General features: G+C 54.8%; 10 protein-coding genes across 10 annotated transcripts in view; 5 read left to right on the top strand and 5 right to left on the bottom strand.

The window, feature by feature from the left end:
• Positions 1–8717: 8717 nt before the first annotated feature.
• On the top strand, positions 8718–8996 carry VOLCADRAFT_63082 (uncharacterized protein; the record flags this gene model as incomplete). The annotated part of the gene is made up of 1 exon (XM_002952998.1): positions 8718–8996. A coding segment is annotated over one exon (279 nt), but the record flags the coding sequence as incomplete, so codon positions are not given.
• A 4086-nt stretch (positions 8997–13082) lies between these two features.
• VOLCADRAFT_63199 (uncharacterized protein) lies at positions 13083–13678 on the top strand (the record flags this gene model as incomplete). Its single annotated transcript, XM_002952997.1, has 2 exons — positions 13083–13301; positions 13460–13678. 2 exons carry the CDS (start codon positions 13083–13085, stop codon positions 13676–13678), a joined length of 438 nt encoding a protein of 145 aa, XP_002953043.1.
• Positions 13679–14136: 458 nt separating this feature from the next.
• On the bottom strand, positions 14137–16296 carry VOLCADRAFT_105758 (uncharacterized protein; the record flags this gene model as incomplete). The annotated part of the gene is made up of 3 exons (XM_002952908.1): positions 14137–14320; positions 15390–15619; positions 16165–16296. 3 exons carry the CDS (start codon positions 16294–16296, stop codon positions 14137–14139), a joined length of 546 nt encoding a protein of 181 aa, XP_002952954.1.
• A 1240-nt stretch (positions 16297–17536) lies between these two features.
• VOLCADRAFT_105757 (uncharacterized protein) lies at positions 17537–19354 on the top strand (the record flags this gene model as incomplete). The annotated part of the gene is made up of 6 exons (XM_002952996.1): positions 17537–17671; positions 17756–17815; positions 17966–18174; positions 18434–18587; positions 18767–18982; positions 19297–19354. Exons 1-6 carry the CDS (start codon positions 17658–17660, stop codon positions 19352–19354), a joined length of 711 nt encoding a protein of 236 aa, XP_002953042.1. The 5' UTR covers positions 17537–17657.
• A 3657-nt stretch (positions 19355–23011) lies between these two features.
• Positions 23012–29833, bottom strand: VOLCADRAFT_93717 (uncharacterized protein; the record flags this gene model as incomplete). The annotated part of the gene is made up of 11 exons (XM_002952907.1): positions 23012–23158; positions 23706–23789; positions 24240–25373; positions 25843–25976; positions 26330–26432; positions 26780–26955; positions 27445–27514; positions 27956–27970; positions 28344–28511; positions 29308–29478; positions 29828–29833. The coding sequence occupies 11 exons, from the start codon at positions 29831–29833 to the stop codon at positions 23012–23014; spliced, it is 2208 nt and encodes a 735-aa protein (XP_002952953.1).
• A 152-nt stretch (positions 29834–29985) lies between these two features.
• Positions 29986–41238, top strand: VOLCADRAFT_118238 (uncharacterized protein; the record flags this gene model as incomplete). The annotated part of the gene is made up of 14 exons (XM_002952995.1): positions 29986–30076; positions 31872–32191; positions 32649–32730; positions 34325–34455; positions 35162–35254; positions 35373–35450; positions 35805–35862; positions 36424–36494; positions 37259–37399; positions 37686–37903; positions 38298–38511; positions 39137–39552; positions 40070–40228; positions 40839–41238. Coding segments are annotated over 14 exons (2472 nt in total), but the record flags the coding sequence as incomplete, so codon positions are not given.
• A 2588-nt stretch (positions 41239–43826) lies between these two features.
• Positions 43827–44180, bottom strand: mrpS19 (mitochondrial ribosomal protein S19; the record flags this gene model as incomplete). The annotated part of the gene is made up of 1 exon (XM_002952906.1): positions 43827–44180. One exon carries the CDS (start codon positions 44178–44180, stop codon positions 43827–43829), a length of 354 nt encoding a protein of 117 aa, XP_002952952.1.
• Positions 44181–44764: 584 nt separating this feature from the next.
• On the top strand, positions 44765–49314 carry VOLCADRAFT_93714 (uncharacterized protein; the record flags this gene model as incomplete). The annotated part of the gene is made up of 3 exons (XM_002952994.1): positions 44765–45622; positions 46122–46870; positions 49223–49314. Coding segments are annotated over 3 exons (1698 nt in total), but the record flags the coding sequence as incomplete, so codon positions are not given.
• Positions 49315–54771: 5457 nt separating this feature from the next.
• On the bottom strand, positions 54772–55998 carry cyc19 (guanylyl and adenylyl cyclase family member; the record flags this gene model as incomplete). Its single annotated transcript, XM_002952905.1, has 3 exons — positions 54772–54969; positions 55499–55570; positions 55864–55998. Coding segments are annotated over 3 exons (405 nt in total), but the record flags the coding sequence as incomplete, so codon positions are not given.
• Positions 55999–63740: 7742 nt separating this feature from the next.
• Positions 63741–64389, bottom strand: part of VOLCADRAFT_105756 (uncharacterized protein) — a gene marked incomplete at its 3' end in the record, with an annotated part of 11463 nt that continues 10814 nt past the window's right edge. The window contains exon 13 of the mRNA XM_002952904.1: positions 63741–63766. Coding sequence (XP_002952950.1) covers positions 63741–63766 — 26 coding nt within the window. The remainder of the gene's footprint in view (positions 63767–64389) is intronic.

The following is a 64389-nucleotide window of genomic DNA, read 5'->3' as shown; positions in this document are numbered from 1 at the left end:
TGCCGGTTACCGACCGTTTGGGGCCCATTAACCCATCCGACCATTAACCCAACTGATCGTTAACCCAACTGGCCGTTAACCCAACCGACCGTTAACCCAACCGGGCCGTTAACGCCATTCAACCGGCCGGTTGGGTTAATGGGCCCCAAACGGTCGGTAACCGGCATATGCCAGTCCAAACAGTCAGCTGTATGTGCGCAAGTGCTATCCAGACCTTTTCAAAGCCATATATGACGCATGTTGGTGAGCCCATCTCTTTCCCTGCTTTTACCTGCCAGGCTGCCAGTGTGTGCAGCATGGACGCAATGCACATGGTGACCGCAGCATCATGTATGTGCCATTGCATGTTCATGCATGTGGGTTCAGATGTATATGTGCCAGCAGATGGGGGCATCTTTTAAGGGCTGTGGGAATTCGGTGTAATTTGGTGGAGGGAAACAGTATATAAGCATATAAAAGATGCATCTTTTATCGTAATTATGGTATTTTGGGAAATGGAGGCGATTGCAAGTAAATTATGGTTTTGTTGTCTGAGCCATTCTTACCTAAATACCGTACTGCTATTATACATTCCTGATATTACGATTCAGGATGGCCATGAAAATGGGGCTGGAGTTTTTACATGACATTGCCATTTCGGGACAGCCATGAGCAGATTTTGCAGTTGTGTTATCACAATTCGGGATCGAAAGTAGGTAGTCCAAAAATAGACTTGTTCTGCTTGAGCGGCCTAGAAGTAGGGTGTTGTCTTTTCATGGCGACTACCAACAGTGTGTCATCCCTTGCAAGTAATAATAAGTATGAAGCATGAAAATCAACCGTAAAAAGATGGAAAGCACTTTAAGTACTTGGGCGCCATTTGTACATAGTACGACAATTCGGGACAGCCCCTATTTTTAGATAGGGATAGTTTCCACTGACACGCCTTTCATGACATCATCCGAAATGAATATCAGGAATGTACAATAGCAGTACGGTATAATTGGGTATCGAAGTGCATGCATTCTTATATATTTTACACTTTGAGGAGAGCATCTTGTGTGTCCTACCCTATTTCGAAGTCTTTGCATAATAATGGCTGATAATGACAAGCCTGGCACCAAGAAAGACAAAGTTGCCACATATGATGCACTTGCAGAAATGTGTGGTGATGGCTAGTTGCAGATATGGAGTACGCGGTATTTCCTTATGCAGCTCGTTCCTGGTCTTCCATTTCATCCCTGGAAGCCACATACTAGTATCATATGAATTAATCTCAGGTTCGAGTGTACAAATGCTGAAGTCATTGAAGTGATGTTTAGCTGATGCCTCCCTAATTCACACTTCCCATGAGCTGGCACTGCCAGAAAGTCGTCTTCAGGCTAGGATATCATGGTTAGGGATATGGTGGAGGACTCTGGGTGGTGTAGAGGTGCGGATGAATAAGGGATGGACCGCGGAGGGTGGACTTTGAGCGCCCCAAAAACCGTGAGGACTGTAAAATATGGTGCTGAAGCTGCCATAGTTATGTTCACACTTTTAAATTATAGCCACCTTGGCGGCTTGACCATAATAACTACAGCTCGGAACCTGTCATTTTGGCAGGTGGGTCTATTAAAATTAAGACTCAATTAGGACAAGCATTGCAGTGACAGTTTTCATAAGCACCAGAGCCCTTCTACAAAGCTATGCCTGTGTCCTGCTATTGATCATTCACTCCACTCACTTGATGACCAAGGCTGCTCCCTTGTTTTGTTGCAGTTACAGGGACGCCTGGGATTGGGAAGAGCTAATTCTTTTACTATATGCAGATGATGCATAGCCCACCACCACCATCCTTCATCCTTAAGGAGTACTTCGGAAGACCTGGCCGCATGGTGGGTTACACCCTTGAACTGTGCTATATCATGTGCTGTTGTTGATTTTTTTTCTTTTTTCTGCCCCTTCTGGTCATCAGTCATGCTACACACATGAGACAGGCCAGGTGAAGCCTTCAGACGCGAGTTTCACAATTGAGATATCTGGTGGATTCTACCTGCACAGTGCAGCACACTAATGCACACATACATACCCCCCGTCCAGAATGCCCTGGCCATTTCCTTTGCTCTCGCTTTGTTGGGTTAAGGGCTGGGACTTCCTAGAAGCCTTTGCCCTAGCTGGGTTTTGTTCAGTTGGGACTTGAGCTGAAGTGTATTATCACTGGAGCACCTACTCCCAATGGAGGTGCTGCTGAACGGCTCCGTTTTGCATGAGTCGGGGTCGGGAGCTCGTAAAAGACTATAGCTGAGTTGTGCCATCCCGACTTTACATAAGAGTATACGATGTGTTTAAACTTTGGCCCCCAGCTTTCGCTGCGGAAAGGTACCAGTTCCTTAAAGCAGTGAGATAAACTAAGCATGAAAAAAGTATACCTATGCAAGGGTCATCCTTAAATGTATGTTTATTGTTGTAGCTCCTGTTTCGGGTAATTCCCATCAATTTTCACGTTACCCATATTTGACAACCCCTTACCTACCAGAAAACTCCTGAGCTATTTCTTTTTTGGCTTGGATGGTGAAACGATTTTTTTTTCAAAACAAATAAGCTAAAGGCATTAAATTTTAGAGGAAAACCTTCGTAATCAAAATATCAGCGGTAGTAGGATAACATAGTGCCAGTAATAAAGCAAGAATTTTACAGTTAATTGTGCAGTGTATTAATTTGCCGATGTATGAAGTTGTAGATACTCATTGGAGTGAAACTATAGCTAGCAACTTTCACGATATAAACCACAGTGTAATCTAATACATAGATACATGTGCCATGACAGGGGGCTGATGATGTGCTTACAGGCTGTGGTCTGGCCTTTGTCCAGCAGATTCGTTGGGCTCATTATCCTTGACATTTCGTTACCTTTCCTGTCAGGTACTTCGCCAACAGGGTGTCACCAGACGTCACCTCTACAGCGCACCTCAACAGCACTGTGTGACCTCACCCGTGAAAATGACAATTAAGGTAGGCATCTTGTGCCAAGATGGAACTTGGAGGCGTACCATCATATGCTGACCTTGCTTGTGTACCTGGCATGCAGCATGCAGGATTACTCGCCCATTAGTTGCCATCTAAAGATATCTGTCCCAAATGAACTAGGAAGCCCAGAATGAAGGCCAGTCACCCACTCCTGGAACGCCAGGAGTGATATCTTCTTAATATCATCTTAGTGCTACCCACTTCATGTGTCCTTCATAGCTACTTGATAACATTCTTAATAGGCCGCTTAGTAGAGTACTTAGTAGCATGTTACATACTAATGGTACTCGAAGCCTTAGTACCAAATACTAAGTCCTTCAAACAAATATTAAGTGACATTTCTTAAGAACATTTATTAAGAATCAATCATGAAGTAACTTGTAGCAGAGACTTCAAATAAATAAGAAGTAACATTTATTAAGAACTTCAATATTATACCCAGCACTAGGTGCCAAGTATTTACGAAGTACTGTAAATAAGTACACAGTACACATGTAAGAAGTACTTAGGGCAGACTACCAAGTACTTCATAAGTGTCAACACTACACCAGCTGACAAGTATTGATATGATTGCTGTCTATCCTAAAATCCTAAACACACTATCCTAAAAGCACTCGTGTTCACACAGTACATGAGTAGTAGGTATGGTCAGCCTGCACCTAGTGTCATCCTACACCCACATATCTTTTAAGATCTCACCTCCCACCACCCGCCCATAGCCAACACCACTGCCCCCTTCCGCCCTCTGCCCCTTCCGCGCCCACCACCGCTGCCATTGGAGTGTGGGTGTCCACTCCCAGCTGTGTCATCACCCTTTTCCACGCTCTTGTCTGTCCCCAATTGCAGACACCCAGCAAGCAGTGTTTTTTTCATTTTTGCCTATCAATTTTCCAGTCCAAACGGAGGAATAGGTTTTTAGTCGCGGGAATAAAAGTATTCCGAATCTGTAAGTACGCCCCCCCAGACCCCCCCAATGAGGTTTTGTTTAGTCGTACAGACACAGGGTTTGGGGAATATCGCAACACTGGCTCCAGCATTGCGTCCACATTGCCTACGACCTCTAGGCCGTCTTCATTACCATCGCTAATGTCTTGAGTGAAGTTTAATATCTTCTTTCATGGCCTTCCATGTTTTGAGAGCTTCGGGTCCGGATATTTTGCAGTGTTTGGTCCGCTCAGAAACAGTCCGATTCCTCGTTGACTTTCGGGTGTGACCTTCCTAGCAGTATCCATGTCATTAAATTACTATGATATGGTTAACATGTATGTCTCCTGTAAGATTCTAACGGCTTTGGCATAAACCGTCCATTTTTGGCTGGAGGAATGAACTTGTATGGTCGGAAAGTTATTTATTCTTAATTTTCAGGACCGCGAACAATTTTAATTCCGAATGCGGAATACATTCCGCAAAAAAAACGCTGCCAGCAAGGCGTCCTGGTTGCTGTAACGACGAGGCAGGACTCTCCGCCTCTTGGGCGGGTTATTGTCCTCTGCCTCCGCATCCACAGGCCCACAGGCGCATGCTGTTCCTTCAGTCGACTCTCCTCCAGGCTCCCTAACATGGCAAGTCACCACATTTATGGGAGATCAGTGTCATAATTTACACATACAAATTGAATTGCACCAAGCACACTGCCAATGCCAAATGCTTACCGTTGCCCATGGGGTTGATGGTGGAGACCTTGTAAGCAGCCAGGATGTCATTTGATACCTTCACTGCAAGCACCAAGATAACATAGGTAACGCGTGCAGCCCCACTGTCGTGCAGTCTGGTACATACACATTCGCGGACTTACCCCCGAAGGTCTGTAGGGTCATGGTTGTGCCCTCAAAACTCCTTTGTCATTCCCAGCAGGTTGTGCATCCTTCTATGTCGTCGCTTGCTTGACCTCCTTAACTGTGACCGCTACTGTTGAAGGGACCCATGGTGAGGAAATGTGAACATCGAACATGACAATGTTATGTTGTCTGCTAGCGATGGCTTTGGCACTTGTCAAACGGCATGGATCATCCACGCAGGGATCATAGTCGCCATGAAGAATGCCATCCAGGAACGCACACAAGATGGCCAGTCTGAAAGTTGCTGTGGTTATGCATTTGGCAATCGGGAGCAAGGAAGGATCAGACCACCTGATCCAGAATGTCGTCATAGGGTCAAAGCTCTTGCTTTAAGCCATATCATAACAAGACAGCAGAATAGTTGTCAAGGTACTGGAATTCAAAAGACGGCAAAAGTAGAGAAGCACAGGGCAACTCTGCACACTTTGGGCTAGCAATGCTGACAGCCAGCTTACCGCTCATGCCATCGAAGGCCTCGTGCTCAATAGTCACATTGTCAGTCCCCAATGAGCTGCCGGAAAGGCTATCGCGAAAGCTAGCCAAGTCAGTGTACTTTGACCGGAAGAGCTGTATGCGCGCGCGCTTTGGCCTATTCCCTGACGTGCATGCTTCGTTAGCATACACGCCAAAAGAATGACAGTTGTGAAGATCTTCTCAAAAGTGTTCGCAGGAGTGGTGGCACAAGCTCGGCAGTCATTGCCGTTGCCTCCATGGTGTTACGTCAAGAAGTAGCAATCAATTTTATAGGATTTGTAAGGTTCTGTAAGAGTTATTGGGAAAGAAGACAATGGATGCTCAGGGCTCGGGCCGAAACTGTACTGCGTTAGCCGAAATAGTTTCCGTTTTCTGGACCCTTCTGCAAAACCTCGCGAAACTGTCGGAAACTGCCGAAACCCTGAAAATGCTGTATTTAATGACGTTCTTGCTTAATAAACGTTATAAGTGGGCCCTACGTGCCGTCGCGCACCTGGGATGTGCTCAGAGCACTCTTCGGCACCCCTCGTCACTCTATGGTCACCCGCCTGAGGGGAAAGGCTGCTTCATCTGAAACTTCTTTCGTGCCATTGGTATATTATCTTGAGGATACGTAAGAGCAACACGTCCAGAGCTCAAACGGTCAGATGTGATGACGATACAGTGGGGTAAGGGGCCCCAGGGGACGGAAACGGGTAGCCATGACCTATGAGAACTCTTACATGAAGCTCTTTGAATGGAACCCAAGCAGAGGGGTAAGGTCTCTCCTCCATGCTCTTCACAGGCTTACAGCCATCTTTGGTAGCCCCACGCCACGCATAACCCTGCATACTATTCCTCCACGTACTCACTTACTCCCGAGACTGTCCGTACCAGGTCCTAGCCCACGGCAGACCTTACACTAGATCATTGTCATCTTACAGGGCTGATTGCCTAACGCAATCCTGAACCCTACGCGCATCACCGCCGTACGCATTCACGCAGAGGGAGAGCAAAGCGGGGAAACAGCACGGGGAGAGAGGGAGCATCAGTTGGGTGAGAGCTCTCGGGTGGTAAATCTGTAAATACAGAGAGTTCCGGACTGAATACTTAAGTGTCACCGGTTTGAAAAAGCCCTCATGCATTAGAAGGTGGAAAGATGCACGTTACAACGAAAACCTGTTGTACTTGTACTTCAGTAAAAGGCCGTCCCTAAAAGTCCACTAAAATTCATTGAAAGGCCCTGATTTCCATGGACCCCATTCTCCTTTTTGGGGAAGTAGGCACTAAAAGGTGGCACTAAAAGCCAATGGAAACAGGCCCAAAGCCTTTCAGATGTTCACGTGGTACATACTGTCAGATCCTGTTCTCTGAATGATGTCGTTCATAGCTTTCTGATTGAGTCTCCAAGCTAAGTTAGTACTATTGTACGACAACGCAAAAGGTAAGTCTTGAGAATAGCTACATGAATAGATATATGTAACTGCTCTTGCACGTTATATCATTCATCCCCTTAATGGCTGGTTGTCCCGACAGCCAGCCAACCTTGTCTTCACCGCCACACGCAAGGAGAAAGCAGGGATTCCGGAACCAGGTGATGACAGACAAGTGGTTGAGAAAAGCATTGAAGCGCGAAGGCTTCTTGATCACACGGCCGTGACAATTAGTTTAAGGGACTCGTTGCGGCGTCGACTCGAAGGGACTCGAAAGTGTCTACTGACCTTGGGACTTCGAGGTTGAAACTGAGTCAGCAACGGATCAGATAGAAACGCTTTTGTCGACGTCCTTCTTCCATTCAAACTCCCTCAATAACTTGAGGTGGCGGAGTAACTGAACGCAACCACCATCATGACATTGACGAAGGAGTGACACATGAAACACATTATGTATCCGTACTGCAGGAGGAAGATCCAACCGATACACGAACGCGTTGATCTTTTCCTTAACCACAAAGGGCCCGATAAAGCGAGGCAGCAACCTGCACAGCCCCACGATGCTCATATGTTTCGTACTCAAGAGTGCGCGATCACCAACAGACTCCGAGCGACCTTTGTCAGCCCATTTCTTCATCCGATCTCGAGCAGCAGCCAAGCAAGGCTTAGCTCGTTCAAAAGCATTTTGCAAATCCGTACTGAATTTAACAGGCAATGGATTCGGCTGTTGGAAAGTGACCTACACGCATGTACCAGAGAATGGTTCAGCAGTATCGGGAGGAAAGGTCCGGCGCTTTGCTGGTCTTCATCGGCAGGTTGGCCACGCTGCTCATGCGCTTCTTGGCCTTCTCCTCCCCCAATTTTCGAACCAGGTGAAAAGCCGGAGAAGAAATGGTGCAACATATCCTCCAAAATGCGATTTGCACGTTTTGTTTGTCCATCCGTCTGAGGATGATAACCAGACCTGCAACGCAAGTCGATTTGATATCCATCAAAAAGCGACTCGAAAAATGCAGAGGTGAACTTAGAATCCCCGTTGCAGATGACGACAGTCGGAACACCATACGAACACACAACGGTAGTAACGAAAATGTCAGCCGCTTTGACAGAGTCAGCAGAGGATGGACAGATAGACTTCGCCAAAGAAACCTGTTGGCTACGGCTTTACCACACGCCACCCTCGGCCTGCTGAAGGCGCGAGACCCTCCTGACATTGTTTAACGCATGCTCTCGTTCCTACCCAGGCCTAGCGCAAATCCATGTACGTTACCTCAAATTGCGCTGGGCGTGTGAATCGGGTCTTCTTCAGGCCCGCGTCATGCTGTCGTACGGCGTTTGCACAACAGCAAGAAAACGGGCTACTAACATGCTGTTGTTTGCATATGTTCTTAGTGTTGGTTTGCGGTACATCTAAAGACACAATATCATAGGCAGCAGTAAAGTAACTCCTGAGTTGTACCTTTGCCAGTGCGAGAACAAAGCCATGAGCGGGCCACCAGGCTTTCCGTTCCCAGGCTTTCGGCCTGGAATGCCCGGTGGAATGGGCTTTCCTGGTGCGCCGCCTGCTTTTGGCGGTATGCCAGGCGCAATGGGTAGGTCAAACGTTATGCGGCACAGGCTAAAGCTATGGCGTAGTTGCAACCTCTTCTGTGGATATGTAAAGCGTCTTTTGGATCTTCTGCTTTAATATCAGTAGGATTTACATTTTCATCCGAGACAGAAGTTAAAGTCCTGAACTTTGTGTGCTGGCTTGTTGCAGGCATGCGACCTATGATGATGCCACCAGGTCATATGGGAGGGATGGGCATGGGCGGAATGCCTCTTGGCATGGGGATGCCGCAGATGCGCCCACCTGTGCAAGCCACACCACCGATGGCGCCGCGCCCCACGTTGGGGACCAGCACTCTCGCAAAATCAGGTGCGTCATCCTTGAGCATCATAATGTTCCTGCAATTGACTCAAATTGGTATTAATTTGCCTGTTCTGGACTGCAGTCTATGTGCCTCCGTCGATCGCGGAGAAGAGCACGACCGTGTACGTCGGCAAGATAGCCTCGTCTGTGCCTGACTCAGTGGTGCGGACGCTTTTGGACGCGTGTGGGCGTGTGAAGTCGTGGAAACGGCAGATGGACCCCGACACAAAGCAGCCCAAAGGCTTTGGGTTTTGTGAGTTTGAAGACGCGGAGGGAGTGCTGCGGGCCATGCGGCTGCTGAACGGCCTTAAACTTGATGGACAGGAGCTCCTGCTCAAATGCAACGCGGCCACACAGAAATACACGGAGCAGTATGAGCAGCAGAAGACTGCCGAAAAAGCCGAGAAGAAGGCGAAGGCGGCGCAAGCCAAAGCAGCTGCCGAGGGCGCCGCTGTCCCGGAGGGCAGCGAGGGGACGAAGGAAGGCGACAGCGATAAGCCCGCCGCAGAGGGCACAGACGAGGACGAAGATGCAGCGGCGGACAACCGTGTGTTGGAGGTCATCATGTCAGTCGTGTCGGAGCGCGAGGAGTCCCGTGGCCCCTTGCCACCGCCTCCACCAGTACCCATTAGCGGCGTTCCCGGGGCCGCGCAGGCAGCCAGCGATTTCCTCGCGCAGCTAGGATCCGCAGGAGCCAGCGGCAAGCTGTCATCCTCGTTGCAGCAGCAGGACCGGGAAAAGGACGCTAGGGAACGTGAGACGAAGGAGCGAGAGCGGGAAGTAAGTGTGCAAGGGCATCTTCCGCAATTAGAACTGAATGCGAGTAGTGCATACGCAATTCTGCTGACTTGCGAGGTTACTTCGGCTTTTGGTTTTACTTGCGAGGTTACCTCAGCATCGCTGGACATTTGCTCCTTTGGAGACAAATTTTTGCCTCACTCACGAGGGCGGGGCGCGAGGGTTTGTGGAGCGCCCGTGCTGGCCTGTCTTGCGTCCCAAGTGATTAGCGACACTGGCCTTCGCAACGGCACGCATAAAAGAGCCGCCACAAGGATCACCCTAAGTGCCCGGTTCCACACCCGCGTGTTTGAAATGAGTAGGCTGAGACCAGGAGCAGTTTACGAAATTCGCTTTTCCTTCCTAACATTAATGCCTCCCTGCGCAGCTGCGAGAGCGGGAGCGAGAGTGGGCGCGTGAGGCTGATGCAGAGCGGCGTAAGGAGGAGGACAAAAGGCGGGAGCTGGACGCGAAGTACGATGCCAAACTGCGGGAATGGGAGCGATACGAGAGGTACGTCGAGGTGTGGGCAAGGGCCAGTGGGCCAGTTTGGGGGGAAAGTGCAAACCTAATAATAATTGATCCTTGATTGCCCACTTGTATCGCCATCCGCATCCATTTACCAGACGACCTGGGCGAATAATCTCGCGCCTTGTTAAAACACAGAATTGTTGAGGATTTCTTTTGGATAGAGGGCTGATTAACTAGGAACAGACAGCCTTTTCAGCCCGGCGCAGCGTCCCGTGGGTTTCGCTGGGCGTTACTAAGGTCCAAGATGTCTTTGGGGGGCGCGTCCGGAGTCTTTTTGTGGGGCGGTGGGGCTTTAGCAGCGAACCATGGGAGACCGGTCCAGCAGCAATCAAGGCACGCAGCAGCAGAGGCTTCCGTGCAGCCCACATGTGCGACAGCGGCGGCTTGCCTGCAGCCCCAACACACCCGCACACCGCAGGCGTGGCGGCGGTGCTTGTCACGGCGGGGTGCGGGCTCATCCCAAGCAACGCAACCATCAACATAGCACCATCAGCACGTTGCCTCTTCCTCGTATAATCCCTTTTGCGCGCTATGTGAAGGCGTTTGCAGGAGGTAAGGGAGGGTCATAATACGTAGTGTTGCGACCTGGCTGCCTTGCCAGGTCAGCCCCGGCGTTTCCCCTCGTGCGTGGCTTACCCTGCACTTGGCGGTGGCGGCAGACGGAGGGTGTATCGGGTCCGTAGGGAGAGGGATGTGTGCTGGGAGTAGGGTTATTAAAATGGGGCATGAGGGGCTCAATGGGGGAAGTCCGGCGGCAACTGGTGCTCGTGACACCGGTTGCCGCAAAACCCAAGTAGCACGGACGCGAACATGCACTCCTTGTCACCCGCACGTCCACCCACTTTAAACCCCCCCAACTATTGCACTCGCCTAATGCTAATGCTAATAATCTGATGCTGCTTTTCCTTTTGCCGTGCACTTGACTAACTGCGACACGAGCACAGCATGCCTTGAACTTGTCCTATGTTTTCTTCTTCTTCTCATCCGTTTCTTGAGGAACGGGGGCCAGTGCAGCGCATGGGCTCAGCTATGGTTACGGTACGACGCAGGGAGATGCCAAATTCAGCGATATAAGTCTATGCGCTCATAAGGCCTGCCTGCCGTTCTCCAGTGGTGGTACGATTGTCTTTGCAGCATATCTGGTAACCTGGTTTATTGTATTTATCCAGGCTCGTCTTGAGTACCGTGTAAAAACCTTTTATTTGCTATGTTGTCGATTTGTGCAGTCCTGCCTTCGTGCGTGTGTGTGTGTGTTTGTCAGGAGCGTAGCATGGCACGTGCTGTGGTATCTGCGCTGGTATTGCCGCTGTCGCTGTCAGTTCGTTCTAAGGACATCCTTCTAGTCTGTGTGCGTGTGTCTGTGAATCCGTTCTAAGTGCCGATGTCTATGTGTGCGTATCTCTCGAAGGAGGCTACAAGGCTGGACGCTTTGGTTCGGGAGGCTCTGCTCATCATCTTCTCGCGCTTAATCGGTGTTTCTTGCGTGAAGGGGACCCTTTGGCCTCCCTCTTCATCGCTTTTCTGCTTGCGCTATCGCACCGCGTTGACCCATTTGCTCTCCTCCCTGCCCCTCCCGGCGTGTGCGGGTGGATGGGCCCCTGTCGCATGCATGCGGCGCGTGGGTGCGGATTTGCCACCGCCGGGCTCGCAGGGAGCGCGCCATGCTACGGGATCGCGAGCGTGAACGCCGCACACAGGCTGAGGCCGAATGGCGCCGTGCAGTTCGCGAGGATCGGGAGAAGTACGAGAGCGATGATGAACGGGAGATGTGGGAGCGAAGACCTTACTTTGGCACGTGAGTGATCATGTGAAGCCCGGGGAGATGGGTTTGTCGCGGTGGCGGAGGCAGCCGCGCAACGCTTGGGCACTTCCGATTTCGGCAGGTGTCATCGCTGCGCCTCGCGAATGTGTGTCGAGGGTTCAAAGTGCTTTAGGAAATGAAAGGAAGTCTTGGAAGGTTTTCTGTATAATGATGCGTCGATGATATGTGCCGTGAAAAAGAAGATCCTGTGGGACTGCGAAATACAAATTGTGACTGCGGAAGGGTGAGGCGGCCTTGGGCGATGCCTAGCAACGAATAGCGCCACCTAACGGATCAGCCCATCTACTTCTAGCGCGAGCCGTGGACAGCGACTTGTTGCTCAGCCTGTACACCGACCCCCTCACGCGCTTTGCATGTCCCGTATGCCGCCCTACACAGCCGGAAATCCGTGGAGCGCCGGAAGAGGCGGCTGGCCGAGGAGGAGGAGGATGAAATAGACCGCCAGCGTGAGGCGCGCGAGGCGGAGCGCCGCGCCAAGCGGGCGGCCGCTGCGGCCGGTGAGACCAGCGCCCACGAGGGAACACCCGGGCCCGCAGGCAGCGTCGTCTATGACGCACACCCTCCGCCGTCATCACAGCCGGCACCGCAATCAGCTCCACAACACCAGCCGCCGCAGCCCCAGCAGCCGCCTGTGGAGCCCATAGTGGAACCCAAAGTGGAGCCAAAAGCTGAGCCGGAGGTCGACACGAATGACCCCATTTACCAGGCCATGCTGGCAGCGGCGCGCGCGCCGCCACCGGTGGCGCCGCCGGCTCAGCAGGCCCCGGCTGTCAAAGCCGAGGAGGCGCAGCGGCCGCTCGGCCCCCAACAGGAGCATGTGCACGTGGCCGGCCACGAACCGGGGGGAGGCGCCTTCCCAAGGCGCTCGGAGTCGCCACCCCACACGACCGGCAGCATGGGTGGCGCGATTGCAGGGCAGGCTGTGGGGCCAACGGCACCGTCAACGCAAAGTGGCGCGGGCGCCGCGGCGACCAGCGGGAGAGTGATCTTTGGCCCGGGTGGGCGGGCACGAACCAACGCAGCGCTCGCGGCCATGTTTGGAGATGAAGAGGAGACGACACAGAAGCGCCAGTTGGTGAGTCGGGGAACTGGGCCTTACCTGCCTTACCTGAACGGGCTGCATGGGCATGAGATGATCTTCGGACTCAATAGGAGCTATCGGATGGTTTTAAAGGGACTGGAGATTAAGCGATCTCAGGTTGGCAACCTTGTATTGTACGTTCATTTGCGAGCAGGACTTCTGCTGCTTATGCATATTGCCCCATAGACACGTGCGGTTTGCGCCCCACGCCTGTGCACAGAAACCTATTCGTTACAGCGAGGAGGAGATGCTGGCGGTAACGGACTCACAACCGCCGACTGGGCCGGCGCACCCCGCACCTGCAGCGGCTGCGGCACCGTTGGCCCAGGCAGCGCGGCCACCTATTGACTCGAAGGCGGCATTGAAGGCTATGATGGACTCCATTCCCACCAGCAAGGAGGGGGTCTTTTCGTACCCAATCAAGTGGGGGCACTACAACGCTGCCGCCATGGGTGAAAAGTTCAAGGTATGCAAACTGCCTCTTTACTTGCTATGGCGATATGGTGAATGCGATTTTAGGCATAGCCTGAGCAGTGTGTGATTTTGCTGCAAAGCGATCCTTTTTCCTTACCCTGGCCCTCGCTATGGTGTTCTTTGTGGTCGTCTTCACTGGTGGATATGTAGGGCTGGGTGTCATCTAAGGTGGAGCAGCTGCTAGGCGTTCAGGAGCCGACGCTGGTGGACTACGTGGTCAAGCTGCTGGGGCAGCACACAGCGCCGAACATGCTGCATGCGGAGCTGAACCCCGTGCTGGACAATGACACGGAGACGTTTGTCATCAAGCTGTATCGCATGGTCATCTACGAGACGGAGAAAGCGGCGCTAGGGCTGGGGCAGCCGTAGTGATTGTATGCTGGCGGCATGCCTGGGCTCCTGTGGAATTTTGGGGGCTGGGAGGTATAGTAGGACTGGGACAAAACTGGGTCCTTAGGTTTGGGACCGCTTCACAGGCCCGCAGGAATGCGGTTACAGTGAGAGATGCTGGGATATGTGCATTCCGACTGGACATATCCGGCCGTTTACGAGGATGGATGTGTCGTGCAAGGTTTGCTTGTGTGGACTGTTGTACGATGGAAGCACAGTCGGCGTGTGACCTTTGCGTGGCCATGTTGTCTCTTGTTGATCCTTCAGACGGTCGGCTGTGGGTAGTATACGAACTGGAAAAACCAGCGTCTCGTTCCTGTAGTTCATGCAGAACCTCGGAAGAAACATAATAACATACATAGTGAGCAAGCCACTATGTATTCGGTCGTGTGTGCGTGGACGTCCCATGAGCTTCCCCTGCATACGAGCAGGACGAGCTACGGTAGAGCAAGGATAGCGGATGGCAGTCTGTCGTGTTCATTCAGACCATTAAGTGCGACGACGCTGTAATCGCTTGCCGCCGGGTGCTGTAATTGGCTTGCAGGGAGCTTTGCGCTCGTATGACTGGCCAGGAATGTTTGACAGTTAAAGCTGCTGGCAGTTAAATAGTCCAATAGGGTGCTATAGCCATGGATGCATGGCCGTGCCGTCATTAATTGAGCGCAACGCTGTGAATTGCTAGTGACCCAACAAGACAGCGCGGCCCCGACAATGTTGGGCGAGGTTTATACACCGATGATCCTTTGGGATCCGCTGTAACAGCTTACAGGCGCACCGTTTATATGATTGCGCAGCGCTGAACCCGCCACGCCTCCGCTGCCATGCGCCCACTTTTCCTGCTCATATATGCAGAGCTCAGCCCCATTACGACGCGTGGCGAACGGTGGTGAAGCGGTGGCACGTCCCGATGAGGCGCATGCTGCTTTGCGAAGCAGTATAGGCCCCAAAATACAGCGAGCACTTCAATAATGCCAGATGCTGGCAGAAAAGTCATAATCCCGTCCATGCGAGAAGTGCCTCAGGAAAGCCAAACGGTCCGAGAAAGCCACAGCCCTTTATGTGCACAGCCATGACGCGCTTAACTGCTGTGCTCGCGACATGCGTTCGCTGATGCTTACACAACAGCACGTCACACCCCGGCATAGTCCCTGGCTTGGCCACAAATCCCCAGTCACGTGATGCACGGCTCGGAAGCTACTGAGCTCACCATGTGATCACGCTGTGACCACGCTGATTGACCATTGCCGGAAGGTCGCACAGCCTTGTTGCAACCAAAATTCACCTTATTAGTGTTTCTTGAGGGGTGGCCCCCCTTTGAATGCTCCCAGTTCGTTGTATGCAATGCCCACCATGCAACCCGCCAACCGTCCCCCCGCTCCCGCTCCACACCTCTGCTGCCGTGGCGCCAGACGGCCCCCGTCAGATGCAAATGTGCCAAGAGGTAACCCCTCCGCACGAACAATTGTCCTCTCAGCTATCTGATTCCAGACCCTGGCTTTCGCCTGCTTGGAGACCAACAGCCGAATCCCGGGCTAGTCCGGCTAACATAGCTACATTAAAATGCAGCACCCGCGCTCCTCAAAATCGTCATACTCGCTGTCCGCATGCTCGCTGCGTAGGATAAAAAGCTTGCTTCAGGCTCGGCAGTCGAACATGGTCGTCTAGACTTGCTAACCGCATATCTACGCACCTGGGTTCAAACTCCACTACTTGTGTCAGGGATTGGCCATATTGGTCCTGCCACGATATGTTGCGTTTGTAGCCATCGCTGCTCTTTAGCGAGTCAGCGGTCTTTAATATGCTGGACTTCTTTGGTATTGGCACTGCGGTCGGTGTCGGCTCAGGTTGCCCAGCAGTGTCCTGAGTCCCATTGCTACTTGAAGGCTGTGGCACTTGCTCCGCTACCGTGTCACCGGGCGGCTGTGATGCGGCCAAAGCGAGCAGAGCGGAAGGAGGCCGCCCGCTCATGTGCTCGTGCTGCTCTCATGAAGCCAACATCTAAATCGGGTTCAGGGAACGTGGAGCACCTATAGTTTGGGGCGGGAGCAGTATAGATAACCGTTATCTGTCCTCACCGCTGCACTTTCCAGTGCCTGTGTCACTAGACATCCGTCATGATACAGTATAAAATTGATTTACGATTGAGCGATCAATTCACTGTTCATTGCGCTGGCGACAACCAAATGCCCTTGTACGAAACGGGTCTGCTCTCTGTAAGCAGCGAAATGTTCCTGTTTTCCAAGGAACGCATGATACATCACGTATCGATGATGAAGAAACCAGATAAATATGCTGAAGACATCGGTGACCAGTTCTTGCATATCTATGCTTGAACGTTGAAGGCCGTTGGGGCCCCACCTTGGCGCGATTGAAACTGTATTCTTCGATATTCAATTCGTTTCTTACACCCAGCTTGTTCCCAAAATAACTTAGAACTCAGTTTGCCCAGAAGCTGGCCAACTTACATGCAAGTTGGCCAGGCGAAAACGCTGCCGGTACTTGAGTCTCCAAGGAGCCCTGAGAATCATTTGAAGATTGTACATAAGAGGCAACGGCCGCCGGTGCTGATCAGCATGGCTTGGTCCGTGGATGACCATCTTCAACGGGCAAACCGCTGAATCTTTGCAAGTACTCCGATCTAGTCGCAACCCCGACGACACACAGATTACGCAGGATCTGAAAACAAAGCAGCTCTATGTTTTGCGATATTTCCGACCACACTATCCCCTACAATGTCCGCCTCCCGCGAAGCTGTAAGCACCAGACCTTGCGTGAAATAGGGTAAAAATCATGATTACACCCCTCGGGCCCTCGGTTCAGTCGTGCACGTGCAAGGCTGGCTATGCATGGGTGTGTGGCACCGGGCCCAAATCCAGACCGTCACCACACCACCACGGTCGATAGACCCACAAAGGGGGACAGGAACCGGGGTCCCAACGAAAATTTGGACCAAACCGTTCTCTTAGAGGGTCAAACCTGTCCTGAGTGAATGCGTGTGTACCTATATACGTTTCAAGTCTCGTGAGAACAAACAATTATTTTCCCTGCCATGGATTCATAATTTTCATACTCGTTAGCGCGAAATCCGGCTTATTGAGTACCCAATCCCTGTCCTGGACTTTGCCTGAAGCATCCGTATGCGGCACACTCCACCAGTGTTCTGCCCCCGGTTTAATAAGGATTAGCCTGCGCCATGACATCGGTTGGCACCGCATAAGGATTTTAGGTGTGTCAGCCGTGATCATTTTGCAACGTTCTGAATGAAAGGGCGACCTGGCCCTAACAGCGACTCTTGAGGAGGTGCGGGCCCAGGTGGAATGTGCAGCTTGTGTGCCCGGTATCTGCAAACCACCCCTGCTACAGGGCGTTGGATCAACAACGGTTCGTGAGCATGCACGGCCATCCGAGCTGAGGAATTTGGGTGACAGCATTTTGCGGATTCGAGCATGCGCAACCGAGGTAAGGGTACCGTTGTGCAAAGGTGCCGCAGGATACCGAACAAGACCTAGATCGTTATGGACCTAATGATTATGTAAGGACAGCCTTGCGCCTTCAACTTGCTGGAAAGCTTCACCGCATACATACTAATTGCAACTTCGCCGCATACTTGCATATCCGGTTTCCGGTAGACGTGTTCCGTACTGTTGGCCAATTCGCATTCGACGTCGAAAATGGGGGCATTTTGAATGGAGTTGTATTGCTTGGAGTTGCTTCATAAACTCGAAGCCTTAGGATGTTGCTTCCTTTGTCGTACGCCGTACCTTCGATGCTACGTAAGGATGAGCCCTTATACCCCGTCGCTGACACCGCGTTGCAAATATTTGCAAAAGCTGAGCTTCGAACAGGCGCAGTTGTTCAACATACAAAGATCAAGCTCTGCCACATCTGGAGCTTCATCAAGGATTGCCGAAGTTTCTTTTCTCGCACTTCATAAACTTTTAAACTTAGAGCTTAGAGAATGGAGGGTGACCGGTGAGTGTTTGGATCAGGTGGATACGGAGTTTGTTGTAGACATGCGCGGCCGCCTTACTGGGACGCCCTTTCCTGAACGTGCAGCAACGACTTGAGGAATAGCACCCTCACACTGTACTATCAGCAGCGTTCCCAGTCGGCAAGGTGGGCTTGGCTTTGGAATCGTGCTTGCAGCTAGCTATCAACTTCTAGCTCTGAATGAAAGGGCACTTTTTGACAACTTGGCACCTACCAAACTATGCGTCCTTTATTGCATTGGTGCAAAAACTCATTGTATGAGCGCGGCATTTGCAGGCCTATGCCAGCCCGTGTACCTGCTGGACCGGGAGCCCGACTAATTGGCAGCGTGCATACACATGTTTATGATGAACGTCCATCGCTAGCCAAGATTCCTGGTGCTGGTGGCGATGGCCCAAGCACCAGCGGGGCGGCGTCGGCCGGCCTTCGATCCACTGGAGGCAGCTTGTATAGGACCAAGAAAGTCGTTTACTGGACAGGGCGAGGTGAGTTGGACGTTTTGCTTCAAGGTTTGAAAGCTTCACCTGGGCAGTGTAGCTACGCCCCACGAGCATAAACGCCACCAAGATATATTTGTTACATAAAAGCGAAAAATCTCACAAAATGCTGTGCTTAACCTTCTTCTCTATTTTCTGACTGCACAAGGGTCGTATACTGCTTACTGGTTGACCATCTAAGGCCGAGACAGGCCCGGATTATCCAATACGACCATGAAAATGTGCCTTTACTCCCTTCGTGCCGCAGACCACCATATTGTGGATGCCCCGGATGTGCCGGACTCGCAATTTGAATGGCACCCCCCTCACCTCAAGCAAGGGGATGTCGCGCCTGGACCACAACTGGCAGTACGGGAGACGCCGGGAGCCTCCCGCATAAAACTCATCGGGTCTAAGTACAGGTGTGTTGCCGCTGCAAGGCAGGGCCTGCCCCGCCCAACGTTGATACACGACGCGGAGCGACTGCCTGCTGCTCTCTTACTTCCTTTCATCCCTGATTCCCTTTTCCTTTTGGAACGTCAAATCTCCTCTTCAAGCGTCATCTTTTCATGAGATGTTTTGGTGTTTTTGTGGCGTACAGGTATCTGCCCACGATGGAGCCGGGAAGTACCAGTATGTGGGCTGTCAGTCCGGAGGAGGCAAACCTGTACGGCAGTGTCGGCAGCAACACATGGGGGGCAAGCGGCATCGGGGGCCCCCCTACCGGGCCGGAGAAGCCTCGTCCACTGACCGCCGTGGGGCCCTTGGGCGCCCAGCTGGATATCTTCTCCAAGCAGCGAGTCATGGGCTACAAAGAGTGAGTGCGCAGATTAGCGGGGGGGGGAGGAAAGGAACTGAAACCGTGAAGGGGGAAAGGAAGAGCGAGCAAGTCTACAAAACCCAAATGCAATTCAACCTCGAACGCGACTGCTTCCACACGGAGCGGGGACGGGCATTGATTTTGGGGGTCGTGGCAAACTCTGAGGTTCAGGTAATTGTGTATTTGAACCGGCAGGGGCGGTTAGGAGAGCTTAGGGCAGGTACGGAACGCGGCAGGGGAGGAAAAGACCTCGGAAAGGGGGGTTACCGAATGTGCTCTGACGACATATGAACGCACATAACCCTTTGCAGCCATTCTGACATGACAGATGTTTCTTTGCTTCTCCTGCCGCTCTGCACGGTGACATAAGCGTGCGTGTATACGTGTATGTATGTATGTATGTATGTATGTATGTATGTATGTATGTATGTATGTTGTTACAGGGTGGTTAACTTCGCCAGCGGCCCCCTTTCCCGGGGCAGTCCCTGCTCTCCCCTGCTAGAGGGGCACCCTAATCCGTCACCCCATCCGACTTCAGAATGTATTCGTTGGGTTCGGCAACTCACCACCAGCATCCAACCAAATCTAGCGGATCAACGGCGCATCAACTTAGTTCCTGGTCAGCTCGCAAGTTGATATTATCACGTCCTACACCGTCCATATGATGGGGGGCCACCTCCCATTTCATCACTCCTCAAACACCCGAGGAGCCGGCAGGCGGATTTGAATGTATGCATGCATGAATGTATGTATGTATGTATGTATGTATGCATGCATATGTATGAATGTTTTGTATGTATGAATGTATGGGTCGTGCAGGTACGAGGCATCCACCAAGCTCCTTAATGGTGTCGGAAGCTGGGAGAGGACCCAGAGACATCTTACTGCGTCTATGGACGTTGGTCGCCCGTCCCGACTGATGTCCTTTGCGCAGCAGACAGCGTCTTTCCGGGGCCTGAACGTCGCCACATAGAGATTTCCTTGATGCCTCCTCCCTTTCCCAGGGGCGTTTCTTATCCCCCCCCTCACACACCCCTACCTTGGCGCCCCCCGCCGCCTCTCCCCCCAAACGTATGGTGAGTTACCGCAACCACGGTGGCTCGATTGGAACTTTCCACCTCCAGTCGGACAGTGTAAGATTAGGAAATCTTTCGTTGTCGCGACGGTTGCTGACTGTTGAGTATATTAAATTGAATAGGTTGTCTTGTTGACCGTCATGCCACCACGACCTACTGCCCTGGGGAGAGGTGGGGGGGCCCAGGGGGGTGCGTGTTGTTAAATTAAGTGGTAGCCGTGTGTGGCGATGCTGGGGGTCTAACATGGCCTTCTTGAAAGACTAGAAGGAGGGTTGGGGTGAAAAGCTGTGGACGGTTGGAGAGGCGAGTTCGTGCTTCAGGGTTTCTGAACCGGCAGTGGGCCGCGGGGAGAGACGGTCTTTGGGGGGGGGGGAAGCAGGAGCCCGCAGGTTGAGAGACCAAAGGGGAGAACGCACGGTGGCGCTCGGTTATTCGCCCCCCGATACTGCATTACGTGGCTTCAAAAAGAGGAGGGTCAGGAATGAGATGACGAGAGTGGGGAGAGGGTAAAGGGAACTTGTATAGATGTTAGGCATGTTTCCGGGTCATTCGCACTTTTCAGGAAGGAGCGCGAGTTTGTAGCGGGGGGCCCGCTGTTCAGGCATTGAGCTACTAGCTACTCGCGGGGATAGGCAAGGCAAGGCATTTTAGCGATTAGCCACGCAGGCAGTCAAGCACAAAGCAACCGCAGCGGTGCTGGCCCCCAGTCGGGGTTTCTTTTGATAGCGGGGAACGTTCGCTGGTCTTAATATTTTCCTCGTCACGCACGCATGCTGGATGGTGCTGGTTGTCAGCAGGTTGGTTTTATTATGAACCTAACAGGGTTTTTGTTGTTTCGGCGGGACCGAGAGTTGTACCGGCAAGTTTTTGACTTTGACTTGCATATTTATCGGTATCTCGGTATATGGTGTTTTCATGTCTGCACGCGATCATGTTCAGTTACAGACTGGTGAAAGACTGCAATTGCAAATGTAGCCTTCTGTCCCGCCATGTTGATAAGGGTGTGATCTCCCAGAGGCAGACATTCCGCCCCTGGATGTCGGGGATCTGTTGATACGTTGCATCTATAGTAAATCTTATGACCGGGTGGTGCGCGATTTATGAGAGAGAGAGAGGGCGTACGGGGATGCGTGTGTTGGTCATTTCCTTTCCTCTCTGCGCTGCGCTGGCGCTGGCCCAGCTTTGCTGCGGCCGCCAAGGCCCATGCCTCGGTTTTACTGTACGAAGTTTGCTGCTGCTGTAACTTTGTTAACAAGGCTTCGTTCGTGACAGCGCACAGCCAGGATTTGCACCATAGGTATATTCTCCTTTTGCTTGTACTGAAGCTAGACCGACTAGGGTACTGGCACCGAAACCAGCAGTACTCTGCTGTCCAGGGAGAAACCTGTGCGATACTTTCTCACGTGCCTCTGGGTCCATCTGGGCTGTGTGGTACAAAAGCAACAGAGACGCTATTGCCGGAAATGCAACGGTTGCCGGACAGCAGCTCTGTGGTTCTATGAAGCAACAATATCCGTCGTTGCCAAATCGGTAACCCTGTCCGCCAGCTGCCCAGAAGACGTGCCGTTCCCACAACTCCACAACTCTTCAAGCTTTACCTATCACGCCTTCAAAGTCATTTCCACGTGCCGCAGCAACACCGTCAGCCAAAAACAATCTGACGATGCTACCATGAGACGTCTATTTATTGGCCTGCTGCTCTAGGGTCCTATCTTCACCCACCAGGAGCACAGGGCTCCTTGACACCCGGGCTATCGGTGCGAGATGGCCCGGGTGATGTGGGTGATGTGAACACATGATGTGGAACATTGATCACATCCATCATTTGCACCAACAAAGACCGTAGTACCCATAAACATAAACAAACGGACATATCACGAACAAAAGCAATTTTACCTTCACTCCATTATTCATTCCCTGCACCCGCACCTGCCTATACGAACATGCGCATACCATCCACGTGGATGAGAGCTCCGGAACCATTCACGTCCTATCAGGTCCTATCAAGCCTACTCGGCAGCATGTACCCAGCCTGCACGTCCCCCGTCTCACAAGCTCATTATTATTACTATTATGATGGTAAGGATGATGGTGGTGCGAACAGCAACAGCAACTCCTCAACCCTCATAAATATTTTGTCATTATCGCTCTTGGCTCATGTGGTGTCACATTTTTGGGCGGGGCCCCAGCCGTCAGCCGCCTTTCCAATGCTTTGTCAACGTAGCTAATGTGTATTCACTCACGCTCTCAAACGCCGCTGCTGCCACTGCCTTTGTCGCCGTTGTTGCTCCTCTCCATCCGGTTACCCTGACGACCACTTTCGGGATCCGCCGCCGCCGCTGTTGCTGTCGTCGTCGTCGTCGTCGTCGTCGTCGCAGCCGCCGCCGCCGCCGCCGGGCTCCCCCGGGTGCCTTCGCCACCGTGCCGTCTTCGAAAAGTGGTGGGAGGTTGGCGACCGGAAGGTGAACCCTTCTCCGATAGCTCCTCCTGTACGACAGGACCGCAAGCATGCCCCACAAGCCCCATATCGCATTAGGGAGGGAATAAAAACCGGTTTAAGCGGGTTTTTAATACGTGTATGAATTTGTTTCGTGGGGTGCAAACATATTTTTGTAAGGGTGCTTGGATAGATACACCGCTATGTGCCTGGGGGTTTAAGGCTGGTTGCCTGACTAAGCAACGTAATCACCCGGGCAGGACATACACACCCAGGCAGCAGGCTATTAAGATCATTAAAACACACCCATCAACGCACCCATCTAACCACGTCCCGACTCACTCCCATGACGACAACCATACCCCATCCTCAACCGTAAAAAAGCCTCAACTCCCTATTTTTTCCCCCTGTTTTGCCTAGTTTTTCTAGTTCCTATCCCTCTAAACCACCAGCCGCCTCGTGAGGCCGACCCCGACCCCGCTTCCTAAAAACAGCCCTCAGAAAAAGAAACGGCTACCTCACACGAACCTCAACATATCCGGGGGGGAGTCGGAAGAAGTCGTCGGGGGGCGCGGGCTCCCTGCCCGGTCCCTCCCCAATCAACCGAAACTTCTTGAAGCTGAGCAGCATGTAGACCGTCAGGATGAGAGGCACCTGAACCTGCGGGCCCGCCGGGTGGTAGTGGGGGAGGGGGGAGGGCGGGGGGGAGGGAGGGAAGGAGAGTGTGTGTGTGTATGTGTGTTGCACCCCCGCCGGGAGTTGGGGATACACTTGGCAGACGGTGGGGTGGGTGCTGTGCTTGTATGTGTATGGCGCGACGCGTTAACAACCGTTAACTGTCAACAACTGTCAACAGTATGCAGCCCTTAGAAATTTACTGCACGACACCCAGCACACACACTCGCCGCGGACAGCGTCCGCAATAACGGCGAACAACAGCCTGCTCTGGTATATAACCAACCACCCTGATTTCCCTTAGACTGGCAAGAGGTCGCCGTACTCGGGGGAAAAGTGTCTTCCCCGGGCCCCAACACGTGCATGCGCGGTGCACATGCGCGCGCGTGTGTGTGTATGTGTATATATATATATATATATATATATATATGGTGTGTGTGTGTTTTGTTCTCCCCACCCGCCCATTTCCTGTGTATACATATTCCCGCCAACTCCCCCCGCCCCTCCATCCTTTCATTACCCAACGCCGTACCTTGACAGGGAACATATCCAGATCGCCGTACTTTTCCATAAAACGCGCCACTTTGGCAAACGCTTTGTTTGCCGTACCCACGACCTCCAGGAGCGGCAGTAGCTGAAGGTCTCGGAGGAGTTCCGACACGAGTGTACAACACCCGGGTGTGTGGGGGGGAGGGGAGATCGGGATCTCTCAGGACAGCACCACACCGCCCGGAGGGGTCATTGTCCCATCGCCACAATAACGTCGTGTGTAATGCGGTTGCTATGTTAACGCGAAAGTGTAATGTTAACGCAATGGAAGGGCATAAATAGTACGGCATGAGTACGAACAACGGCGATGGTACGTAGGCCTAGAATTGAACATCCCTCCATTCATTCACCCTGCCTGCTCGTACACGTACACATATACACATACACACATACATACATACATACATACATACATACATACATACATACATACATACATACATACATACATACATACATACATACATACATACATACATACATACATACATACATACATACATACATACGCGCACACCTGCTTGAGGCTCAGAGGAAAGGATTCTGCCATCCAGCAACGACCGGTGAACTTCCTTGACTTCTTAGCCGTAGCAGATGCGCGGGTGCTGTTGCCGCCGCCAGCAGTTGCGGCGGCAGGGGCGGCACTCTTCGCACGACCACCGACGGCGGCGGCGGCGGCGGCGGCGGAAGGCCCCGCTGTCTTCCGTTCAAAGATCCAGCTCCGCCACCCTCCTCCCTTCTTCGAGCTGCCCGCCACTGCCGCCGCCGCCGCCGTTGATGAAGGACCTGCCGCCGCCGCCGCCGCATCTGTCCTCGATCCCGCTTCCAACGAAGCATCCCGTTCGCTGACTACCGTACCCGCCGCAAACGACGAGTCCTCGCCATCAGCGGCGGCGGCGGCGGCGGAAACGCCTCCGCCGTCAGCGGCGTCGTCGTCCGCCTCCGAGCCGTCTTTAGACCTCCTGCGTCGCGCGTCTGCCTCCGCCTCCGCCGCCACACGAGCCGCCAAAGCTGTAAGATCTAACTCAGCTAGATCTTGTTCAACACCTCCATCCAACCCCTTGTCCTCCTCATCGTCCCCCCCGCCGTCGGCCTCCTCTTCGTTCTCTCCTTCTGCCGGCGCTTCGCCCTCCAGGGAGAGTGCTCGCGGCGGCGGCGGCGCCGCCGCCTCCGCTTTAGCCACCACCACGTGTTTCTGCAGTACAGCGTCAGCCTCGGCGCGCCGCCCTTGGCCCTTTTCATCATCCGCCGGCACCAGTCCGGCGGAAGGTACTGCGTTCCGTACTTTTGTACGGCCTTTCCCTTGAGCCCCGCCGCTGCCGCTCTCCTTGCCGGAAAAGATGCCGCCGATGACGCCGCCGTCGTCGCCGTCGTCGTCGCCGTCGTCGTCGTGCTCCGCTAACTCGGCGTCGACGTCGACGTCCTCCCCTCCTCCCTCCTCAGCGTCACGTTTTCCTCGAGTGGCGGCGGTTGCCGACGGCGGCGCCGGCGCCAGAGCACGCAGCCCACTCGCCGCCGCGCGCGCCGCCGCGGCTTTCGCGACCCGCGCCGCTTTCTCGTCCTTGGCTGCCGCCGCAGCTGCTGCAATTCGCTGGTGCTTCGCCGCCACCGCCAGCTTGGCGGCCGCCTTAGCCGGGTTGCTGCCTCCCCGCTGCTTGCGTGTGTGTGTGTGTGTGTATGTGTGTGTGTGTGTTAGCGAGCGTGTGTTAGGCGAAAGAGTCATTACGGGGTTTAGGCTTTCGGAAACTAATTAAAATGTCCTCAAGAAATAGCGAACGCAAAGCGGTTTGGCATTTTTTTGTGACGAAAAGGAGAAACATAACGGGGAAGCTGTCGTACGCTCAATCTTATGTGGCAATGTACGGCTTTTGTAAGTGGCTTCTGCTTTGTCGGAAAAGTATTTAGTACTTTTAAAGCACACAGTACAAGAAAACCTGGAACCCCCACACCCCCAAAAATGCCGGGAGCCGGATGAAGCGTGGGCCTTTGATGCAGGCGCGCGGGAGGCGGGAGGCTATAGGAGAGAGCGCACTTTTGAGGTCTGTGTAAAAATTGTACGGCACGTCTAAGCATGCTCAGGAGGGAATATCGATGTACGGAAATCCAGCGGTATGTCGTACCTTGGTACTTAAGGGATTCACCGGGGACTCGACAACGGGGTCAGGCTCAAAAGTAGCTGCCAAATAGTCATCGTACGACATGTCGGGCGTGAGGCCGTACGGCATCTTGTAGTACGACACCGCCACCAAGCGACCTGCGACGCGACGCGATTTCGCGTGTTGTGACCAGTTCACCCTCGACGACAGCGAACTGCTCAGTAAGCCGCCGTTTTCCGTTAGCCGTTAAAAACACACACGCGTAAAACACACTTCCCCGCCCGCCTCCACCGCAAGGGGAACCCTGCCCTGTGACGTCGACCCTGACAACCCTGGCAATAAATTGGTTCATCCCCTTTAGGGGATGATGAACTAAAAACACCATCGCCTTTAGGGGTTGAGGAACTAAAAGCACATGCACGTACATATGCACGTGCACACCCAGGTCCCTAAAAACACAAGAACCCCTCCACGTGCGCCTTTCGCCGTACAAGAAACACACCCCACCTACCCGCCGCCTCGTACAGTCTGCAGTTCCACCCCTCCACCTTCTCCCAGACCTCCTTGGTCAGCCAGCCGGACACGGGCTTGAACCGGAAATCCACGGAACGCAACTGCATGGCAGTTGGAGGTTGGTGGTTGGTTGGCTGGTTGGTTTTACGTGAAGAAAAAAGAGGACCAAGAATGGAAAGGAAAAGGTTTGGGGCTCTGTCGGGCTCGGCCAAAAGGCACAGACACACGCACAAATCGCACAGGTCGGGATTAGGGTACCCGAAAACATACATACATACATACTAACCGACTTGTGCTGTGTGCTCCCGACCCTTGCGCTGTGTTTCGGCTTCGGCCCCCGGCTCTCGCGGCCCACAGTGTAATCTAAGTCATACATACATACATACATACATACATACATACATACATACATACATACATACATACATACATACATACATACCCTCACCTTCTTCCTCTGTAGGACCTCCGAAGACAGCAATACGTCCACTTCCGTCTCCAGCGCGGTCGGGGAGTCCGGGTCCCCATCACCACCACCACCACCTCCTCCACCACCACCACCACTCCAACTTCCCTCGTCATTGCCACTGCCACCACCACCACCACCCATCTGCTTGCGAGCGCCTAGTCGGGGGGACGCGGACGAGTAGGGGGGAACAGGAGGGGGCCCCGGGGCGATTTGGAAGGTGGGGGGGGGAAAGACGAACCACACGCGATTGAAGCTGCTGCCAGGGCAAGATAGTAGCAACCGAAAGAACTGACCGAAAGGCGTCCGTGGCGACTGTGACGACTGTAACCTCGGGATGACGACTGTAACCTCGGGATGAAGAATTGACGTAGAAGTTGGAAGTCCTACCTACCTAAGCCGCCAGAAAAAAAGGCTGAATAGTATAGCCAAACCGTAAACTAGTAGGTGTAGAAAAAGTAGTGAAGGCGGCGAGAAAAAAATGTGCTGACGTAAAAGTGGCGTAAAGTTGCTGGCCAGGAGAGAAAGCTGCATTGCTGATACTGAAAGGCTGCCGGTATGCAAGTGCTCCTCCCAACCCCCCCAAAAACTAGAACGCGCGACTGAGTGGTGGGGGGGGGGCAAGCAAGGGATAAAAAGATACACACGTGTTTCGAATTTGTGTGTGTTCGTGCGCATGTAGCTGCTGCTGGTGGTGGTGATGGTGGGGTAATATTCCTGGGTTGCAAACCCCAGAGCTCCGCGTAGCACAGGTCCGTCCGCTCACAGCAAAACAAGCATATTCCGGCGCCCTCCCCAGCCTAATCCACCCACCCACCACCACCACCACCCCCAACCCACCCGCACTTCCGCCCTCCCCCCCCCAACCCACCACACCGCCACCGCCCGCTCCCCCTTACCCTTCATATCCAGGTACGTTTTCTTGACATGGTTGACTAGCAGCGCCCGGGCCTTATCTCCCGTAGCGTCGTACAGCAGGGAGAAGTGCCCCCGCTTCCAGCTAGGAGCCAGCCCACCGCCGCCGCCGCCGCCGCCGCCGCCGCCACCACCGCTACTACTACGGCTGCTGCCGCCATTACCGCGATTGCGGTTGTCGTCACCGTCGTTGTTATCGCTCATATCACCGGGGTAATCGAGTCCCATTAAGCTGCCATCCACCCGGATAAGGCCCCCCTGGAGGGGGTGAGGGCGGGGGGGGGGTTGCGGGTTATGAGGCAGATAACGGGTGCGAAGGCGGCGACGGAGGCGAGGGAGGTGAGGGGGTTATGTGGTGTGTGGTGTGTGCGGGGGTGGGGGTGGGGAGAGTTAGTGTCATCATGAGATGCAGGAAGGACGAGGAGCCCTGGGGGCCACATGGCGTCTACGATACACACATACACACACATACATACATACATACATACATACATACATACATACATACACACACATATACACACATACACACACATACACACACATACATACATACATACATACATACATATACACATACATACATATATACATACATACATATATACATACATATATACACACAACCCACCTTCTTCCACAGCGTGTAGGTATCACTCGGGGCGTACCTCCGCACCAGCGCCCCCACTCCGGGCATAGAGCTGCCCAGCTCCCATTTCAGCTGGAGGGAGAAGTCGGGCAGCTCGGACCGCAGGAGCGCCAGGACTGCGGCCTTCTTGGACTTGACGCGGGCGCGCATCTGCGAACCAACGGGCGGAAAGAACAGCCGAACGTGAGGAGGAGCGTGAGGGTGGAATGCGGGTGCAGGGAAATCAGGCGAGGCGGAAATCTGCGCGTGTCTGCGGGCGGAAATGCGCGCTGAGGATCTTCATTTTTTTGTGTTTAATAATTATACTTGTGTGGTTTTTTAATGTTACTCGGAGCTGCGATGAAGGAAAATAGCGAACATGAAGAGTTGCACGAATAACTGGTAACCGAAGCGAGGTCCGTAGTACAGCGACAAGTTAGAATTAGCCGGTGAACTATGTTTAAGATGAATATTTCATATAAATATAAAATATAAAATATAAAATAATAAAGTACAATATATCATAATACTTTACATTACATCATATTATATATTCGAACTGAGCCGCGATATGCATACCAAGGCATCTGTTGAGGGAGCGTGCTCACTGCCCTCACTCAAAATGACGTATGGCGATGAAAAGAAGGAAAAGCAAATTCCCAGCGTCCATCGGCATAGCGAAGGGAGAAAAGGTAAGAGGTTCGGTATTTAACAGGACTTGCACCCGTGCTCCCAGCTGTAGCTGTAGCATTTTCTTTTTCGTCATACAAATGGCTACCACCAAAAATCAACAGTGATTAAAAAAACCCGGCATGCATTTACTATTTCATGCTCGCAAAACGAAACATTCAAAAGACATTTTACAGAATTTATAATATTTTTATCTGCGATGCTAACAAATTCCAGCTGAAGGCATAGCCCCCCCCACACAGCCCGGGCCCTTTCCCCCCTCACCCCCCGCCCCCACCTGCTCCACCTCGGCTGTTGCAAGCTGTAACGCCAGCTCCCGGTCACCCAGCTCAATCGCCTCCATCATGGGCACCCAGCCGCGGGCGTTACGAGTCACGGCGGAGCAGCCCGCGGCCAGAAGCTCCGAAACCACACCCGCATGCCGCCGCATCACGGCGACGTGGAGCGCCTGTAACCGAAAGCAACCGCAGGTAACAGAATATAATAAAACCCTTACATTATCGGTTATAGATATATCAGTCAACGGTCGACGGTCCGTGAGTTGTTGGATTTGTTGGTTAGCGGTAGTTAAGATGAATTAGTTGGGTGAGTTAGACATGTTGGCAAATCCTAAGTGATCTTACCCGATATGAGCTGGACCCCATGTCGTACTCCACTAAACCCTCACCCTAGTTCCCCGTTCGCAACTCCCACATCCCGCCAAGCCGCCTCCTGCTTGCCGTACAGCCAGCAGGAATCAGTTCAACCCCCGAAGCATATTACCCACAACTGCTTTTTGAGTCTAAGTGGCCACGAACCTTCATAGAGCCGTCGACATCCAGCTCGCTGCTTGGAGTGCGTAACAGTTTAACCGTTTCCGTTCATGTTTACCCCCCGCCCCCCGAGTTGCCAACCGTCAACTACATGTCCCCGCCCGGTCACCAACCGTGTTGCCCTGGCTGTCGTACGCCTTCAGTTGTTCCTTAGTCATGCCCGCCGCCAACCGCTTTACCAACCCCACTTGTCCGCACCAACCGGCTCTGGTTTGCCCCAGGAAAAGCGGAAAGGTAAGGAATTGAACTGTAAGAACTTGTAAGAAATAAAAAGGAAATAGGGTTGAGAAAGCGATTGTGAAAATGGAAACGAAGGGATTTATGCGAGAGGGATGGAAGGGATGTGATTAGCAAGGAGAGGGGCACCAGGCCTCAGATATGCGGATCGTAATTGGAAGGATTATATTTTTAAAACCTTGATTTTGGAATTTTGGAAAAAAAATTCTGATTCTGATGTGCGAGTGAAATTATGCTGTGACCCAGATGGAATTCGCAGTAGCGAATGGACCCCGTATGGCCCTAAAAAGGTTTTGAATGCTTCGCGTCTTGTTGATGTATTCGAAAAAACGAGGCATGTCGCCATTTAAGCTTCTTAAACACATTGTAATTAATTCAAATCAATTCACAGCTGCACGGCGCAGTCGCACAGTAAGTAACAAGTTTCAGAGGGTAAATTCCCCCAGGTAGTGTCGGAACGGTGTGTTTGGAGTGAAGGGGGAAAACTGTAGGATTGCGTACGGCAGCCGGTACTCCGTCTGTCTATGGCGATCGGTACGACACTGAATCCCATTTGGCAACTTATGGCAGTTGGAAGACGGAAGTTTGCCAGAACACATGGCAGTTGCAGGTTTCGGGCGCCGCCACCGCTACCGCCACAGCCACAGCCAGGTGGCTAGCAATAAGCAAAGTCGCCTGGACCTGTTGCTAAGCCACCTCTTCCCAAGCTCGTGCTCATGTCAGCCATGATTGAAGGAGATGCAAAAATCCAAAGACGGGGGTTAGTCTGGGGTTCGGAACTTTCGCCCCTGGTTGATGAAAAGATGCATACGAACCAGCACCGAGCTCTATGCTGCTTTGCCGGCACCCTAGGCCTTATCCCTAGGCCCTTTCCACCCAATAAAGGGTGAGAACACGTTGTGGCGACAAACGGGACAATCAACACGAATATGTTGACGTCCTCGCACGCGGCCGTTCTTACCTATGCAACGGATAAGGCTGCTTCGGCTCCATATCCAGCCCCAAGCCTGTAGCTGCCGTCGAGGCTCCAGCGCCAGGTAACATTCCTCCGCTATGAGGTATGGAAGGGTCTCCCAACTCTTCGCAACTCGCTTCATCAAAATCATCCTCGGCGTCAAAGAAGTGCTCTTCATCACTGTCCATTTCGGAAACAATGATAACCACGTTACAATATCCGTTAACTGGAGGTAGCTGCGACAACCGTATAGCTGCTAGCGCGCAAGCGCTAGTGGCGCTCGTAAGCAGCGGTGAAGCTGAAGGGCAACAAATAATCGACTTAACTCTATTGTATTTCAGGGGAAAAAAGGGTGCAATGTATACGTGCTGGCAACAGTGAGCTTGACCGTATACTAAAATAGGATGCCAAACGTGTCTCGTCGACTCTATGCGTTCGTGGGGGCGACGCTTTCGGAGATGAGGTTGCCCATCTTGCCGAAGAGAGGACAACCGTGCCGTACGTGTGGTTTAGCATTCACCCCGTAAATTTTGCACATGATGCAAAAGGTAACTTGGGTTCAAGGATATGCAATTGATCAGATTCCCATTTCAAGTTGCTAGCTGTTTGTGTCGGAGAATACCCCTCCCGTCCACCTCTTGTGTCTGGAAAGCTCGTTGCAACCATGTCAATGAGCCCCAAAACAATAAGGATTGCTGTTTTAGGTGATTCAGACACAGGAAAGACCTCGCTAATTAGTACAGGTGGGCGACTCGGGGGAGATTTCCCTCCAGGAAACGTGTCCAAGAGAGCGTACCCAAGCAGCGCTTAATTTCTACGCTTCTCTCCTACCTGCAGCGGCTAATGACACGTTTGACGCACGCCCCGTGCCTACACTTCCGCCCACAAAGCTGCCTTTGGATTTCACACCGGAGCGCATCCCAATCCTTCTGACGGACACGTCCGCAAAGCCAGAGGACACCAGGGCGCTTGAAGCTGTCATTCGAGAGAGCGATGCAGTGGTCGTCTGTTTCGATCCTAGGAAACCAGCTACACTTGAAAGCGTGCGGACCTCCTGGTATCCTCGAGTACAGGCAGTCAATCCCGATATTCCAATAATCCTGGCATGCTGCAAAGCCGATCGGCTATCCGACCGCGACCCGCAGACTGTGCGCGAGGTAGGGTTGCTGGTTCGCGCACGAGCGGGTGTGGGCCTGCGCTTGGGCCCGACCATCTGAAGTCTGGGCTGGGGCGGCGCTATCCCGCGGGCGCTCACATGCCGCGTGGGGGCCTTGGTGGTGGGGACCGTTCTCCCGTGCTGAGCCCACGTTGGCCCCGTTCCCACAGTATCTTTCCATTGCGGAGTGTCCTCCTATCTCTGGTATCAGCATCACTCGTCTGCGGTTCATCTTTCCCCCCTTTCCCGCATACTGCACCCCTTGGCCCTCCCCTCCCTCTCCACGCTTGCCTCGCCTCGCTTTGGATGCCACCTCCATCCCTTTCCCCACGGTCCCCACTGCACGTCCTCACCACCACCCCGTGACCTCGCCTCCATTTCCCGTTCCAGTTGGTGCTTCGGGCGTGTCGGCAGTTGACCCTTTCCTTTTTCTTGCACATGTGATTTCCCCTTTCCAGCGGGTGGAGCGGGTGGCTCGGGACCTGCCCAATGTGGAGTGTTGTCTGAACTGTTCGTCCAAGTACAACAAGATGGTGCATGGTGGGCGGGGCGGGAAAGAGCGTCGGACGGAGAGGGAAACTAGTACTAAAGAGAACGCGATCGGTCCCTGCCTGGGAGACGATCGCATGCGTTAACACGGGCCCTGTCAGGTCACGGGCCTTTCTCTAGCGCTCGTTCAGTCGGTGTCTTGTGGGGTCTTTCGGGCGGGCGGGCGGGGCAGACAACCGTGGGAGCTGTGTTTCCGCAACTCCGCAACTCCGCAACTCCGCAGAGCGATCAGCTGACGAGGAGAGGTAAGGTAAGGTAAGGTAAGGTAAGGGACGGGACGGGAGGCCTGGCGATGTAGTGTGTGCGCGCGGAGAAGCGGTGGGAGGAGCGGAGGCAAACGGGAGCCTGCTTGGGGGAGAGTGTTGTGCTTTGCTGTGTCGGGACTCCTTCACTGGGTCCCCGCCGGCTTAGCCTAATTCCGCGCTCGAGTCGATGGAGTCCATTATGCGGCGGCAGAAGGCATTAGGCGGCAGAAGGCATTAGGCGGCAGAAGGCATTGGGCAATGGAGTTGCCTTGTGCAAGTACATCCTGTCGGGGCAGGACACGGCTAATAGCAGGACAGCGGGACGGTATGGGAGCAGGCAGGCGGGCAGCCAACCCGCTAACCAGGGAAGAAGCCAGTCCCTGCCCTGTCCCTGCCTGTCCCAGCCAGCCATGCACATGTTTTGTCTTCCTATCGCGGGGGTTGGCACACCCGGGGGGTGGCAGCCACCTGCGCAGCCAGCCATGTATCCGACCAGTCCACCAGTCCAGCAGCTAGCCGACTGGCCAGCGCTGACAGGGCAGGGACTGAGCTCCTCACTCATGCATCCAGAAAGGGAAGGCGGGAGCTAGGCAGTCCGGCAGTAGCTTGGAGGCTGCGGACCCCGGCGGTCTGGTGGGGGCCGAGTTAGGCCCGGTCCGGTCCGGCCCGGCCCGGCGGGGGGTGGGAGTGGGAGTGGGAGTGGGACCCGGAAGGGGGCACGTAAGCCGCTGACGTAGCCAAGTAGGGTTGGAGAGGCGGTTGCAGGAGGCCCCCTGCCTGGTTTTTAGTTGGCTGAACGGAGACAGCTGGCAGAAAGGGGGCCTGGCAGGAAGGAAGCCGCAACAGGCTTTAGGCTGCAAGGCTGCAGACAGGCAGGCATGGCTGCTGGCTGACTTGCAAGCCTGGCTAGCTGGCAGGGCTGGACGGCCTGGCGAGCGGACGGGCGGGCTAGCTGGCAGGCAGCCAGGAATGGAAGGCGGGCAGGCAGGCTGGTTGGTTGGAAGGCCAAAGGATACTGGCTGTGCATACAGCTGGTTGGCTGACCCTCTGGCTGACCCTCTGGCTGGCAGGCTGGCTAGCGGTCGGTCGAGTGGTCATGTCGCCCCCTGGACTGGCGTGTCTCCTCCGTCGTCAAATGCCCAACGGATTGCGCTCTCCCCGCCTCCTTTCTCTTCCTCCGCTGTACCACCTGATCTTTGTGACCTCATAAGCCATTTCAAAAGTTTAAATAGCTGCAGCCCAAGGCCACATCTCCACATGCATTCCTAGTGAACCCCGCACCCCTTTTTTCACCTACATCTCCGGCCCCCTGCGACAACACCCCCCCCAACCAACTCCAGACGTGTTTTACCACGCGCTCAAGGCGGTGCTGTATCCGCTACAGCCGCTGTACGACAGGACGGATCGCGTTATACGGCAGGCGGCTATACGAGCGCTTAAGCGCATCTTTATTATATTCGATGCGGACAAGGTGCGAGCTCGGAGGAGGCGAAGGGGGAGGGGGAAGGGGAGGGGAAGGAAGGCCAGGGCAGAAGAGGACAGTGACTGGAGTCGAGTGGGAAATATTTGTATCCTAACCCTAAATATGATGGAGTTCGGAAAGGTCAAGCTGGCAGAGGTCTGAAGCCCCTAACGGCTGAATGTGTCGTCTTCTGCAGTGGTGTGTTTTAATGGACTGATCAAGCTGCAAGGTGGTGTGGGTTGGGCTGGGTTATGAGGGGGATTTGAGCTTTGTACAAGTTACGAAATCAAATATTACCCCGAGACGTGCAATTGGTGATGACCGTGCTGGGAAAGTCCTCGACAAGTACACACCAATGCTACAGCGTGGGTGACGGCACCCTTATTGTGTGACAACAGCATTTTTTTGGTTTCCCTACGATATGTGCGCATGAGTGTCTGGTCCGCATTCGCCGCGGCTCTTTCCTGTGTGCTCACTCACCTACCCACCTACATACCGCCGTTTCTCTGTCTCGTAAATACCTTTACCCACCATATCAGCCCATTCCAGACCACCCCGCCCCTTTTCTCACTCTACCAGACCCAACTCGCCATCTGGCCGCCGGGTCGCCGCACTCCAGGGACGCATGCATCATGAATTTCCCACCTTTTCACCCATCAACGCCACACACACACATACATACACACACGCACTCTCCCTTAACACGCTCTCTCAGGACGGCACTCTGTCCGACGCGGAGGTCAACGCCTTCCAATCCATGTGCTTCGGCATCTCGCTAAGCGCCGAGGAGCTTCGGGGAATAAAGCAGGTAGGGGGTCTCATTGTTGAGCACAGGGAAAAGGACCTCTTGTCTCCCCCCCCTTGCTCATGCTCATATCTTCGCTCTTTGCTCAACTCGTCTCGTTTTTGCATGGGCCACGTGTCAGGTTGTACGGCAGCAAGTACCCAACGGCTACACGGACACGGGCCTTACGCTGGAGGGCTTCCTGTTCCTGCAGGCACGTGTGTGTATGTATATATTTATGTGTATGTATGTATGTATGTATGTATGTATGTATGTATGTATGTATGTATGTGTTATGTTTGTTTGTTTCCCATCTCTGTACGTATGTATGTACGTACACGCGTGTCGGACTTTGGGCTGTTGGAACTTGTCATCGGTTGCGCCATAACGCATGTTAGCGCCCCCAATCAGCCCCCATGGGATTCAGGCGGGTTTGTCGGTTGAAGATTTTTTAATACTTTCTTTTGCATATAATTCCCTCCCTTCATGCCTGGGGCCTGATACCCCATAAAGTGCAATTTCGCCTTTTTCCTTATGTGTTGTGTTTTGCCCTCTTCCGTGTGCGTGCATGCAGGGCCTGTTCATTGAACGCGGCCGATTGGAGACTGTTTGGCAGGTCCTGCGGCGATTCGGTGAGGCTGGCCAGGGGTAGGGCTGGATGGTAAGAGAGGGAGAGGAAAAGGTTACTGTATGTTGTGTATGTTGTATGTGTGTTGTGTATATTGTATGTATGTTTACGTGTGCGTGTAGACCTTTACACGGGCTTTTACGTTTTTGCTTGCTCCCCGGCTTCCACTTCCCACGGTTTGCCTCCCCCGTTCCAACTACCCAGATTACCAACCGCCCAAATTGCATCACTTGTCGCTCTTATTATGTGGTATATGCTTCCCGACATCAATGACGCCCGCCCGCCTGTTTCGTCTTTACGTATTATTCCTCTTTTTCCGCTTCGCCTGCTGCTGCTGCTGCTGCTGTTGCTGCTGTTGCTGCTGCTGCTGCTGCTGCTGCTGTTGCTGCTGTTGCTGCTTATTCTGCTTGCTGCTCCTCCTCCTCTTACGCCCCGAGCTGCTCCTCCTCATACGCCACTCCCTGCCACCACCCGCTGCGGCTACCCTCGTTCGCATCCCCGGTGAACTCGTGAAGGTGAAAAAAGTCCCGTGGGCCCCCCCCCCGCGCTTCCCCCCCTCATCCAGGTTACAACGATCAGCTGCGGTTGAGTGATGAGCTGCTGGACCGGGTCAATGTTCACCTGCCGCCTGACCAGGTGCGCGCAGGGGGGGGGCCCGTATGAATGGGGGTAAATGGTTGGAGGTGGGGGGGGGGAGGCCCAGGGGAGCCGGAAATGCCTCCGAAGAAGGAAAACAACGATGCAGATGACACCCCCTGACATCTGCATCGCTTTTTTCCTCCTGCATTTGAGGTTGGGAGCTTGCAAGGTTTGTTGGTTGTTGATTGTTGGTCGGTTGGTGGTTGGGAAGGAGCGCGCCCTTGTTGTTCCCCCTTATTACTGGGGCGCCGACATCTCGTATCCGATTTGTTTCGCATATACCTTCCCCCGTATTCCTTGCCTCTCGCTCCGAGTTCATGTTCGCCTTTCCTCTGAACATGAGTGTGCTTGCATTTATCGTTCTCTTCTCCTCCCCCCTTCTCCTCCCCCCATCTCCTCCCCCCTTCTCCTCCCCCCTTCTCCTCCCCCCTTCTCCTCCCCCCTTCTCCTCCCCCCATCTCCTCCCGCCATCTCCTCCCCCCTTCTCCTCCCCCCTTCTCCTCCCCCCTTCTCCTCCCCCCTTCTCCTCCCCCCTTCTCCTCCCCCCTTCTCCTCCCCCCTTCTCCTCCCCTCAGTCAGCGGTTGTTTTGCTTTGACTGCGCATGTAAAGATTCGTGTCATATGATTAAAAATAGAAGAAGAAGAAGAAGAAGAAGACATTGTCCCCAAATCCCGAGGGGCAGAATGTGAATGTGAACGTGAGGGGCACTGTCATGTATGTATGTGCCGGATGGCGTCACTGGCACCGTTGGCGGTTTCAGGTCTTGGAGCTGAGCGACATCGCGGTGACGTTCCTGCGGCAGCAGTTCACGTTGTACGACGCACGTGACGAAGGGATGCTGAGCTGGGAGCAGCTACAGGGGCTCTTCAGTACGGCACCGTCGTTACCCACCGAGTGGCAGGTGCGGACGTTTGTTGTTATGCGTATGTCGGTATGTATGTCGACATGTCTGCGTGTGGACTAGGGGCGAATACATGTGTAATGTGTGTTTGTGTGTCCGTGCGTATGTCAGGTGTAGCAGGCAGGCGGGGAGAAGGGGAAAATTCATGGCATGGCGCCGCGCGCATTGCGCTTGACGCCGGTGCTTATACCTGTTTTCGTTTCTAAACCGTGTCGTTTGGGATTTCCTCCCTATCGACCTCGACCACCCTACCCCTCTCACCTCACCTGGGCGTCCTCTCTAACAGAACGAGCGTGTCAACCGGCTCATGGTTTGCGGCACGTACGGCGCCGTACACAACATGGACGCGTTCATCGCGCGTTGGCGCTACTGCGCTCTGACAGACCCACGGGCCACTCTGGCGCATCTGCTGTACCTGGGGTATGAGGGCTCGCCGGGCGATCTGCTTGTACGGCGGCAGCGGAGACGGCCGGACAAACGTCACCGCGAAGAGCTTGTGGAGAGGTACGACAACATGCTCGATGCCAGAGATGCTACCAAGATACTGGGTACTAGGTGTCGAGCGCACGAAAGAAAAATAGGCTAGGAGTCGCACAAAAGGCTTTTTACAATATTACCTATAGCATGTTGTGTAGCTTTATTATTACATAATTGTAAAACTGTATATATATGTATGTATGTATGTATGTATGCGGTGTCTGAAATGACGAAATAATGTTTGGGAAGGCGAGGACAGCAGGAGCCATCGGGGAGCGATTCCGGCCAGCGCCTCGGATTTTGAATCTTCGGCCGCTCCGAAGTCAGCAGGCCTCAAGGCCTGGCGGTGGCCACTGGCGGTAGTCGTGTTCCGTGTCCTTTATCCCACCCCTGTTCCGGTCCCCACCGGTGCTGTTCGCAGAACGACGGCGCTTTGCTACGTGCTCGGTACCGGCGGTTGCGGGAAGTCCACACTGCTGCGAGCACTTGCGGGGCGGAGGGCGGAGGGCGACCAGGCGGGAGGGGGACCAGGCGGCAGCGGCGCCGCGGCGGCGGCTGGCGGGGCACCGTCACTGACGGCGTTGGCGACCGTCACGTGCGACGACGGACGGGACCGCACTCTTGCGTTGGTTGAGGTGGGGAGAGGGAAGGGGAGGAGGGGGGAAGCTCTGCTGGTGTCCCTGTGGTGGGGGTGGTGGAGGGGTGGGGGGGCCGCGGGGGGGAAGAGGAAGGACGAACCACGAACGAGTGAAGCTGCTGCCAAGGAAAGAGTGTGCAAGAAGCAGAACTGACCAGTAGGCGGAATTCGGGTGTGTGTGTGGGTGTTACAGATTCCCCTGTCTGACGTGCCCTCCCACTCTCCGCACTGATCTGCTGCCCGCTCCACTTTCCGAAACCCATCCTCTCAACCCCTCTTTGGTGCTTCCGCTCTTTGGGGCCCTCATCTCATGCTTATGCGCATGCCACATATTGCATTTGGCGTATATGGCTTCCTCCCCACCTCGAATTTCCCTTCCAAGTTTAGCTGTTGCGTCTTTCGCCCCCGTCCCCTTGTTCCTCGCCGACAGGTTATCTTGTTTGCGCTTGACTTGGCCCCCCTCCTTTTCCAGCGGCATCACTCGTTCGTGGTTCGTCTTTCCCCCCCCCTTTTTCCTCTTTTCCCTGGGGACCCCCCAAAATACCCCCCCTAGGTTCCAGAGGACTTGACCAACGAGCTGCTAACCGCCGCCACCCTGTCGGGTCGCCCCACCACACACTCAGGAGCAGCCGCCGCCGCCGCCGCCGCAGCAGCAGCGAGCCTGCTACCGCCCTTCGCTATCTCTTCCCACCCCCCAACCACCTCTACTACCACCACCAGCACCACGAGTACGGCAATTCCCTCGACCCCCACCGCCGCCATCTCTGCTGCAGCAACAGCGGCAGCCGCCGGGGCTGCCGTCGAGTCATCGTCGGCGCCGACGGCCCCCAGTCCTGGTCCCAGCTCAGCGCCGACGCCGACGCCGCCGTCGCCTGCGGCGGGCTTTTTCTCCCAGGCTGCTGCTGGTTCCGGAGCTGTGTATAGCCTGCCGGATTTGGCCCGTTGCGATTGTGCGGTGTTTTTGTTTGACAGCACCAGCGCGGACTCTTGGGCCTGGGCGCACAGGTCCATGCTTACGCTGTGTGGATTACCGGGGTAGGTGAGGGTGGGCTGTGTGTGTGTATGGGAGGCCGGGGGGCCTGCGGGCGGGAGAAGAAGTTGTGCGTGGTTGCAGGGCGAAGGTGACGTGGGAACTTTGGCGACCTGGGTGGCTGGTGCCGGAGTATATAATGCAGAAGGATGGACTAAAAAGACTGCTACCTGTGCATATGCATATATATATTATATAATATCCGTACATCTAACATGGTGTACGAAGCACAGGAATATGAACGCTGTTAGGTCTTGGCGTACTAACATTCATGACCATGTCGACTGGTGCATATCCGTACATATCAGCTGCAATGCCGCCTCTATTGCTGCTGTAGTAGCAGTAGCAGTAGCACTGCCCGGGGTAGCCTCGGGGTGTGTGGGGAAGCTAAAAGCAGGGTTGCACGGTTTCCCTTACCTCGTCCTTGTCGTCGTTGCCATATCTATTCCCTCCTCTGCCACCCTTCGCCCTCACCCGCGCCCCCACCCGCGCCCCCACCCCCACCCCCACCCGCGCCTTTCCCCAGCTGTGAGACCCTGCCGGTGCTGCTGGTGGCCACCAAGGACGATGTGGGCATGAACGGCGAGCTGCGGGAGAGGGTGCTGGCAGCGAGTGGGGAGCTGTCACTGCCGGACCCGCTGCCGGTGGCGGCAGCAGATATGGCCGCCATGGGCGGGGTCTTCAGGTGAGCTTGGACGAGTACTAGTGATAGACGTAGTAGTAGTAGTAGTAGTAGTGGTAGTACTAGCGTTGGTAGTAGTAGTGGTACTAATAGTAGTGGTAATGTGACGCGCTTGCCTATAGTAGGAGACGTCGTGAAGGGGGAGGGGGAGAGAGAGGGAGAGAAGGGGGGGTAGCAAGAGGGCATTTTGAGTTGGGAGGTGCGATTGGGGGTATGGGTGCGACCCTGCCGGGTGCCGCAGTGCGCGCAACGTGCTCGGCCTTTTGTATATCCCTGAACTCCCCTACATGGGTATTCCAATGCGCTCTTCCCTCTTCCATCTTCTTCCTTCAGAACGGTGGTTGGATGTGGTAGAAGTCTCAACGTCCCCTCTCCTCTCATGGCCCCTCCTCGGTGATCCACCTCCACCTCCGCCTCCACCTCCTCCCCTTTCCCCGTCGCCACGCCCTCCTAAGACCTTTTATTGGCATTGACACGTTCCACTCTTCTATAACCACATAACGCACACACACTCGTCTTCCCGTATTGTACACTACTTGCACACGGCGTTTTGTAACAACTTCCGTTGATTGTGCGTTCCCTCCTTTTCGTTTCTTTGCATTTTGTGGCACAGGCAAATCCTGTCCGCCTCGTTCCTGGCCCCCGAGGCGCACATCCCCGATACACCCGTACGTAAAGACCGACGCCGTCTGCAGCGCCGTCTCGTGGTGGGCGGAGTGGCGCTGACTGCCGCAGCCCTGGGCGGTTACTGCCTCTACACCATGTACATGGGCGGAACCGCTTCAGGGACGGAGGCCAGCAGCGGCGGCAAGGCCGGCGCCGGCGGCAGCGGCGGCGGCGGCTCCGCCGCCGCTAGCGGTCCGCCCGTGGTGGTTGGCGCAGGAACCGCCGCGTCATCGGGGACGGCGTCTGTGGTGGCTGCTGAAGGGGCCGCGCTTCCGGAGGGGTCGTCTCTGGCTGAGCGGCTGAGCTCGTTGTTCTCTATGTCCGGGGCTTCGTTCACTGCACGATAAGGGTAACGACGGGGGGGTGGATTATGTGCGAGGAAAACTCCGAAATGAACTGCCGGACTTTCCAAAGTCCGAAACTGCTGGAGTCCTAAGCGATGAGGGGGCAGGGATGTTAGGGGTTGGTGAATGTAAAGGGGAGGTACGTTTAGGGCTGGGCTTTTGGCGCGTGCGGTAACGTGTTGCAGCTGTACAGCGTGGTTAAGGTGGCTGCGGTGAGAAGCTGCAACGGAGCGGGAAGACGATAGGCGGGATATGTGATTGTTTTGGAAGTGAATAGCGTGTGTATGTGTATGTATGTGTGTGTGAGGGAGAGAGAGGGTGTGTGAGGGTGTATGTATGTGTGTGAATAGGATTGTGTGTGGGGCCTCAGGCAGCCGGTTGTGGGAGTAGGGCGGTGGTGGGGGAGAAGGCAGGGGGAAAGGGGAGAGCAAGGGGTAGGGGCAGGCGGGTTGGGGCAGGCGAGGGAGCTGGGACTTTTGCTTTTTGGGACGTGCATTTACATTGTCTGGAGCGGCTTTCGTTGGTTGTGAGCAGTGAGTAAAGAGCGGTACCGAATAGGGCGTGTGTGGACAAAAAGACTTTGGGTGCGGGCCTTTGGCCAATACCTGGGGGGGGGTTCTTCTGCATTTGTGTTGTGTTCCTGTCTGTTCCTGTTTGTCTATGTTCCTCTATCGCTCTGTGGAATGCCCGGCGCCCAGCTTCTCCTTGCAAATTAGGATCCAGCGTTACTTGATATAGGGCCTCTGAAAGCCGGTTATGTGCGAGTTGGCCTCTTGGATTTGGTTGGGTATTTTACTTTCGGGTACTCGCGGGGTTTACGGGTTTGGCAGGATGGCTGTGTTTTTTAGCGCATCATCATTTAGCGACCCCTCTTCTCCCTTTGCCCCCCTTTTTCTCTCGTCACTTTCCCTCTACCACAGTTGCATAGTCTACTAGACTAGAAAACTCTATGTCGAGCTTGTGAGGCTGCGATACAGTAGCATGGAGGGGTTCCGTAACACAGGCGGTAACAATAACCAGATCACGATCCGGAGGTCCTTGTCCTTGGGGTGCCCGTGTGGCTTGTTGGGCTACTACGTGAGCAGCCAATTCCACATCACATGGTGGTTGGGCTGCTCAGCGGGCAGCTTAGCACTGGTGATCTTCTGGATCACCAGTGCTGGATCACCGCTGCTGCAGCATCGCTCATCGCTCGGTGTTTAGGGGAATTAAGAATCACGTGCCGCGCAGTGGATGTCTAGTGTGTCTAGCTCGGAGACAGCCTTCAGTCCCTAAAGCCCTTTTGGGGCCCCCCCTCAGCGCTCCAGGTATGTATGTATGTATGGGACCCCCCCGGGTTATACCCTTGAAAAAGGGCAAGGCAGGAAAGGAGTATATCACGGTGTAACACACATACAGTTGGTTCCATTGCGGAAAAGCAGTGCAAAATTGATCCCCGGCTGTAACCGAATCATATATGGTTTAAAATTAAATTTGCCCAAAAGACAGAACGTGCGGACTGAGCACAGAGGCTGTAACAGTGTGATGGTCGACCGGCAGGGAAAAGGCAATGTGGTGTTACGTAGCTGAAGTTCGGCTAAACTGTCGAAATGCGTTATGGTAGCATTTCTCACCTAGATGATGACTTGTTTGGCGCGCATTTATTGCTTAGAGCATATGTGCGTGGCAGCAACATACTTCCGGGCCACGGCTATACACAATTCGCGCAGCTGCACGATGCCCTGGACACAACCCATTCGAACCCGTCCTGGATCCAGAAGGAAAGATATTTCGTGGAAGCGATGCGCGCTACCAAAAGTGCTTCGCAGTGAGGGGTCCACTGCGACCCATTGGTTACACCGCCAGTCCGTCACGACTCGTAAGCCGTCACTCTATGCGACAAGGGTATAGGGGACACAAGTACTGCAGCAGACCAATCTGTACACGACCTCGTCCAGTCCTATGCGTCATGAACTCATTCCGCCACCGGCCGGAAGTTTCACCATCGTCACGTCACGCGTGTGTGTATGTACGAACTCTCTGGAAGAGAGGGGCCCCTATTGCACATCACCACTACCACCACCACAATCGCTCCCTTCTGTTCCCATGGCCTCATTAAATCCTGCTCTTGTCAGGACATCCTTTTGGAATTACATTACGTGCCGGCGATGGCAGCGTCCATCCGGGGTTGAATAGGGCCTTCAATATGTGCTAGTAACAAGCGCGGGGTAAAACACCTCTACCCACGGTGACATCAGCAAAAAATGCCGCCGTTTCGGTTTACACACGACGCCACGTGGGCAAGGGACCAATTCCACGCGGCATAAGCTGCGTCCCTCGATACTCGTTTAATTGAGCCATGCCAACTCAAAACTTTAGTGCCCAAGGACAACGTCGTAAACCTGCCAGAGGACCTTTAAATGCTCCATTCGAGGGGCGTGCCGCGTCCCTGAGCAGCCGCATGGAGCTGCACTTCCTTCAAGCCTGTGCATGTTGTCTGCTACCTTCGCATCGCAGCACTCCATTCCATTCAAATGTCATGTGCGCCGTGCGGCACCAAAACGTAGTTGCCACAAGTGCAGACCCGCAGGGTCATCTTGCGAGGACCAGGGCTACCCTGCCTTGCCTGTCTTCGGGTTGATTTTCTTCTTCACCACCGAAGTGCTTTCCTTAGCCTTATGCTTCGCTATCACTTTCGTCGGCGAAAATTCACCCAGCCGATGGCCAACCATCGCCTCCTGCACCTCCAAGTTGGTGAAGCTCTTCCCATTATGCACACCGAAGCGGCATGCCAGGAAGTCAGGAAGGATGACTGAAGCTCTGCTGTAGGTGTTGATGACCTCCGGCGCTTTCTGTCCCAAAAAGCGGCCCTTGTTCCACCAATCGGGATGCTTCCGCGCAAGGTTCACGACATCTTGAAGTAGGCTAACGGCCACATAAGGACCCTTCCAGATGCTGCGTGGCATATGCCCGATGAAGCTACCGACTGACCGGGCCACTCAGGGCCTGCCTAGCAACGCGACTCAGTGAAGCTTTTACAAAAGTTATACTGTAAAAGATGATAATTATAGGAAGAGGGAAGTCATTTTAGGGTAGACATTTAGCATGTAGCAACAATGAAAGACGGGTTCAGCCAGTGTTATCCAAGACTGTGACACAGAAATAATATTTACGTGTCATATATGTAACATACAGGAATAATCTTACTCGACCAAATTGAGCTGTCTCGGCAAGATGTCGGTACACCAGTACGGAACCAACGACCAAGGCAAGGTAGAGACCCACCAGGATAAGAATATTTGTTGGGTGATAAGCTGTGTCATTCCTTACCTGAATGTGAGGCTGATTACGTAATCATCACGGGGTACCTGCATTTCATTGCACGCCTTTACAGTAGCATGCAAAGCAGGGCCTCACAAACCATTTTCCCAACGACGCACAACATACGAAGACGCCATGCGAATCCAGCTCCTTCACGACCGCTGAGCGCTTTCCGCAGCGTAGGCTCCTCTTCGCAATCCTTCCGTGTCCATGCTACCTCCCACCGAAGCCGCTACCACCTTTTAAAGCAGAGCATCAAAGGACCCGGGCTCCGAGCTTCCTCCAGCCGGCAGGTCAACGCCGGCCTTACATCTGAACCCAGCACCCCCAATCGGAATCTGTACGGCAGTCGTACAGCGATAGGACAGCATCTTCTCCGCCTGCTCCTTGACGCCCCGGATTTGAACGCTGCCACCTGGGGGTCCCCCACCTCCCCTACTTCTCCTTCTGAACGCAAAAGTAGCCTCGCAACAGCCACCGCCTCCGCTGCCTCCGCCCCAGCAACCGCGGCCGAAAGCACACCCAAACCCACATCGTGTACGGCATTGAATCCTGGCACGCCAGATGCCGACGCAGGGCTTCGAGCAAGTCTTGACAGCGTCGCATCGCTGGTTCAGGAGGTTGCCGCCTTGATGACGTCACACAGGGACAAGGCATTACTGCTGAACGCCATCGATTCATGCCAGGCGCGAGTGAATACGGCACGGGCTGGCGGCAGCGAGAGGAGGACCGGCGGACCGCACAGCGGCGGCGGCGGCGGCGGCACCGCCGCAAGTTCTCCACACCCACCCGCAAAATGGGCTTCTTCTTCCGGATGCAATATCACCCCGGGCGGGCACAGCAGCAACAACAATACAAATAATAACAGTTCCTCCAGCGGTGAGATTAACAGCACTAAGAGCAGTAGAACAGTAATGGGCGATGGCTTGAGTTCCGGTAGCCATGGGTACGGCAGCGCGTACGACTGCTGGGACTGGCGGCGCGTACGACACGTGGTTGTGGTGGGTTTGGGTTCCCTGGGTACCTACCAGGCGGCTTTGCGAAGCGGACAGCAAACGGAACGTGACAGCACCCGGGCCGCTTCCAGGTGCGTGTTGTTGTGGTGGTGTGGTGGTGTGGTGGTGTGGTGGTGTGGTGGTGTTTTACTGCTATTGTGGTGGAGCCTGCTAACGTACAGCACGTCAGTCCGGTCAGGGAGAATCTTCTCCAGATAGCCTGATTAGACGACAGCAGCAACAACAACCCTAACAACAACATGGATAATCAGTAGCTGACAGGTCTCCAAGGCACCCGGGAGATACACCCGGGCACAACATTTATATATGACCGGAGGGAAAAAAGGGACTGTAACATTCGCCCTGTGTGATAATCACGGGGTACACCGGCAGTTCCTTGAGGGTACGGAAAGGATCCCCATGCCCTGCCAGTGCGTGGAAGGGCACTGGGCGACACAGTGGACGACCAGTGGAGAAGAAAGAACGATGACGGCCTTCCCTTGCTCGAGGGCTTCTCGCCAACTTGTTCTGTTGTACATCGTACTCGAATGCACTACAATGCCGTACCATTGTACTGCTGTACGGCTGCAGGTTGTACCAGCTGGCGTTATCTCTGGTCCTTGCATCACCCGCTGTACTACCCGGGCTGGGGGAGCCCTTACAACAGGCTACCAGCGAAATCGCCGTACCGACCGCTCTAAGCAAAATCGAAGCCGACACGGCAGCTACAGCTACAGCTGATGCAGTTGTACAGGAAATAGCAGCTCAGGAAGCGCAGGCGCAGGTGCAATACTTTGACCCCGAATATCTAGAATGGGATGTACGGCTCGTACGGCAGCTCTGGTGGGGCACCCCCCATGATGGTGTCAGCAGGAGACTCCCCCCTGGAGTAGGAGGTGTGGTTGAAGAGCAGGAGGAGGAAGGAAGCACGCCTGAGTGTGCCCAGGATGAGGATGGTCAGAGGCGAGGCCAAAGAGCTGCCATCACCATTGCTGCTGCAGCCGCACCCACGGTTGCCCTCGTCGCACATGAGCCCACACTCTTCTATGCGCCTTGCTGTCCACGAGAGGTGTACGACATGATTGTACGGCACAACTTGGCGGTAGGCACGCTGCGCAACGTAGCCTTGGTGGGCAACAGCCTCAAGGCGCAGGCAGATACGGCAATTCTGATGAGGGCTTTTGGTGGTGGCTTCGGTAGTAGCGGTTGCAAGCCGGGGGCCACTGGTAGCATCGGCGGCGGCATCGGCAACGGATTTTCCGCGGCTGCTGGCGGAAGTGGGATGGGATTAGGGCGGGCAGGCGCGGAGTTTAATGGCGATGGGCAGGTTGAATGTGCGGGTGAGGAAGCGTTTGTAGATCTTGTAGCGCGGGGCCGAGTGGTGGAGGTTCTGCTGCCGGACTTTGCAGCGCATGGGGTTGCAATTGCGATGCATTTGTTTGTTTAGTGACTGACGAGTGACGAGTAATGAGGCGCGCTCAGGTGTACAGTAGTGGGGTGCGGCTGTGGTATAGGGGGGGGGCGAACTCCTTGTGTTTATGCCGCTGACCACGCACGCGGGTGTGAGCGACTTCGACGTCAGCTTCGTCATTGTCGGCGTCTGGAGTGGTATTGGCAGCTGCCCCGTAAGTAGCAGCAGTGGCGGTTAATTTCGGTTTGCAAGGCAGTTCATGCTGGACGAGCTAAACCCAAATAACAGTCCTTACTGATTTGGGCAAACGAAAGGGTTTTGTCATTTGTACGTTTTCTTAAGCTGCCTATACCTTGGCGTGGCTGTGCCACGGTCCACTGTATCTATATCTGTCGTAAACATAATATCGCCATATGATTACAAACAGCGTGAAAGTGCATTGGACTCGGATGTCATCAATGTCGATGCAAACCCCCACAACAACATTTAGAGTCACACACCGCATCATTCCGCATTTTACCCACTTGATTAGGTTGAGGGGGCGAAGTGATGTCAGCAGGAAGGGAATGAGAGTCCATGGTGAGGTGGGGTATGTCTGTATGTATATAAAAAGCCTAGTTTACGCAAATTGAAAAGCCCCACACTCGCCCCCGAGCCCAGAAGAGGCGTTTGTCAGTTTGTTGGTTTGTCAGTTTCTTGTTTCTTCGGAAGATATGCACCTGACCCACATCCCAACCCCCTGCCGTATCACCCCGTATCCTACTACCCCATGCCGTACGACCGCATGCCGTACTTTATAGACCTTGTAGTGGTCCAGCATGTCATCAAAGGTGGCGAAAAGGTTGTGCAAAAAGGACATCACCACACGGGGGGGGAGGGAGCCGCAAAGAGCCGCGTACACACACATACATACATACATACACAGAAGTGCACCTCCTTTCCCGCCTCTTCTCACGCCCCAGGCCAGCCCTGAACGGGAACGGCAGTGGTGGAGGCCGAGCCCGCAAGGTCATCGCCGCCGCCGCTCCTGGCGACGGGGGCGTGGCGGGCGGTGGCGGCAACTAACTGCAGTGCGCGGCAATCTGCGTTATCCGTTTTTGAGTGTGTCAATCTGTATGTCTGTACTGTATGTGAAAATATTTATAGGCGAAGAGAGAGAAGAGGTGTCGCCCAGCGTGTTGCGCATTGTTGGTTGATTCTCTTCTCCGTCGGAAGAACTTTGTGTGTGCAGCAACAGTACCCTTTTGCTTCGGCGGCTCTCATCTTATAGCCCGCGCTACAGCTTGGTTGGGGCGAGGCTTCCAATCTTAGCTTGTTTGCTTGTGTGTGTTTGTGCGCGCGCGTGTGTGTGTGTGTGTGTGTGTATATGTGTATGTGTGTATGTCTCTTCCTGACGTTTCAAGCCTGGACTCACGGACTGGGATTCAGCTTCCAGTGTCCACTCCTTCGCCGAAGTGCATGCGACAACAATCTCAAAACTTTTACTAGAGAGATACTTTAACAACAAGTTGTACAGCAGACTCATTCTCACAGCTGGCTCAGGGTACAGGGGGATCTAACAGCTCTCGGCCGCGCGGCGGCAGGTCCTCCCTCTCCCACCAGGGGCATAGGCACACACGGCAATGCGTATCCGCCGCTGACACAGCTTCTCGAGGAATTTTCTCGCAATCTTCGACTCAGAGTTCGTGCGTGTAACGCTATAACGGCTTGAACGACGTTCCACACGCTACTGCTGCCGTACCGTTACCGTTAATATTAATATTATTGTTGTCATTATCATTATCAAATCATGCTATGTCTGTAGTATGCTGCATCGAAAGAGGAACAGAAGCAGCCACGCAACCGAAGCACACACACACACACACACACACACCCCACGCACGACGTCGCAAATACCAAACCGACAGAGGGACCCGAGCCCCTCGGTGGTGGGTGGGTGTCGAGGATGTGTGTGTGTGTGTGTGTACGGCACTCGTCCCGCTATTCCAACCGTTTCATATGGCACCACGGGAGGTACCTCTCTGCCGCCCTCGGCGCCCCTAAACATATACATGTTGAGAGTATACGTATACTCTTATTATGAGAGCAGAGAGAGCAGACAACACAGTTTCATCGGCACCAACAACACTCTGTGCGCGACGCTGAAATATGGTTTTGTGTAGTGGAAGAGGTGGTGGCGATTCAGACTCGCGCACTATTGGGCTCCGATGCTAAAGACGCAAAAGCACTCACTACGCCAACACATTGAAACAACCCCTTGCTCCCGATCTTATTGTTACAGAGTGGGAGGCTTCTGGGCCACTTGAACACATTGTCATTTCTACAATTGATCACCATATAGCACCATCCACCGTGCTCCCGGTTTTTAAGTAAGGGATCGCCGTACGAATACATAGCAGCGCCAGCGAACACGGCATGAATTTGCAGCTACCGTATGTGAATAAATCGGCGGCCCCAGACGCGACAGAGCCAGTCGACCGGGAGGCAAGCGAAGCATGAAGCCGGGATATCATCGGCCCAGCCAAGCCAACCGCATGGTAACAAAATATCATGCCATGTCATGTCCCGAGCACAAGCGTGCGCAGCAGTAGCGCGTGGGTCGCTGCCGAGTGCGCTTCCGGTTTTTTTTTATTGACATCGTTGTTGAATTTTTTACAGCTGCCTATCGAAATAGAGGATTCCATACAGACGTCTGGGGGGCGGGGGGGAAAGGTGCGCGCACAAAAACGCGCGGGCGCGACGGTGTGTGTCGGTACTGCCGGTAAAATTACCCTTATTAAATAGAAAAACTTCCACTTATCGCAATGTGCTTTAGTTTGCGCCATGAAATATATATTATATTTTCCAGCTCCAGTAAAGGTCGGCTCCACTTTAGAGAACCCGGAAACAGCAACCACACCGCGACAGGCGTATCGCGGCACATGCCGGCCGTACACCTGGGGCAACCGCCACACTGGCCAACGAACGCGAACCACCAACCGATCCAAAACTAATTATGAAATATAAGGTGCACAGCCGCGTGCCCGCAATCGCTCACTCTTTGCCGTCCCGTCCGCTCCCATCTAGCTTTCGTGACCGGTGTGTCCTTCACCGCCGGCGCCGCCGCCGGCGTGGCCGTGGCCCGCTGCTCCTGCCACCTCGCTGCTCAAGGGCCCTATACATGTCTATCGTTGAAATAGAACCGCCCTTAGCACCCCACATAGGTACCACAAATGAGGACAGCGCGGGAATATTCGAGCATATTTGTACACACCCTTCTCTCGCCATCCTCCGGGGCGTCCGTGATAACACACACATGCAGAGACACACACACACACACACACACACACACACACACACACACACACACACACACACACACAAACATGCAGACACACGCACACACGCCGGGCACCCGCCGCCCTGTTCATTACTCCAGTGCACTATCGTCATCATACATTTTCATCGAACTACCAACCCCCCAACTTTTCTCCTTCCCCTCCCAATCGAATCAACATCGCCATTACCGTGCCTCCCCCCTCCAGGGACGCAGTAGCAGCAGTCGGGGGTTGTAATGTCCACTAGCTGGAGGTGCTGCAGGTCGCACATTCCCCCCACGCCCATCTCCAAATCATCGCCCGTCCCCCGCCTCCTTTTTCCCTCATATCGTGATCATCAGCGTCTGGCGTTTGGCGTTAACCTCTACTCCCCTAACTGAACTAACCAACCAACCCTCCAACCGTCCATCTAACCAATCAACCGACCATCTAGCCGACCTTCTAACCAACCAACCATCTAACCAACCAACCATCCAACCGACCAACCGGCCATGCACAGGTACCTAAAAGAATCCAAGCCACCAGTGGATGACGAGTCGTCGTACAGCACTCATTAAGTGCCTTCGAAACCCCCCCTGGACTTCGCGCTGAAGAAAAAGAAGTACAGAAAGGAAACACCAACCATGAATGGACCACCGGGTCACCGACAGCAAAAGGCTTACCTAGTACGACGTATGTACGGCGTTACGGACCGCGGGGTTGCGGCAGGTGGGAAAACACCATGGGGGCCATCGCAGCTCTTTGGCAGCAATGGGTACGGCACTCTGGGGGCGCTCCCGTACGTCAAGTACGAATCCACAAAAAACACGCAAGGCCAAGCATGACACACCATATTTGTTTTTTTAACACCAACCAACCTCCTCTACAACCCTCCTTCCCTCCCTCCCTCTCTCTCTCTCTCTCTCTCTCTCATTCTCTCGAAATTCAAATCATGTGCGGGTAGTGCGGGTCATGTACAACCCTCCTTCCCTCCCTTCGCGTCCCGGTCCCCATGAACTTTAATATCAATTGAGATATATGCATAGACGTATTTATTCTCAGTGTACAACGGTACTGCTGTCGTACTGATCGGCACAGAGATACGGCGCACGCTGCATTTCAACCCAACGGCCATGTTATAAATATTATATGTTTATGAGCCGCCCAACCTATATAGCGCACACACTCACACATGAATGAATGAAAAAGGGTCCGAAGGGGTTCACAGCGACCTGCAGCGAAAACTGAGAACGATAACGATGCCGCCATCAAATCACTTGCCGGGGCGCCGCCGCCGCGGCGTCGTCCCGCAACGTCTCAAAATTGGGGAACACGCATCCACCTGCCATCCACCTGCATCCATTACTGCCATTATTATTGCCTCGGAAGCCCACAAACTACTAGAGCCTGTTTAGGACACACACGCACACGCAAAGTAAAAACCTGCCGTAAAACAAACATCGCAACCGCGGCTGCCACTGCCACTGCCACCCCTCAATCGGAATCGGCTGGTACGAACGCGAACGGAAATTGGTCATGAAAGATCTCCGACAGGGGTTCACGAGAGACGCACAAACAAACAAACAGACAGACAGACAGATTGACGCACAGCGCAGCGCCATGTAACCGTCAACGTCGCATACCGTCACCGCAAAACTGGGTAAGAACATGAATGCATGCGTTTTATTAAGAAACGACGAAAAACAAACAAACAAACAAACGGACAGACAAACGTCTTACTACCGTGCAAACGCATAACGAGCACATGAGCCCGGGAATGCGATGGGGTGGGATAGGGGAGTACGACGTGTGTTTTGTGTGTGTGGGGGGGGGGGAAAGGGGGAAACAGCATAAAAGACATCACCTCTCTCTTTTTTGTATGTTTGTGTTTTTGCCGGCAGACAGCAATACGAAGATGACGGCTGGACGAGCCGACCGGAGTGGTCGGGAGGAGGGAATTGGAGAGGGGGAGAGGGGGAAACTGCATGGAATGGGAGGAGGAAAGCGGTTGTGTTAAAGAGCTGTCTATCTGTATGTATGTAATGCATGTATGCACGTGTATCTATCGCTTTTCCTTTCCCCGTGGGTTTGTAAAAGGATGATGACTTCCGCTTCCTCCCTCCCATACCACCCCCCTTCGCATACCGCCACCACCACCACCAACCAACAACCCCCACTACCCCCACCACTGGTCATCCCTTTTGCTGCTGTGTGTCTTAACGTTGTCTAAATAGTCTGAAGGCATGAATAAACATATACATGGTTATTATTTTCGCAACTTTGCCGCAGAAACACAAAATACACCTCATTTACACGCACGCACGCATAAATACACACATTCATACACACGCACAATAGAGACTCCTCTCCTCTTCCCCAAAAAGGTTTTTTTTTAACCAAAAAATGCCTGAAGGGGCCCCCAACCGCGGCGTTGTTTGCCCACCCGCCTACCCGCCTACCTACGCAAAGCGCGTGAGAACATAAAGAGAGGGGCCCCCCCCGCCAGCAAGCGGGTGGCCCCCCGGGTGCCCGAGCAACGACGGCAATGACCCGACGGCAATGCCGCCGCCGCTGCCCAGATTACCGCTGTTGTTGTGTACGGCAACTCGGAAGGTAGGGGATCCCTGGAGCAGCACGTTCGACGCGAAGCCGCCGGTGGCGGCACTCGACGCCGGGCTACCAAAGCCCAGCCGTACAGGCAAGCCGCTGAAGGGGGCGCTGGCGTTGAGGGGCTGTACGTGTGCACCGCTGCCGACGGTGCCGCTGCCGCTGCCGACCTCGGCGTCTTCCGAAAGAAGCCAGCTGGGGTTGAGGACTAACGCCGCTGCCGTACCGGCGTCGGCGGAGGCGGGACGAGCCCGCCCAGCGGCGGCGGGTTCCAGGGTGACGCTGCAGGAGACCTCGTTATCCGTGTCAGCGTCGTCGACGGTACGGCATGTCGTATATGGGGGCGCGGAGGCACGAGCCGCAAGCGCTGCCGCCACCGCCGCCACAGTGAACGTCAAGTCGAGATCCGCAGACGGGGATGCGACGGATAGAGGTGCGCTGACGCCGCTTTCGGCAGCGGCGGTGGTGGCGGCGGCGTTGATGTCGTCATCATCGACGTCGTAAGCGCCGCCGTAAGCAGCTGCAGCGACGGCGGCAGGAAGCATTGGATTGGCTATCCGCCGTACCACGGCTCCATGGCCGACAGCGACGCCTCGAGCAGCGGCGACGGCGGCTGCGGCGGCCGCGGTGCCGGGTTTATTAGAGCTAGCGGCGGCGGCGGCAACAGCGGTGGGCGAGAGGGGCAAGGCCAGCGGCATGGGCTGCAACGGGGCGTGTACTACAGATTCAAGGTCGCGGTCCTGCATCAGCGCCGACGCCGCCGTCGACGGCAATGCGCCAGCGCCGTCCCAGCTGACGTCAGCGCCCACCGCCGCCAACGTTGACCCAGCCCGAAGGAACTGCAGCACGGAGGTTGACGGAGCCGACACGGAGCGGGCGATAATGCCGGGGCTGCTGCCGCTGGTGGCGGCGGCGGCGGCGCCGCCGCCGCTGCCGCTGCCGCCACCGCCACCGGCGGCCAAGCTCGGCATCGGCACGAAGCGAGAGGGGCGAGCGGTAAAGCCACGGTTGGCAATGTCGGCAGGTGGTACGGCAACCGGACCCATCGGCTGTACCGCCGTCCCCGTCACCGCCGCCGAAGCTGCGACTGCCGCCGTCGCAGCCGCAATAATCTCCTGCGGCGTTTTCGGACTGGCAACTTCAGCGCTTATCCCGACGGAGTTGACGGCACGCCGTAATTCAACGTTATCGCTGTTGCTGCTACTGCCGCCGCCAGTCCGTAAGCTGTAGTACTGCAAGGCCGCAGCGGCAGAACCGCCGGAGCGAACTGCTGACGCTGACGCCACGTCGCCCTCGCTCATGCCGCTGCGCGTAGCCGCCGCAGCTGTGGCCACCCCCACGACGGCGGCGGCGCTTCCGCTTCCGCAACCGTCGCCCGCCGGTTCGTCGGCGGCGGCGACGGCCTCCGCCGCCAGGAGGTCGGAGCCCAACAACGATCGAGGACTACAAAACGTGCGTATCCGTAGGGCATGAGCCAAAGCACCCTCAACAGTAGCGGCGACGGCGGCGGGGGTGCCTCCGCCGCTGCCGCCGTTACTCACAGGTGTTGTCGTCGCCGCCGCCGCCGCCGCCGTCGTCGTCGTCGTCGGCGGCGGCGGTTGTGGCGGCGGCGTCCACAAATGTGTCTGCATCAGTCCCTTCCCCTTCACCTATTACGACAATAAAATCGTACACAATCGAGAAAAGGGAAGGCGCTCCTCACCACCAACAAACACATCACCAAAAGGTCCAATCCGATCTAATAAAACCGGTCTAATAAAACCGGTCTAATAAAACCCCAAGACCCAACCCCGCAAATCACATAAAACCCTAAAATCTTAAAACTGCCGCCAGTGCCACCGCCCAAAGCTCTCACCTCGATGCCGCCCGTGGCCGCCCACCCGCCCTCCGCCTCCGCGAGGCCGCGCAACAGCTCAAATGCGCTGTCGCTGGCGTGTATGCAGCCCGCCACGCCGGTGCTCTCCATGCGACTGGCGGTGTTGATGGTGTCGCCAAACAGACAAAACCGCGGCATGCGGGTGCCCACAAGGCCGCTGACGACCGGACCGCTGTGAAGGCCAATTCGCAGCCGTACATGGGCACCCGTGGTGGGAAGCGTGACTCGGAAGGCGGATTGGAGCATAGCCTGATGAGGCAATGTGTGTGTGTGTTTGTGTTTCGGGGGTGTTTCGGGGGGGGAGATGGGTGCGGGGGGAAGGTGAACTGGGAATCGGGGAACGCAGAATGTGCGGAGGGGGAGTGGGGGCCGCACAGATCTTGGTATGGGTGTGTGTTAGGGGGGAACGGGAGGGGGGGAAAGCAAGGTAAAACACAAAACACCCTCTTCCCCCCTACCCCCTTCCCAAACTCCCACACACGCGGACACACATGCCCATCTGCGAAACCTCCTTAACGGCTATATTCCTTATCCACATGTTTGCAAAATAGCCGTACAATACCCGTACATCCGTACGGTCCACTGTGTGCTTTTTTGCACTCCCACATCGAAATCGTTACAGGAAAAACCGGAAATCCTCAACACATACACCTATTCGAATATGCACATAATGTTTGTGTGTATGTAATTAATACAGATAAATTATATGAGGGTACGGCACCTTGGCAAAGGCAAACACGCGGTAAGCCTGATCAGGCTCAATGCGGCCCTTCTGTACGGCAGCCATGCCGTCCTCATCCTCGTACATAAGGCCCCCAGCCACCACGTAGCAGTCGCCGATTGTTTCCACCTGGGGGTGATTAGGTTGAGGAGGCGAAGTGATTTAGCAGGAAGGGAATGAGAGTCCATGGTAAGGTGGGGTATGTCTGTATGTATATGAAAACCCTAAATTACACAATTGAAAAGCCCAGCCCTATGTCGCTCCGGAGCCCAGAAGAGGCGTTTGTCAGTTTGTTGGTTTGTAAGTTTGTTGGTTTGTCAGTTTCTTGTTTCTTCGGAAGAGATGCACCTGACCCACATCCCAACCCCCTGCCGTATCACCCCGTATCCTACTATCCCATGCCGTACGACCGCATGCCGTACTTTATAGACCTTGTAGTGGTCCAGCATGTCATCAAAGGTGGCGAAAAGGTTGTGCAAAAAGGACATCACCACACGGGGGGGGAGGGAGCCGCAAAGCGCCGCGAACCCCGGCATGTCCGCGAACAACAGTGTGACCTGGCGCCAGGGAGGGGGGAGTTGGAGAAGAGGCCAGGGAGGGGGTTCAGGACGGGGTGATCAGGGGAAGAGAAGTTACAGTTTATACAGTTTATACAGTTGCAGTGTTCGCACAGTGGGGGGGGGTCCATCAAATCCGGTGGATTCGCCCTTCACAAGGGACCATTCATAAACGTTTTAATGTTACGGTGTCGGGGGCGACTGTCGCCATCGCCAAACACACACCCTTCCCCTCCTCCCTCACTGCCCTAACGCGCCCTAGACTCCCCTTCCCCTCCACCTCCCGCCTCCAACTGAGGCGCCTGGGGCGTATCGCCATTCCGCACATTACACTGTTCGAGGGCACCTCATACAATGCACGCAAAGACAGACAGACAGACAGACCTGCGGATGCCACGTCGCCAGTCGGTTGTAATCCCGTACAACCGGTCGCCAGTTCGCAGATCTTGGACCGCCAGCGCCAGGGCCGCCGGCGGCGGCGGCAGTGGACTGAGCCGCAAGTCCGGGTTGTCCACTGGCCCAATCTGCCATGCCCTCCTCCTCCTCCTCCTCCTCCTCCTGCGGCTGCTGCTGCTCCGCCGCCACGGCCTTTTCGGTCACCTCGGTCTGCAACTCCACTTCCCCATCCACGTCGTCCTTATCATCTTTATCGTTACTGCCGTACTCTTGTAACTCCCCGTCACTGCTCTTTTGTAGCTCGTCCACCAGATCACCAGAGATGTTGCCGTACGGCGGCAGATCCGGGTGGTGCCGATGATTATTGTCGTACTGGTGGCTATGCTGCTGCTGATGTTGGTCATTTTGATGCTGGTGTTGAATTTGTGGGTCGTCCAAAGCGGTACGGTGACAGTTCTCTTCCATCATGTACTGCAGCACTGTGTACGGCATACATGTACGACCGAGGGGCAACGAGGTGCATTCAACGATGATGCAAGAAAACACAAAGAAATACACACATACATACACACATACATAAATACACACACGCATACACAAAGTGCACCTCCTTTCCCATCTCCTCTCCCGCCCCAGGCCAGCCCTGCCGTACCGTGTCTCGGGAAGATCTGTTCCAACAGCCGATGCTCCGTCTCCGAAACCTGCGCCACGTGCCGCTCCGCAATCACCTTGGCCGTCACGTCACGTTGCATCAGAATTATGGCTGGGGTGCCGGTCACTGCGTCGGTGACACCGCAACAGGTCATTTCGTGCCAACACTCAGCGGCCGCCGCTGACGGGGCGGCGGTGGCGGTGGCGGCGGCTGCGCTGCCTTCGCCGCTGGTACCGCCCGCAGCCCCCGCCAAGGTGCCGGACATGCTGATCGGCAGCGTGTTGGGACTGTCGTCGGCGCCACCGCCCGTTGCCGTACCGCAGCCTGTGGCGCCGCCATACGATGCGCCGACGACAGAAAACCGGGAGCGGTAGCTGCTCGCGCTGGGGCCGCTGGGCGCCGGACGGTGATTGAGGCCCACCGCCGCCGTCGCCGTCGCCGCTACCGCCGAACAGCCTGGCCGCACGCTCCCGGGAACGGGAACGGCAGCGGCGGAGGCCGAGCCGCCGCCGCCGCCACCGGCGGTCCCCCTGACTTTTGCCGCCACCTGCAAATTTACTGCGGGCGCGTGAGCGACGGTACCAGCACGCGGTTGTATCATGGCAAACTCGCCCGCCAGGTCATCACCGCCGCCGCTCCTGGCGAGGGGGGCGTGGCGGGCGGTGGCCGCGGAGGCGGCACCGCCGCCGACAGGAATACCGGTAGCGCTGGTAAGCGAGGGAGCGTGCGAAGACTGCGTCCGTGCGATGGAGCCTGATGCCATGCTGACTCCGAGACCAGCCGCCAACGACGGCGGCGCCGTACGGAGGCCTGCCGCAAAAGTAAGAACACGGGAAGAGGGCGGTCTGGAGAACGACGCCGTCGGCGACATCGCCAGACCGGCAGCGGTGATGCTCTGTGACACCGTCGGCGGCGTCGCGTGCGATATCGACGTACGCGTCGTAAAGCTCCCGCCAATGACGCTACTGCCGCCGCCACGGCTATACGACATCGGCAGCGCCGCGGTCGGGATGTTGCCGTAACCTATCCCCACCATCGTCCCCTCCGCCGCACTTATGCCGTACTGTACGGCATCGCACCCTGACGGCTGCTGCGGTGGGTGAGGGCCGCGCGGCGGAATGGCCAGCGGGTGCGAGCTGCCGCTGGACGGTAAAATAACTGCGCAGCTCTGTGCTCGGGGGACCTGGCGACTGCGGCTGCGGCTAATGCCGCCGCCGCCGGCCCCTCCGCCGCCGAGAAGCGGACTGGCACCCGGAGACGCCGAGCTGCAGCTAGGCGCACCAGACACGCAACGCCAGCTTTGAGACCTCCTCCCCAGGAGATGTGAAAAGGGCCCGGCAAGCAGTCCAGTTACCTCCAGGGAGTTTGTAGAGCCGGAGGTGTTCACGGCGGCAGCCCCGCCGCCGCCGCCGCCACCGCCGCCGCCAGCGGATACTCCTCCCTTGCCGCCCTGGCTGCTAAACGCCACCACCATTTTCTGCGCCTTGCGTGATAAGGGTTGCTGTTCTGAGGCGCTAGCGGCGATTGCGGCGGCGACTGCGGAGCGCGAGTAGTACGGCATCGGCGGCGCTGATTCGGATGCGCAACCAAACGGCCCGAGGGGGGCTGTAGCATCCGTTGGTGGCGGCGACTGCGCCGACGGCGCCACTGCTGTCCACGGGCCGTGAGCCGCCGACGGCGCCACTGCTGTCCACGGGCCGTGAGCCGCCGACGGCGCCGGAGCGCCTCCGCTGCCGTGAAAGCTGTTGGTGGTGTTGCGGCGGGCCCGAGTTGTACGGCGGCCGTACTCAGACGCATCGAACGACGACCCGGCGAACGCCACCTTTGGCATGCGGGTTGCGTAAGGGGGGAATCAATAAGTATACTTGTTTAAATATTAAATTACATGAATATAATGAATATAATAAATATAATAAATGAAGAGGGATGCAAAAAAGGGAACAGAACAGGGTATCCTGGAGGGTGCGTGGGGGCGATGAAACGCGACTGTTCCGCCCTTCTCCCTCGCGAACTCTTTGGTCCCCCGCTCCCGCCAACATTCAAATTTCAAAATGCCATTCATCATAGCCCCTTTCCATTCCCTCCCTCTTCCTTTCTGCTCTCCTTTACCGCTTTTGCGCCCTACCTACCTATTATTATTATATACATATGTGTATGATGTGTGAAACAGGGGGGTGTATCTTCGCCCGTGGCAGCTACCCTGCGAAACCCTGCCTTCCCCGGTATAAACCCTCATCCAGTCACCCTAGTCAACTTCTCAGTGGATCGCTCAGGTTCCGCACCCACCACCAGCATCCAACGGAATCTGCCGGGTCGACAGCGGCCCAACTCCGTTCCTGGTCGGCTCGCAGGTTAACTTTATCCCAGGTCACCACTGTCCATCAACTAGGGGCGCAATGCCTTCCACCATCGGAAGGACTTTGACCCTAACGGGTATCGATCCCGGGATCTCCCGGGGGCAATGGTCGCGCCTTACCAGTGGTGCCAAACCCATGTATATATATGGCATGTGTGTATATATATTATACATATCATCATGATACATATATATCATATATATATATGATACATCATGTACATACATACATACATACATACATACATACATACCTGCCACGTACTGGTCGAGCTAGAAAGGGCCGAAATGAGCGCCGTGCGATTAACGGATGCCGCGCGACAACGACCGTTGTTGTTGTTGTTGCTGCCGTACGAGACCCCAGCACCGCCTGATGGACCGAGCCGTTGATAACATTGCCAAAGGGAATGGCCGCCGCCGGATGCGCCTCCGCTGCCGCCTCCGCCGCAGCCGCCTCCGCCAGCGGCCGCATGATGGTGCTGCGGCGGCGCCGTGCCACCACTGCGGTACTGCGGCGACGGCTGCTTCCAAAAGAGGCCGCCACCACTGCCGCCGCCGCCGCGCGGCGACGGCACCAGTACGACAGACTCGCTGCAGCACGGTGAGCCGCTGGCGGCGTCAAAGCTGCGTGTGGCCATCAGCGGCGGCGGCAGCATGCCGCCGCCGCCGGCCATTTGCATAGAGAAACCAGAGGACATGTGTGTGCCGTACACAGGGCTATCCAACACAGGTCCGCCGCCGGATGCAAACATCTGTAGCAGCCGCTGCTCTTCTCCGCCGTCGCCGCCGCCGCCGGCAACGGGGTCGAAGTGGGGAGCGACCGCGGCTTCGACGCCGGAACCCAGCGGGACTCTGTGCACCGCCGCCGGGCTGCCGCCGCCGCCGCCGCCACCGCTTCCACGTTCACTGTCCTGCCGGGTCAGCTGGCACTGCCGCAACCCACCGCCGCCGCCGCCGCAGTACCGGGAGGGAAGAGGAAACACGTGGGGCGCGACGCGGATGACGCCTACAGTGAGACGACATGATGTACGACATGACACCGTACAAAAAAAAGAAGTGACGCAGGGGAGGGGGGGGCGCTGTCGGCTCTTTAATGCTGTGGGCTATTCTTTGTTTTTCGGAATTGGATGGGGCTGTTGGGTTGGGGGAAGAGGATTTCCACTTCACCTCCTGTCTAGATGTGGCTGGGGGGGGGCGGGGGAGAGAGGAGGCGGCGACGTGGGAGAGAGTCCCCGGCAGGGTTTGATAGGTTGTATAGGACGTGTGGAACAGGGGGGTGTATCTTCGCCCGTGGCAGCTACCCTGCGAAACCTTGCCTTCCCCGGTATTTCGGGGCACCCTCATCCAGTCACCCTAGTCAACTTCTCAGTGGATCGCTCAGGTTCCGCACCCACCACCAGCATCCAACGGAATCTGCCGGGTCGACAGCGGCCCAACTCCATTCCTGATCGGCTCGCAGGTCAACTTTATCCCAGGTCACCACAGTCCATCGACTAGGGGCACTATACCTCCCACCATCGGAAGGATTTCCGACCCTGACAGGTCTCGATCCCGGGATCTCCCCGGGGCAATGGTCCATGCCTTACCAGTAGCGCCTAACCTGTAGTAACCTGTACATGCCTGCAAGGGAAAGCCCTAAAACACATACATACATACACATACACACAGAGCGCACCTTGCCACACGCCACCTTCCGGCTCTGTCGCTTCCAACATGACACTGAGCTTCCCAGGGTCCATCATGAATAGAAAGTTCAGCAGACCACGCACTCCCCCGCTGCTGGCGCTGACGCCGCCGCTGCTGCTGCTAATGCCACCGACAACGCCGCCGCCGCCGCGCATTAATGGGCCCACTGGCGCTCCAGGGAGCCCCTGGAAAAATGCGTGATTGTACGGCATGTGGACGAGCGGTCCGAGCAATAGTTCGCTGGCGGCGTTTTGACTGAGGACCATGCCGGTTTGGCGGGAAATGACGGTGACGGCGATGGGCAGCGCGGCGAGGGCGAGTGCGCCGTGGCCGTCCGGGCCCGCGGCGTCGCAGCAGGCGCGGGGGAAAGGCGGGCCCGCGGGGGGAGAAGGGGAGCAGGGAGGGGGAGACTTGACAGGCGAACCCCGCCAGAGCGGTCCATGGGGATCGTGGCTGGTGAAGGACGTCGTGCTGGTGGAGGTGATGGTGGGTTCAAGTTGAAGGTGAGGGTGCTGTCTGGGGGAGCTGATGCAGCCATTGCGTTGCTTGTCGTCGCAGACGAGCAGAAGAGTGGGTCGTGGCCCGGCGACGTCTTGAATTGAGGAGGTGCGTCCTCCGCGTCGATGGAGGAAAGGAAGGCAGCCGCAGGCGCCGGCGTCATCATAGGTTTTCGTAATATTCAAGCCCGGCGAGCGCAGGTCGTCGACTTCTAAAAGACAAGCTGTTGCTTTGACACGGAAGGCATGACCGCTGCCAGCGACAAGGACGTGCTCTGTTGCGTAAGAAAGCTGGAAGGAATGGAGGCGAAGAAGCTCTCCACATAAACTTGGGTTATCTTTTGCACGCAAGACCGGCTGCTTCGTGCCCAAACATCCCTTTGCCGCGGCGTTGCACCAAACAAGAGCCAGGTCCCATTTCAGATGAGCAGCGTCCTCCCGTTTACGCGAATCAGCAGGAAGCTCTTGAAGGCTGAGCGCAAGAACTGGTATGACGCTCTTGGACCAGCGGCTATCGAGCAGGGTTGTCGAAGTCAAGATACAGCCTGGGACCTCATGAAAACGTTTATAATATGCTGATCCGTTACAGCCGTGCCGCAGGCTTGGCTCTGTAACCCCTGCCATTCAACTCAACCTAATAGCAGCACAGCGGCAATCTCTAATGCTGACATAATTCTAACGTTGTAGTAGTAACATAGAATAAACAGCGGCCTTGGGAGCCTCTTCAGTTACACTCTTTGCAGGATACGAAATTAGATATTATCCTATGCTTCAAGACAACGCGCATAGCACAAAGCTAAGTATTATATTTATGTTATGATTGCATGAGGCTGCAGGATACAAATGGAAAGACTGTTTTTGTACTTCACAACCGTGTTTAGTCAGTGTCTGAGGTGAAAGCCGCGAGAAGTAGGCATCCGAAGCAGCGCAAGCCTAAAACCTAGCAGTTTACATAAGATTCCTTGAGATCCTTGTGGGTTATCGTGGGTTATCCTTCAATGTCGCTCATCAAACTCCACACACAACGTTACATCTGCCGTACAACGGCGCAGGACAGTGTTCCTGGGCTCTTAACACACCCATATACAAATTTTCATTTGTATAGCATGCTTTGACGTTGGGCTGGGAGGGGTAGGAGTACGTCTTGCTGCTGACATATGTTTAAGCAGGTGGTGCCGCTTTTAGCCACAGAGCTGGATACATGAACTCAAGAGTAATAGGTTCGTATACAGGCGCTGGGTTTATGCTTTCTAAGTCCAACTGATGGTTTGGAAGCTGTTCTTGCCGTTTGATAGTAAAAGGCTCCGGCGTCAGGGACGCACGTTTGTGGAAGCCCCAGTGGCCCCAGCACCGTACAACCCCAATACAGCCTTTCATGAAATGAACGATACATCTCACCAATTTATGTCAACGTTATGAAAGCGACGCATCTCGGCGTCTGCAGGGGTGTCCCCACGATGCCCACGTTGTTTCGATCGCTATTTTGAGCAAGACCTGGCAAAACCTGAACTCTCCTTTCCAATCTCCTTGTTTCGTGATTCACCGTCGAGACGTGGAAGTAACCCATAAAAGTCAATTTCCTTCTAGGGCTTTCCATGACTCCCCGGTGTGCTCTTGTACTTCCAGCGCCTAATCCATACAAGTTAACAATGTAATTAACAAGGATGCCTTGTTTCTTACAAAGCCAGCACTGCAGCTCAGTTAAAAAATTCGGTACGACATCGCTTTTACGAGGTCATGTAGGACGGAAGAGCAGAAGCAGCACGCATCCCAGCACCTATGTGGCCGATCAGGGCGACAAGAAAAGACACAGATCAGAACCCTTTTGTAGAAGTTCGAGCCCCAATCATCAAGAGACAATCGAAGTCTCTTTGTACGCCTTTTCCTTAGAGTGCTCTTTCCTGCTATACATCCCTCAAATTTGTACATGCCTGCACAATTACTAATTTCAACTATTTCCGATATGCATGCCTTCAGTTTAAATTTACTTTAATTCAAGGTTTTTTTATTATTTGTTTTTAAATTATAATTATTAACAGCGGGACAATTTCCAACGCAATTTTAGGCGCCAGCTTACATACATCTCGCATCGCGCATATAGGTTTGCTCTACGTTTTTGATATTCGCGTAAGGAAGGAAAGAGTTTACCCAAGGCTCAACATCCCCCAGAAACCTCAAATCCTACAACACGCAACAAGGACACAACCCAAAACGGAGCTACCCGACTTGAGCTTCTGCAGCGCCGTATTTCTCTCGCAGGACCGACATCAACACCAATAAAAGATTGGAGTCATATCGGGACCAGTCTTCAGATAATTTCCAAATACAAGATGACAGGCTTCCCGTAACTCGTCCCCCTACCGAAATAAAACCCCTAGGGACCAAATCAGCTTTTCCCGCCCCGCCCCGCCCCGCCGCTGACGCTGCAACCGCGCTTGCTTAATGCTACTGCTGCTACTGCTCGCCAAGCCTACTGCTGCATAATACACTGTGTGCGAGCACAGAAAAATACGATAATCCCTCCACTCGTCCCCGCTTGCGGGGAGAGCAGTACTTCATACCCCATTCACTCCCAACTACTCCCTTCACTCACAGCACAGCTGCAACTACACATTCTGACCACAAATGCCAGTGCCGTACATCGCTACTACCTATTGTACAACAAGAACACACGTCGGTTTTATCTTACTAAACAGCCACAAACCCCAAAAGCCTCCGTCCAACAAACATTTTCCACAAGAATATAGCGCTTTTCCCCCCTTTTTAACCAACCCACATCATCAAAACACATAACCAGAACACAT

Source organism: Volvox carteri, assembly GCF_000143455.1.
Source record: "Volvox carteri f. nagariensis unplaced genomic scaffold VOLCAscaffold_33, whole genome shotgun sequence".
In the NCBI taxonomy this organism is placed as follows: domain Eukaryota; kingdom Viridiplantae; phylum Chlorophyta; class Chlorophyceae; order Chlamydomonadales; family Volvocaceae; genus Volvox; species Volvox carteri.
Note: the sequence above shows the minus strand (reverse complement) of the source record. Positions and strands in the feature narration are given on the sequence as shown.